Source organism: Chrysochloris asiatica, unplaced genomic scaffold (assembly GCF_000296735.1).
Source record: "Chrysochloris asiatica unplaced genomic scaffold, ChrAsi1.0 scaffold00024, whole genome shotgun sequence".
Classification (NCBI taxonomy): Eukaryota; Metazoa; Chordata; class Mammalia; order Afrosoricida; family Chrysochloridae; genus Chrysochloris; species Chrysochloris asiatica.
The window spans coordinates 19233398-19305486 of record NW_006408542.1 but is presented as its reverse complement, the minus strand read 5'-3'; the positions used below and the strand labels follow the sequence as shown (position 1 = coordinate 19305486).

Sequence of the window (72089 nt, the reverse complement as noted above, 5' to 3'; positions counted from 1 at the left end):
CAACCTCCAGATCCTTCCACTGCACTCTCTGGAATGCTCTTGTCAGTCAGCAAACCTCTAGAGCCACCCCTCTTTCTGAGCACCATGCCTTCACCTTCTTCTTTAGAGGAACCCACCTTTCTCCTGGGGCTCTTCCTCCCAGAAACGTTCAAAGGGAGAAGCTAGTTCTCTCTCCTATCAACAGGGCATGCAGGTAGAGTGGGATTCCCATTGCTGCTTCCAAATGACTTCTCCCTTGTCCTTCCAGTCATGTCATTAGTCTTGGCATTGCTAACAACTGTGGCCACCAGCTGCTCCTCAGAATCTCTATACAGGGTCACTATGGGCCAGAACTGACTCAATGGCACTTTGTTACTCCTTCCTTTTCTGATGGAAATTCATAATCCAGCTCCTACCTTGTCTTCTACGTAGAATCCTGTTGACTTTAACACCCAACCTGGTCAACCCTGACAATATCTTGCTTCTTGTTTCCTCAGGCTCCTTCACTTACTCAGACTTCTCCTTCATATCACTTCAGTCACCATTCCACAGCCATTGCCAATAACTTCACCACCTCTGAAATCTTAGTGCTTTTATTTAAATGTTCTAAAATTATTACCTACGTTAAAAATGTCTCTTTTCTACTCTACAGGTCTAAGAATTTTACCCATGCATAGATTCCTGTAACCACGACCACAGACAGAACCCAGAATGATCCCATCAGCCCAAAGAACTCCCTGGTGCTGGCACCTTTGTGCTCAGATCTCCTTCTAACCCTTAGCCCCTGGTAATCAATGGTCTGTCCCTGTTCCCGTAGGTTTGCCCTCCCCAGAATCTTTTATAAATGGAGTTGTATAGAATGTACCTTTTGATTCTTTCTACTTCCACTCAACATGACTTTGAGATCCATCCATGTTGTTGTTAAATTCAAATTTGTTAGCGTTCATCACTAAATGCTGGTGTGATGCTGCAGGATAAGCACTGGACTATTATCCACAAGATGGGTGGTTCAAACTTACAAGTCACTCCTTGGAAACCCTATACAGGGTTGCTGTGAGTTGGAACCAACTGGATATCACTTAACAATAACAACTGTGGAATATATATATATATATTCCATGGAATATATGTGTCACTTAAAAAAAAAAGTTTAAGTTCATATCCCTGTTGAAGGACATTTAGGTTATTTCCTAAATGTAATTACAGGTACTTCTGCCGTGACATTCTTGCACAGATTTTTTGTGAAATTTAGGTTTTCTTTAAGATAAATGCTTACAAGTGGTATTTCTGAGTCCTATCTTGATGTGGCTCTGTAGGATAAGCACTGGACAGTTAACTACAAGATGTCAAACTAAGTACAAGATGTTCAAACCCACCAACCACTCCTTGGAAACCCCATGTGATTGTTGTCAAGTGCTGTTTAGTTGGTTCTGACTCATAGTAACCCTGTATAGGGTTTCTTAGGAGTGGCTGGTGAGCTTGAACCGCCGACCTTGTGGTCCAAACTTACCTTGAAGTCCAGTGCATTTAACCCACAGAGCCACACCAGGACTCCTAGAAACCTCATAGAGGGTAGATATTGGTTGGAACCGACTAGACAGCATTTAACAGCAACAACAGGTGTAAGTACATTTGAAATCTCAATTTCAAATCTCCTGTCGTTGATAGATATGCCCTTTCCTCTTACACTTCAACTTGACATTCTTTAACCTCATTCGGACCCAAGTTAACTGCACCCACCAGCTTTCACTTGGCACCAGTTTTTTCATATTTATCTTCCTTTCTCGCATAACTTAGTTAGTAGGTCCATAAGAAGAATCATTCTTGCTCTCTCTCTCTCTTTTTTTAAAAAAACTTTTTACTGTGAATTGAGTGAAGGCTTATAAACAATAATCATACTCTTGAAAGCATCCCTAATTCTCTTTAACAGACACTCTTGACTGAAATTTCAATATGGCAAACTCAACTATCCATTCATTCAAGTAGAAAACTGTAGTTGGAGAAAAACACACAACTGTGCCAGTGGCCTGTACAGGGTTTTTGAGGAGCGGCTGGTGAGTTTGAATAGCTGACATTGTGGTTCAAACTGACCTTGCGGTCCAGTGCATTATCCAGCTGTGCCACACCAAGACTCCTTTTCTAACATAATTTACCACTGTTGCTATTAACCTTAATCACTTGACTGAATTTCTTCACTAAAGTTACTACTATTGTGTCTAAGGTCAGGTTTTCTAGAGAAGCAAAAGCAGTGAAACATGTATATATTGTGGTGGTGATGGCAGTTATGTGCTGTGAAGTCAGTTCAAACTCATACTGACCCTGTACAGGGTTTCTGAGGTTGTAAATTCACAGCCCGATTTGTAACCACTACACTACCAGAGCTCCTTACATATATATAATATATATGTATGTAATATATATGTATGTAAGGAGCTCTGGTAGTGTATCTCTCTCTCTCTCTCTCTCTCTATGTATATACAGAGAGTGTGTCCTGATGTGGCACTGTGGGTTAAAGCGCTGGACTGCAAGGTTGGTGGTTGCTCCTGGGAAACCCTATACAGGGTCACTATGAATTGGAACTGACTCAAAGGCATTTAACAACAACAACAACATGTTTGTTGTTGTTGTTGTTTTTATGTGCCATGGAGTTGGTTCCAACTCATAGCGACCCTGTACAGGGTTTCTAAGGCTATAAATCTTTACGGGAGCAGAAAGCCTCATCTTTCTCCTGCAGAACAGCTGGTAGTTTCGAACTGCTGACCTTGAGGTTTGCAACCCGATTAATAACCACTACGCTACCATATATATTTGTTGTTGTTGCTGCTGTTAGGTACCATCGAGTTGGTACCGACTCATAGTGACCCTATGTACAACAGAACGAAACACTGCCCGATCCTGGGCCAACCTCACAAATCATTGCTATGTTTGAGCCCACTGATGCTGCCACTTTCCCAATCCATCTCATCGGGGGTCTTCTTCTTTTTCTCTGACCCTCCACTTTACCAAACATGACATTCTTCTCCAGTGACTGGTCCCTTCTGACAATATGTCCGAAGTATGAGAGATGAACTTTGGCCATCCTGGCCTCCAAGGAGCACTCTGGCTGCACTTCTTCCAACATGGATCTGTTGGTTCTTTTGGCAGCCCATGGCACTTTTAATATTCTCCTCCAACACCATAACTCAAAAGCATCACCTCTTCTATGGTCTTTCTTAGTCACTGTCCAACTTTCACATTCATATGAGGTTATTGAAAATACCATGGCCTGTGTTGGGCGCATCTCAGTCCTCAAGCTGACCTCTTTGCTTGTCAACACTTTAAAGAAGAGGTCTTATGCAGCAGATTTACTTAATGCAATATGTTTGATATATATATATTCCCCCTTAATATAGCCGTCTTCGAAGATAACTTTCCCTAAACCAACAGTAGTAACTTTTTAGTGGAGAAACTCAGCCAAGTAATTAAGGTTAATATCAACAATGATAAATTGTGTTGGTAGCATGTGCCCTTGATAGGATGTGTTAAGAATGGCACTTTACCTCTATGGTTTTCCTCCCCAAACACTTAACTTATAGCTAACCATGAGAAAACCATCAGGCAAATTCAAATTCAAGGATGTTCAACAAAATACCTCACCTGTACACCTCAAAACTGTCCAGGTCATAAAAAATATGGAAAGTCGGAGGGACTGTCACAGTCTAGAGAGAAGCCTAAGGAGACATGAAGACTAAATGTAATGAATGCGGTATCCTGGATGGAGTAGCTGCATAGGGTCACTATAGGTCAGAACCAACTCGACAGCACTTAACACCAACAACAACAAGCCAGATGAACAAGTAAATCTGTGTTGGAAGAAATAGAGCCAGAATGCTCCTTAGAAGCCAGAATGGTGAAACTTTGTCTCTGATACTTTGGACGTATTATCAGGAGGGACCATTCCCTGGAGAAGGACATGATGTGTGGTAAAGTGGAGGGTTAGTGAAAAAGAAAAAAAGAACCTCAACAAATGGCTTGCCACAATGGCCTCAAGCGTAGCAGCAATTGTGAGGATAACTGAGGACCGGATGGTGCTTCATTCTGTTGGATATAGGGGAGCTATGGGTCAGAATGGACTTAATGGCACCTAACAACAACAGCAGCATGACTGCCAGCATGGCTACTAATCAATAGGTTTTCAGTTCAAATCCACCCAGAGGAACCTCAGAAGAAAGGCCTTGAATTCTACTTCTAAAAAATCAGTCATTAAAAATCCTATGGAACAGACTTCTGTCCACCTGGAGATGAGAGAGAGAAGAGAGAAGGGCTGGTTGTTCCAAAGTGTGGTGTGACCAGAGGACTCCTAAGCCCGTGGACAAAGACATGGCCAGGGAGGGCTAGAGTTGAGAGTGAAGTATCCAGCTGATATGAAGTAAGGAGAGACACAAATAGCGTAATGGTTACGAATTGGGCTGTGAACCGCAAGGTCAGGGTTTCGTGGGAGAAAGATGAGGCTTTCTGCTCCTGTAAAGATTTACAGCCTCAGAAATCCTGTACAGGGTCACTATGAGTCAGAACCAACTCCACGGCACATAACAACAACACAACAACCCATCTGATCTAGCTTCAATGGCTTGATCAGAAATCGAACAGAGAGAGAAATTTGATAAAGGAAACGTGTAAATTGCTACAATTTGATGAACTTGACCTATACTTATGGATGTAGTAGCTCAAAATACTAATCAAGAGTGAAGAAGTCTTCACATCAAGGACCAATCCTTTCCCCTCTGTACACAGGGTTGATAGGGATGAGAAATTTCGACATTGGTTACTTAAAATGAAGGGGAGGGGGTATAATAAAAGCATGTAGTGACTGGATGGCTTACAAGCTTTCAAGAGAGAGTTTAGTTTCAGAGCATGTGGGGAAAGTCACACAGAGGGAGTGTGACTTACTAATGTCATGTTTTAAATAGTGTAGTAGATGATGCTGGGGAAGTTCTTCAAAACATTTTTCTCCTGGAACCTGGGAGGCCAAGGCAAGTTCCATTTGGAAGCCAAGGAATTCATTTAAATTCACTGTGGTCACATAGAGGTCAAGCAGCTCCCACAGGGGTCACTGAGATCAAAGGACTATATTGAGGGACTAGGGGTGAGGCTATGATCATGATCATTTTAGAACTGAAAGTGCCCTGAGGGAAGTAACGAGGTGGCAGTGGGGGAAGGGCCCATATGCGGGAAGGCTTTTATATTGATTGAGGAACAGAATTATATCATGGGTTGAGGGAACTCATTCGAGACTGGGATGCCAGGCCCTTTTCAGTTATGGTAACTTTACCCTCAGCTGGTAAAGATCAAAGACCACAACCTTTGGTATGGGCTGCACCACAATGTAAAGAAAACAAAAATCCTCACCATTGGACCAACAAATAACATCAAGATAAAGGAGAAAAGATTGAAGTTGTCAATGGCTTCAATTTCCTTGGTATCAACCATCAACACTCATGGAAGCAGCAGTCTGCTCCCATCCCTGCAATTGACTTGTGTGATGATGGTCAAGTAACTTTGTTTTCCTGGCCTTGGTTTCTTCATTTCTAAAATAAGGAGGTTGACAAATAAGTGGTGGGGTTGAGCTAAACTGTTCTAGGTTCCTTTCAGTACCCTGAGCCAATCTGAGGTCATATATCCATTACTGTCTTACTGACTCTGGGCCACCCCTGCCTGCCTCAGGAAAGAAAGAGTCACATTAATCTGAGCACTCATTCAGGATTACCCAAGAAAGCTCCTTTTTTACAGAAAGCAGAGGATGGGCAGGGATCCAAGAGAGGAGGGCCACAGATGGTTGTGTCTTGGGTGTTATAAAGGACATGAGCCTGCATTGTATCTTCTGAACAGCTCACTTTGTACCTTCCATTTCGAACGAGCATATTTTTCAGCATCTGCAGAGACCATGGGTCTTTGTGTGGGCTTTATGTGTGTGTGTGTAATAAAATACATATACCAAAAACATTTTTTAGATGTACAGTTTAGTGTTCTAAACTGTTATTATGTTCACCACTTGTTAAGTGCTGTCAAGTCAGTTCACTACTACCTTTTCCAAATTTTTCCATCATCCTTAACAGAAACGCAGAGTTTCTTAAGCAGCAATTCTCTCCTTCCCCTTCCACAAATCCTGACCCTAATAAACTTTGATCTCTACGTATCTGCTAATTCTAGATATTCCATACAAGTGGAATCATACAATACTTGTCTTTTGTGTCTGACTTACTTCACTCACCACATTGTTTTCAAGGTTCATCCATACCGTAGCATGTATCAGAACTCCATTTCTTTTTATGGCTGAAAAAATACTCTATTGTATGGATACATCACATTTTGATTATCCATCTGTTGATGAGCACTTGGGTTGTTTCCACCTTTGGCTCTTATGAATCTTGCTGCAATGAACATTTGTGGCAAGTATTTGTGTTCCTTCTTTCAAGTCCTTTGGGTATATACCTAGGAGTGGAATTACTAGGTCATATGATAAGTCTATGTCTAACTTTTTGAGGAACAATCAAAGTATTTTCCACAGTGGCTGCACCATCTTACAGCTTCACCAACGCTTGTTATTTTCTATTTTTCTGCTAATAGCTACCCTACTGGATGTGGTGTGGCCATATGGGTTAAGCACTGGGCTGCAAACCACAAGGTTGGTGGTTCGAACCCACCCATCACTCCTTGGAAACCCTGCACAAGGTCGCTATGAATAGGAGCCGATGCTATGGTACTTAACAACACTGGATGTGTAAAGAGTCCTGGTGGCTCAGTGAGGAAAGTGCTTGGTTGTTAATTGAAATGTCGACAGGTCATATCTACCAGCTGCTCCATGGGAGAAAAATATGGCAATCTGCTGCCATAAAGGTATTCAACCTTGGAAACCCTATGGGACAGTTCTATTCTGTTGTGAGTCAGAAGTGGCATTGACTTGACCTCATTTTTTTTTTTTTAATTTTTATGCTTTATTGTGAATCATGTGATAGTTCACATGGAAGGACATCAGCTTTCACATTGATCCTGTCACACATTATTTCCTTGCCATGGTCACAATACCCTCCATGTATCATCTACCAACCAAAGGGTACACCCCACAAGCCTGCCCCCCTGTTGTCCGCACACCGCCCCTCTCCCTCTCCAGGTCCAAAGTCTTCAGCTGCTCCATCTCCCATGTCATCATCTCCCATCACTGCTTCTCTAGGTAGGGTTCAACTCTCGGTTCTTCTCCTTTGATGGTCCCAGGAACCTCCGTTTCTAGACTGTAAGGTTAATCACTCCCCTCCCTTTTCCCCAAAACATCTACCTTTACATTTCCAGCCCTTACAATCAGTCCTGATAACATATATTTGCTATTGTATTTGTATCACAAGGGACCTATCTGCATCTCCTTTTATCAGCCCTGACTAGGCAGAATGGATACCATTCAGTGGAGATTCCACCTTGCTCCATGCCCTCTGAATCTAGGTTCCCTCTTGAAAGCTTGTAAGCCAGTCACTTCTTGCCTCTGTAGCCACCCCCGCCCCCCATTCTGGGTAGCCAATGTCCAAGTTGCCCATCCCTGTCCTCTTTATGTGTGGTGGAGGTGGGAATGATCCTCGCTGTGAAGATTTGTTCACTCTTTTGAGCTATTGCTTCCATAAGTGTGTGTCAAGTTCATCAAATTGTGTCAGATTCTTTTTCCCCCCCTCTTCTTTCTTCTTCTGTTTGAGCTCTGATCATCCATCCATTTTGGCCAGGTCAAGTGGGTATAATCTGCAAGTGTGGGTGTACTTATTCATGTGCCCTCTCTTCTTATCAGCTGGATGCTTCACTCTTCACTCTAGTCCTCTGTGGCCATGTTGCTGTCTCTGGGTCCAAGAGTCCCCTGGACCTGGCACACTGCTGTCCAACCAGGTCTCCATCTGGGTTCACAGGAGTCTATTGAGTGTTGTAGGGCTTAGCTTGTAGCTTCGTTGCTGTTTTTCCCTCACTTCCCCTTGTTGGTTATGAAAGTGGTCACCAATCAGAGCATGCATTCTCATTGAGCCTTAGTCTTAGAAGGGGGTTTTCCTTGAGGGGGACCCGACCACTTGCCTTGATGTCTCCTGGGTGAGCCACTTGTTTGTTCTTGTAGTAATCATTTGGCCTGCCTATATTGCTTTGTGTTTTTCCTGTCAGTATTTCTTTTAGGATGTATCTTCTGTTCTTCTGGCCACTTCAGGCTGGTCTGCTTGTCCTTTCAAGTGGACGTTTCCCCTCAGAAGATTCTGGATGTTTTTTGTTTCTTTTTTAAGTGGATGTGAAGTGGAATCTCCTTATGGTTTTGATGTGTATTTCTAAGCGTGTGGGGTATATTTTGATTTGCATAAACCAGAGGGTACTGAACCTGGCCCTTCTCTACCAGATGGACCATCTCCTGTTCCATATGTGGATTTGAGTTCCTCTCCCAGAGAGACTTTTCTTGGGGGAAGTTAACCAAGCAAGTGCTGAGAAGATGTTACACTCCATCAGCATTTGGGTGCCTACAGGAGAACATACCTTGAGTCAGAGGAACGCCAATGGTTGAGTGATTGCTAATTCTGTGCCCTGTGTCTGTTCCGTGCACACTGCACCATACAGGTACATATCTACTCCTAAGCCATCTGCGTTGTAGAGATCAAATATAAAGTCAGTATGTAAGTCAGAGATGTCTCTGGATAGTTTGAGATAAAGCTGGAAAGAGTGCTGACTTATATGGGTCCTGTGCCTGGCATCTGGGTGCTCCTCCCTTGCTTGCTTGCTGGACTTGGAGGCTAGTGGAGCTTGGAACCACCATCCACTCAGGCTGGAGGACATAAGCATGGCCTTTGGTATGGTAAGAACAAAGACTCTGAGCAGGAGACAGCATTGTAGAGAGTTAGGAATGGGATTGCACCCATCCACGTCTGCATCTTGAACTTGCCAAGGCTCAGAGGAAACTCTATCCCTGAAGGATGGATCGAGTTCTTAGAGAAGAGATTCAGAAAAGGACAGATGGTGTCTTCAGGAAGAAGACAAAGGTGGTTGGGAGCTTGATCAAGCCCAGAAAATTGAGCCTGAAAGTCTAGACACCAAGTGTGAGAAGAAATGAGAAGGGTAAGTAGAGAACCAGAAGGAGTATAAAGATTAAAGTAATAAAGACAGGAATTTTAGGTTTGCAAATGGAAACAGGGACTTACCATAAAACACACCTCACAGCCAGTGCAGAGGGATTGAGAGTAGCACTGGCTAAGAGTGCTTCATTTCTTCCATGAATAATCTGTGACTTCCATAAGTGTGTTATGCAATATGGTTTCATATGCAATATGGGCATGACACCTGCTCATCGGAGTGCTCACAGGAGATCACAAAGTAACATATGAGACCACACTATATGGATGGAACTCTTACGTAAACAAAGTGCATGATGCTGGAACCACCGCTGCTAGGACTAGCAACTGCTAGCAGAGACTGCGGCTGGCTCGCCTTCTCCCTTCTCTCCCTCCTGAGCCCCATCCTGGAGACAACCGCCTGTTCATAAGCAAGGCCCAGTTTAAAAGCGTGAAATTGAACGAGGAAACCCATCATGTCCATGTCTTATTCTGGGCTTTCTCTGTACTCTGCCTCTGGCCTAGATTATTCTAATTCTTCCCATCCACATTCTTTCTATCTGAGAAGATCCCTGCCACCTCAAAACGGAAGTCCTTTCTGATTGCGAGTCAGTCTGGCCCTCAGAACCTTCACTGCCAGGGGCAGATTGCAACCACCACACCCAAACCAGCATGGCCACTTCATGACATTTTTTTGAAGGCAGGAACCATGATTTCTTTCCTTGGGTTCTCCCATGTTGCTGTTGAGTGCTGTTGAGTTGGTGCCAACTCACAGCAATCTGGTATTGGGTTTCTAATGAATGGCTGGTGGGTTTGAACCAGCAACCTTGCGGTCCAGTGCTAATCCTACAATGCCACACCAGGACTCCTGGGTTTCTCCATAAGAGACCCAAAAGGCCTTGCGACACATAGAAAAATGCCTGCAGAAATATGGATGATACAAAATCGCTTCCTGGTTGAAGCATTAGTGAATAAAAGTATTCCTAACAGTTCACTAGTCTTCCTATTGACTGGCCTCATCTGTCTCTTAGAGATCAGTGCCAATGCATTTTCTCTACATTATTTACTAAAGCTCTCACTTTAACAAGCATGTTGTTGTTGTAAAGTGCCATCAAGTCGGTTCCCACAGGAAACAAGAGCCACCAGCAGAGGTAGGATCAGAATACTTTAATAAGATATCAGTGTCAAAATACATTTCCTTATAAAGTTAAGCTCCCATATAGTTATAATATTGTCAGTAGGAATTCAACAATATAATAATATTCATGAAGTCATTATGTTGACAGGTAAGGTTAATATGAAGCTTGGAATATTTTTTCAGAGTGTTTTAGTAAAACTGCAAGGGTAAAATGCCCTTAATGCGGAAGCAACACACACAGGAAATCAAACCCCAGCGTTTACGTGCCAGTAACCCTTCAAGTTCTGCCGCCGTGTGTCCGGCAAAGCTGCAGTGCTCAAGTATGATTTCGGCAACACAGTGACTAGGTACATTTTCTCATTTAACTCAAATTCCTTTTAAAACTTTTTTTTCTTTTGTAGTACATTCATCTGGGCTTATCAAATGTGTGTCCTGCTGTGCTTTGTGTATATTTTTAGAAACATATTCATTGTACCCATGACAAAAAAGTTCCATATGATTGATATTTAAAAGTCAAAAGACATCATTCCTCTAACCCAGTGAGTTACAAAGTGCTCGGGAACACCCTATTTTCAGTGCTTCCTACCGATACACGTCACTTTAAGTGACAGAGACCTGAAAAGAGGGCCTGAGCTAGGGCCCTGTCTCTGGAGGGCCTCCTGCTGCTCGCCAGCAGGGGGCGCTGCCCCTTGGACTCACTCATGGGGCAATCTGACTGCAGGCTGAGGAAGGGGGCCTGGATGGGGCTGGCTAGGACGGTTCCTTTCAGCACCTTCTCTCAGTTCAGCTCTATTTGCTCCAAGGTGTTGAGCCAGGAAGATGTGGACTTGACCACTACCCCATTTCTGAAGCCTCACTTTTCTTTCATGAACTCCCATCTAAAGCATTTTAGGGTAGTGCTGGAAATATCCAAATGTGCCACATGAAAGACAACAATTAAGACAACCTTTAGAGTCACATAACTCAGTGCACTTGAAGGGCTAGCAACAAAACCTTTAAGAAAAATTAAAGCACTCCCCTCCCTAGTATTCTCCCCCAGCCCACCCCACCCCCTCCCCTGTGACGTGCTGTCAGACCTTCTTGGCAGCAATAATACATACATACATACATAATACATATAGAACATCAAGAGAAGACAGCGTGCAATGCTTCCACGTAACGATTCCACGTCTTGGATTGTTTTTCACGCCTATGGCATATCACAGAAGCAAAAAGCCAACAGAAGAAAGTCTTCGAGCAAAGTTAGTACAAGTCCATGAGATACTGTACAATTCCGCAGTGTCAGCCACACACCAGAGCAACAATACAATTAACAACTTAAAAAAGGTCTTAAAGTGATTTTGTGAGCAGGATTCCATTTATATTTCTAAGTTTTTAGAAATTACGAAGTACCCATATATGTGATAAACACTTAACCCAGATATAAATTTTCTTAAAAAAAAAAACAAACAAAAAAAACCTACTCAGTTATATTTTTGAGTAGTTTTTAAAAAAGAAAGAAAGAAAATCCATTGAATGAGGGGAAAAAACATCAGGTTAGGAAAAGCCACAATGTGTAACTTTCACAGATAACCACAGACGCTGGAGTTCGCTCCTCACATTTCTTTTTTTTTTTTTCCCCTCTCAAAAATCAGTATGAAAATTAGAGTAGAGTTGACTTTCAAAAAAAAACTTGAAATTTACACGATGATGATTCGTTTTAAAAAGCGAGGAGAAGAGTTTGGGGAACGAAAGGCCACACAGATCAATCTCAGAAGGCAGAGTTGGTTTTCTGTTTCTCTTTGGCAACAACAACAACAACAACAACAACAAAATCTTTTGCGTTACATGAAGCCAAAGTTTTCCCAACAGGAGAACAAACATACACAAAACTGTTTAATACGGATACTGTGGGAGTAGGGGGAGACCTATAGATAATATAAATTAGAAGTAATTGAAGGTAGGGAAAGAAAAATCTTATAAAACTTAACCTTATTTTCATTGACAGAGCAAAACATAGCAGGTAAAACAACTGTGTATTTTTAAAACACGGATAATAAAGTGAGCATCTTCAGAAAAAGGCTGCTACTCGGGTACCTGGGAGAGTTTCCCAGGTAAGTACATCTGTGAAAAGTGTGTTGGTGTTAGAAATATCTACTTGCAAAAATAGACTTAGAGAGTGAAGCTGGTGGGCGGCGTGGCAGGGGCCTGCCCAGGGGGAGGCCCTGGTTCAGGTGGCTTGGTCCAGGGCTCTGAGGAGGTCTCCTCCTTGCAGGAGCGTAGAGCTTCCAGGCACAGGGACGTTCACCTCACAGTCATATCTGGTTAATTCGGGCAGCAGATAGGGCTCAAATGAGGGCCCAAGCAGCTGGCTGGCCATGCCTGAAAGAAAGGTTGGCACCATCTTTTAAACGCCCTCAATGGAACATATGGGGAAATGCCTGTTCTACAGGAGGCTAACAGGGATGGGATGGGCATAGGCAAGGGAAAGAGGGAGTGTGACTTGTTTCAGTGACAGGGGAGTACAGGCAGGACAGCCCTAATTTTGCTCTGTTCCAAAGTGACCTATTCTGTGCTCAGAGGATGTACCCAGCAGCACAACGTGACTCTCTGAAGACCCAGCTCACTGGGTGGGTGCTGAGACCCAAATCAGAGTGGAAGTGTGTGGTGTGCACAGCAGCAGAGATAGAATTCAGGAAGAGGGAAATTGGTGGGGAATGAAGCCCCCACAATAGCTGATTTTAGTAAGGGACCTGTCCCCTGGCAAAGCAGTTCTTTCCCCCAGGTCATTGTTGAGCACTTCCCCTCACGAGATTCCATGCAACATGGGGGGAGAGGTGGGCTCTGCCTTCAAGGAGCTTGGCATGCTGCGAGGATCCCACGTAAAGCACCTCGCACAACACCTGGGGTAGCAGGGACTTGAGGAAGGCAATTTTCTAAAGTCTCTGATGCTTTCCTACGTGCTGGGTAGCTTTTCTATCCTTTAGGTCAAATAAGCAATGCTGCTGAGCTCCCACTGTGTGAGACTGGCTGCTGGGGTCATCTGTACTCATCAGACCCTGGGAGGGAGCTCCATTCCTGCACACACTCACCTGACACCTTGTGAGTTGATGGCAAATTGTAGTCCTGGTAAGGGGGTGCATAACACTGTGGGGGGAATCCACTCTTGATGTTCTCCCTGGGGTTAATGGCTGACAGTGGCTGTGGTGTTGGCAGATGTCTCAGGGGCTGGCTCAGGCCCCTCAGAGGGTTTTGGGCAAACTCATCTGAAAGACCAAAGCCAGAGAGTGAGGGGCATCATCAGCACTGCTCAGTCTGAGGGAGGAGACAGACTGGGAAGCCTTTAGGGCCATCAGAACTTGAGCCAGCCCCATAGAGGCCAGATTTCTGACAGGGTTATCTCATCCAGAAGGAGCAGCTGGGAGTGTGGGAGATAGGACAGAGAGCACTGGCCATTTCTGGTAAGGGAGAAACCAAAGCAGGTGGCAAGGGAGGAGAATGAGTACAATGAGCCCTGCACCGCTATCCTGCAAATATACACACAGGAGGCCCAGGCCTGCTCCCTGCTACTTACCATTGGGGACGTTTGCTGTCAATGGCTTGTCTGACATCAAGGGGCAGTTCCCACCCCTGAGGCTTTTCATCCTTTTCCACATCAAATGTGAGACGTTGCTGTCTGGTGGGTCACCCTGGGTGTGGGAAGTGGAGATGTAGAGAGGAAAGGGCCAGAGAATTAGGTCCCCATGCTGAGGGGCTGGGGGCACAGAACAGCTTGGCCTAGACTGGGCTGGCTGCAACCCACCCTCCCTGCTGCCCCAGGCAGGCACACCCAGGTCCTCACAGGCACCTTGGGTGAATCCCGAAGGCCTGGCTCTCTGATCTCTTCAGATTCCACCCAACCTGCCCTGAGGCTGAGGGAACCCACAGCAGTACCATTCAGAAGGGGCTCACCCTGCTCATGTCTTGGAAGGTTTGATCCTCATATTCCAGCTGTCGCTTCAGCTTCAGCTTGTTGGAGAGGGCTACCATGGCTGGACTCATCACGTCTGGGCCCCGAGACCCGAACCCCTTTGAAGACCTGCTGAGCCCAAGAGAGGTGGGCTGTGAGGGGGTCTGGAGACCAATCCACCCCATGCATTTCTTGGATCTCAGAGGGCCCTTTCTAATACTGACAACTGCAGCATCTCTAAGACCACAGGGCAGAATCTCAGATCAGGGGTGGTGGGCTTGTGGGTTTGCCCTTTGCTCAGTTTGCTCTACCTAATGAGATTCAAACAATTCCTCACCTGCACCACCCATCCCCACCCACACATGTGCCCATACAGCCTTCAGTTCTGGCTACACTAGTAGCTGTCCAGGTGAGGAGATTTCAGAGTTTGTTTTGCCCCTGCCCTCTCCCCTGCCCAGAACGACTCCTTTCCCCTCTACTCCTCAGTTGAGAACTGTACTGTACTTGGAGATCAGTTAGAGTTCTCTTGAAAGGGCAAGTGCCCCAGAGAAGAATAACCAGAGACCCTGAGAGCTAGAATTCATACACTGATCATTACGACTGCTCAGCTACTCCAACTCTCGGCTGGTCAAAAAGGATCTTGTTGGAGAGACTTGAAGGAGCCAAGGGAGGGCAGAAAGGGGAAGGACAATTTTGGAGCCTAGGGGCTTCCCAGGGAGGCTGCTACTAGGGACCCCAGGCAGTCACTGAGCAGGGAAGTGGATGTGTGTGTTTCTTTTTTTTTATTCATCCAGGACACCCTGATAGAAATGGGGAAACAATCCCTAAATGTTTTTCTATGTTGGGTGGTTCTGCTGATGAGCACTGGACAAGAAAAGACCTCGAAAGAGTCATCTGAATGGCCCTCAACATGCCATTTTCCCTGGCCCTGTATTCAAGACTTGATCTGCTCTAGGCCTTGTGTATTTCGAGGTGATGTCTCTAAGCCTGTGCTCTTGGTGTGGAGATAGGGCTAAATGGAGGACTTGATAGATGTGGAGACAGATGCTTGTTTGTCCCCTTCCTGTTCAGTACAGTCCCATGAATGCAGCCAAGTAGCTCTGTGACTCACCTCTTCTTGAACATGGAGAGATGGGACGAGGTCCTCAGTGGCGATGTCCCTAAGGATTCAGTGTGCCGATCCCCAACAGGCCACTTTGTGGGGTCAAACTGTAATGGCAGATCAGGGGGCCACTGCGTATTGGATCTGCCCCCCATGGAAGAGAGAGGGGTGCTGGCCTGGCCACAGCACGGTGGAAGGGATGCCTTGCTCCCACCACCAAAAAAGATGGAGGACATGGGTTGGTGTTCAGGCTCTGTCTTCTTGTTCCCCAGCTGCTGCCGGTACTCGTCCAGCAGGAAGGGGTTGTGGGAGGCCATCGGGGCCAGGGGCTGGAAGATGCTTGTCATGGTGCTGAAGCAGTGCTGGGGGTTGGATGGGGGATTCTCTGGCAGGAGCTGCTCCTCTGGGCAGATGGGGCTTAGCTGGAAGTCTTCTCCATCCATAGGGATGTAGGGGGCCAGAGTCTCCAAGTCCAGCTCGTTGAAATCAGTCTGAGGGAGGAGAGACAAGCAAAGAGGTGGCGCAGGGCTGAGACTAAGTGGTTGGTGAGTCCTCACAAACATTGCTCCAGCTCAGCCCACTGCTAGAGTCATGCATCCCAAATCAGCTTCAACAGCATCACTCCCCAGCTCAAACACCTTCATTAGCTCCCTCATTCAAACCCAAACCACACCTGCTGCCATCTACTTAATGCCGACTCATGGGAACCTCATGTGCTAGAATACAACTGCTTCACAGGGTTTTCTTGACTATAATCTTTACCGAAGCAGATCACCAGGCCTTTCTTCTTCAGTGCCATGATGGGTTTGTATTCACGTACAAGGCATCACCTAGGAACTTGTCATTAGCTCTCTACAGCCTGCTAAAAGCTCAGACTTGTCCACATAGTGCACCAGGTGTTCCATTACAGGATACTAGTCATTCTTCACCAACTCTTTGTCCTGACCACAGATCTCCACATTCCACCCAGGAACCCCTCCATTTACCACATCAGGGGATCTAGTCTTTCTTTATCACCTATTCCTCCTGACGGTGAATCTCTACACTCCACCCAGTCACCCCTCCACTCACCACATCAAAGTTCCCTCCTCCACTCAATCCTCTCCCCTCCTAACTGCCCACACCCTGCCATCTCTCTCAAACTCACCCAGACCCACTTCAGCTTGCAGTGATGGTTCCTATCCCGGTTCTCCCACAGCACTTAGGCCTGGGTGCCACACTTTGGCTCCTTGCGAGCAAAGACCTGTTCTCTCATCTACTGTCTTCACTGACACAGTAAATGCCCAGGAAGAGGAATTTTGGGAAGTGACCCTAGGTTCCCAGTACTTGCTGGGTCCTATAGGGAGTATTCACATGCAGAAACAGAAAAAAGTTTCTACTTTCAGAGAATTATAGCCTAACTGGGGGTAAGAGGGGTGTGCTAAACAAAATAAAAAACCAAACCTACTGCCTAATAGTAGAACTGCTCCATAGGCTTTCTGAGGCTTTATGGAAACATGCTTTATGGAAACAGACCGCCTCAGCTTTCTTCCATGGAGCAACTGGTGGGTTCAAACTGTAGAACTCTGGGGTAGTAGCCAATGCTTAGCCCACTGTGCCACATTATAACTCATTAATGATGAGAACTACAGGAACTACTTAAAGAGCTAAAGCAGATGATTATGATTAAGAACTAAGTACTAAATTCTATAGTAGTTTCTGGGTGGAAAGAGGGAGATGAGTACAGCTGAAATAGGGTGAGTTACACAGAACAGCTAGAACTTGTTTCAGGCAGGGTTATAGATTATAGACTGAGGAGTAAGGAGGAAATCTGAATGAATAACTCAGGTGAATATGAGTGGGGAATATTTATGTTATGTGTCCCATCCATCCACCCACTTCATCCCAAATATAGTTTTTGTGAGAACGTTTGTCCTGTGTAATAATATGCTTCTGAAAATGTGTATATAAATGAGAATTTGCAAATTAGATATCATTTAAGAAACACTAACAATAAAATGATTATGTCAAAGAATCTTAAGAGAGATATGTTTGTGGAAGGAACAACTGTCTGTTTTACAAAGTACGTTTATCTTAAAGATGAAAGAAAGCACTATGAATAACCATCAGAATATGGTCAGATATCGTGCTGGAAGATGAGTCCCTTAAGTTGGATGGCACTTAAAATATGACGACCTCCTCAAAGTAGAATTGACCATGATGATGCAAATGGAGCAAGATGCAGATGGGGTACAACTCAAAGTGAGGAACAACAGTTGTAAACATCCATTAATTAGAACATGGAAGGTACAAAGTATAAATATAGAAAAATTGAAAGTTGTCAGAAATGAAATGAAACACATAAAGATTGCTATCCTGAGCATTAAGTGAATTGAAATGGACTGGTTGGTATTGGTCAATTTGAATCTGACAGTCATATGGTTTACTATGCTTTGTTGTTGTTGTGAAGTGCTGTTGAGTCGTTTCTGACCTATAGCGACCCTGCATAGGGGTTTCCCAGGAGCAGCTGGTGAGCCTGAATCTTGCAATTCAAATGGCTTTGCAGTCTGGTGCATTAACTCACAGCGCCACACTACACTATGCTAGGAACAACAAATTCAAGAGGAATGGCATAGCATTCATCATTAAAGATCTATTTTAATGTACAATGCTGTGATAGGATTATATGCGTATCCTTCCAAGGAAGATGGGTTACTATCACTACTATTCAAATGTATACACCAGCCACGAAAGCCAATGATAGTGAAATTGAATAATTCTTCGAACATCTTCATTCTGAAATTGATCAAACATGCAGTAAAAATGAACTGATAATTACTGATTATTGAAGTGTGAAGTTTGGAAACAAAGAGTAAGAATCAATAGTTGAAAAATATTGCCTTGGTGATAGAAATGATACTAGAGATTGCATAAAAATTTTTTGACTTTTTTTTTTTAATAGCAAATACCTTTTTTAAACAATATAAATGGTGACGATACACATGGACCTTACCAAATGGAATACGCAGGAATCAAGTGGACTACATTTGTGGGAAAAGACAGTGGAAAAGCTCAGTATCATTAACCAAAATAAGGTCAGGGGCCAACTGTGGAATAGACAATATACAAGTTAAGGGGGAAGCTGAAATAAATGAAAGCTAGTCCACAAGAGCCAAAATATGACCTTGAACATATCCCACCTGAATTGAGAGATCATATCAATAACAGACTAGATGCTAAAGACAGAAGACCAGAAGAGTTGTGGTATGACATCAAGATCATCATACAGGAAGAAAACAAAACGTCTTTAAAACAACAGGAAAGAAAAGAACAAAACGGATGTCAGAAGAGACTCTGAAACTTGCTCTCCAGTGTAGAGATGCGAAAGCAAGTGGGAGAAATGAGGAGGCAAAAGAATTGAACAGAAAATTTCAAAGAGCATCTGGAGAAGATAAAGCCAAATTTTATAATGAAACGTGCAAAGACCTGGAGTTAGGAAATCAAAAGGGAAGAACATGCTCAGCATTTCTCAAGCTAAAAGAACTGAAGAAGAAATTCAAGTCTCAACTTGCAATACTGAAGTATTCTGTGGGCAATATATTGAATGATGCAGAAAGCATTAAAAAAAAGATGAAAGGCATACACACTGTACCAAAAAGAAATGGATGATGTTCAACCACTTCAAGAGGTACCATATGATCAGGAACTGATAGTACTGAAGGAAGAACTCCAATTTTCCCTGAAGGCCAGATTGGCAAAAAACAAGGCTCCAGGAACTGGTGAAATACAAATAGAAATCTTTCAACAAAGTGATGTAGTACCGGAGGCACTTATGCATCTATGCCAAGAATTCTGGAAGATAGCTCCCTGGCCAACTGACTAGAAGAGATCCACATTTGTGCCCATTCCAAAGAGAGGTGGCCCAATGGAATATGGAAATCATCAAAAAAATATTAATATCACATGCAAGTAAAATTTTGCTGGTTAATTAAAAAATGCTGCAATAGTATATCAACAGGGAACTGCAAGAAATTTAAGTCAGATTCAGAAGAAGATGTGGAACCAGAGATATCACTGCTGATGTCTGTTGGATGTTGGCTGAAAGCATAGAATACCGGAAACATTTTGACTTGTGCTTTACTGACTATGAAAAGGTTTTTGACTGTGTGGATCATGACAAGCTAAGAGTAACATTGAGAAGAATGGGTTTCCTGAACACTGAATTGTGCCCATAAGGAACCTGGACATAGACCAAGAGGCAGCTGTTCGAACAAAACAAGGGGATATTGAATGGTTTAAAATTAGGAGAGGTGTGCACCAGAGTTGTATTATTTCACCATACTTTTTTATTCTAAGCCGAGAGCCGACTCTGTGGCAGCTGCCAACATTTTATAAATCTGGGAATGATTTTTTAAGTAGTTGTTGTTAAGTGCCATCAAGTGGTTTCTGACTCGTAGCAACCTTGTATAGGGTTTCCAAGGTTTCAAATCTTTGTGGGAATAGAAAGCCTCATCTTTCCTCCACAGAGCTGCTAGTGAGCTAGAACCCAGACCTTGTGATTTGCAGTCCAGTGCTTATCATATGGTTTCTTTAAAGAAAGGTTCTGTTTTGGTTTTAGTTTTCATGTGCACTAAGAAAGTTGTCCAACTAAGCGACAGATAGACAACAGAGCAGCGAGAACGGAGGAGCTGGATTTGACCTGGGTAAAGCCGAGGGTAGAGGTGGGAGAAGGCGTGGCCATAGGTTTCATTTCCCTGTATCTTCTCCTTTCTGGACTAAGAAACCAGAGATTGGCCAAGCACCCCACTAGTCTTTGCAACAAAGGCCTGAGGCTTTAAGAATAGACACATGGAATGCCACACCACTCTGACGTCTCCATAGCCACTTACCTGGGTGGTACACTGATCCTTCCCCTCAGTGTCCATGGCAAAGAGCTTCTCAATCATTCCAATCTTCAGATCATCATCCAGAGATGTGTAATAGTCTGCAGGGCTGCTGGGCTGGGGGCCAGGAAGGAGGGGACAAAGTCAAGGATATGCCACTGGTCTCCCCGGAAGGCCAACATGGAAGGACTCCACAAATTCAATTCCACTGAACAAGTATTTATAGAGGGGGTCACACCATATGAGCTACGTGATTTAGGTCAAGCCATACACTTCTCTGCACCTCTGCTTCCTCATCATAAAGGGAAGCTACTGCCACTCCACAGGTGGTCTGGAAGAGCAGACAAGTTAGGGGCTGGGGCTGGCAGGGATCTAGACACCTTGCAGGCAGGTTGTTGCTCTGCATAGGGACTGAGTTAGGGACTCAAAGCTGTGGGGGACTGACTGTCCCTCTTCAAGGACCTTATAATTTTGATGGGGGATGGGAGTGGATAATACAAGTAAGAAACAGATGTGACTCTGTGCAGGGGTCACAGATCTGTAGTGGCTTGATGAGGTGAAGGAGGCAGTATTTCTGTCTGAGTGGTCCCCTTGGCCACCCAGTACAAGCCAGGAGGATCCTGACATCCTTGTGTCCCCCCACAGCACTGTCTGTCTGATGAGGGAGGGGCTCACCGTGGAGCAGCCGCTGCTGCTGGTGGCACTGGGAGTGGTGCTGCCCGGGGCAGCCACCTGGGGCACGGTGAAGGCAGGCAGGTTCCCAGCCTCGCTCAGGACATTGTGGTTCAACTCCCCAGCCCACGCCTGGCTCGGGGGCAGGATGGCCTTGCTGTAGGCTGAGGACTCCTCGAAGTTCTGGGTCCCTGTGGAGAAACCAGCCTGACTTGGTTAACACCTACAACCACTGGGCTCCCTCCAGGGCAGAAAGAACCCAAAGAGCGCACAGAAGGTCCTAGAGGGGCTAGGTCCTCGAACTCTGAGGCTTAGCTAGGCCTGAGGGGCCACTGATTCCATCTGGAGTCCCTGGGTGGTGCAAACAGTTAACAAGCATGGCTACTAACTGTAAAGTTGGAGGTTGGAGTCTACCCAGAGATACCTCACCTACCCAGAGATACTGACTTCTGAAAAATGGCAGCCACTGAAAACCCTATGGAGTGCGGTTGTGCTCTAACACACATGGACCACCATAACTGCTTAATGGTGGTACGATTCCACTCCCAGACACTTTTCAAAGGGACACCTACCTTTCAGAAAGAACACAGATTAAGAGCTGCTTACACTTCCTTACATGAGATCCAAAATGTAGATGAGACAGATCTGAGAGGGGAATTGGGCCATTTGCCTCAGTACTAATACAAATTAGGGAAATTACAAGCTATTTTACCTAAGGGCTCTTTGCCCTTTAAGTCTGTCAAGCTGAAATTCTCATGTGGCCTCTCAAGAACATGCAAAAAAGGGCCAAGACAAGGGTAAAGCCATTGATCCAGGAGCCCCTGTAAGACTGGGAGATGGGTATTTGGGAGGGGGTTTCTCAGGGCACATCCTCGGGGGAAGTGCTGCAGACTCTGCCTGCGGACCAGTAACCTGTGTCCTGAGAGGGATGGGCACACATCTTATGGAAGCAGTGTATTTGAGAGTTTCATCCTGAGCCTGCATCTTTTATCTATTCGTATTACTGGAATGAGATTCTCCCAGCTTTACTTCAATTTATCCCTCTGCCTAAAAAGATCCAAGTGGAGTTCTGTCTTCTCTCTGTGAAAGCATCCTAGTGACTACTGGTCAGATTTTGACTCCCCTCCTCACCGTACATCACAGACTCTCACTGCCTGTGGTCAAGAATCAAGTCCGTGAGCCATCTTCTCACAACTCATATGCTTCAGCTCACGCTGAGGTCAGACACAGGACAGTGTTACTCAGTGGCAGCTATATAGGAGGCTGACTTTAGCAAGAGATGGGGATGCGGTAGGTCTGGTTAAGGAAAAGCTGAAGCAGGAGGCCTATTATGTAAGAACTTCTCCAGCCCAAGAAGGTGCCATTGGCCCCAGCTCAGGTTAAGAGCCACCCACCGAAATCCAGAGAAATGATGGCATCTCCTGCGGTGGGGGCCAGCTGGGCCAGCTCTTCGGGCTCCTCCTTCAGCTTGGTGAACAGGAAGTCACTCTTCTCTGATGCAGGTACCTCACCACTGTTGTCAAAGATGCTGTTCATGGCCATCAGGTGGGGCTTGAACAGGGATTCAGTCTGGTCCATGGAGAACACCACGTCGTTCTTCTCAATCTCACTGGTTGGACAAGAGGGTGCTTCAGACCTTCCACATTCCATAATAAATCCTGTTGTTCCCCCAGAAAACCTGACAGGTAAGCCCCTTGGCTGAGAAGATGGGAAGGGACAGCATGTGGTCCTATATTGTGAAGAGCCATGCGGTAAGCCTGCTGGTAGTAGGTAGTAAGGAGTCCAGTGCCCTGTGGCCATGGAGCTGTTTGGCTGCGGTTTTGTACTGTGTTTGAGATGCAGTGGGGGTAGGAGTGTGGTTACAAGGGACAGGCAAGTTTTTAACTCACTACCAATGCCTTTCTCTAGCTTTCTTGCAGGGTGGTGAAGAGTAAATGCACCATACTTTGTTTTCCCAGAAAGCAGGAGCAATTCTCTTCCCTTTTTCCCAGTTTAGAAATGATTTATTGACTACTGTGTGCTATGTGTCTTCCCATCTGGGGCAGAGGTAAGAAAAACACTCTAAAGGGAGACTCTAAGTCTCCCCCTGTTCCAGAGATTTCCGCAGAAGGTCCTCAGTATGGCAGAACTCCCAGAGTCCCAAGAGGCTGGGTCTCCCTGGGCCAGCCTGTCATCCTGGAGCCCTGAAGCCCACCGGCCCTCTCTCCACACACGTTACCCTGGCCCCTGCCCCCTCTCCATGCTCACCTCAGCACGTAGTTGACGCACATGATGCACTGAGGCTGCAGGTTGCGGGGGTTGTAAATGACCGTCCCCTGCGTCTCCAGCCACACATAACCCCCGTGCTTTGCGAGCATTCGGTACTGGCCACTCACCACTTGACCCTTGGTGCACACTAGGGGAGGAGAAATGGAGTCAGAGGTGAGGGAGGCAGGTGAACCAAGTTCACTCCAGGGCAGGGGAACCCCATGAGGACAGTCTGTGGGGAAAATGCCAGGAGAAGACACCAGGGCATTGAAGACAAAGGATAATGAGCTACGGGGAGTTAAGAGATCATATCATCCAACCCTTCATGTTAAATACAGGAAAAGGATTGCCCGGGATTGTTCAGTGAGGCAGGGATCCACCACACTAGGAGGTTTTGCTGCTGATCCATCCCCAATCCCCTGACAAGTTCAGCTCATGCACTGGCTCAACTGAAAGGAGAACTAAGAACAGCCCTAGTCTTCTTCTCCAATGAGAGGCAGTCCCTCTGCAGTGTACCACCTGCATCCAAAGGAGCATGTTGGACAAAGAGAGGACCTCCTCTGGCAAATGCTCCAGGAATGGACATGTGCAAGCAGCTTGGAGAAAGCCACCCCCAGTGAAGCTACAGTCATTTGCAACAGACCAGCTACAGATACCCTGCCTATAAATAAAATCTTTTTTGTTGTTGTTGTTGTTTCTTTTTAAATTGATATTCCTGATTTTTCTAGGGCATCTGCCAGGCCTGGAACCTTTGGAGTCACCGAAGATCTGTGACCCACAGTTTACACACATCCTCTTCATTAACTGTGACGGCCCTTCATGCTCCATCTCCCAGTTTCCCAACCAGGCTGCTGTTCATGACTTCTTTTCCTTTCTAGATTGTTCTACACGCTCACCTAAGCCAAGAATACTCCATCTGCTCCCACGATTCAATGAACACTATTAAATGAATATCTATGAATGTTAGAATTTCTGGTAGTTTTCTGAGCTACTCATTTCCTTTCATGGCAAGTCTTTCCTGAGAACGCTGGCTCAGAAGCTCTCTAATCACAGAGGACTGGGAAATGGCCTGGTAGAAACGTTAGGGACTCTTGCTAGCTTGGGGACTTTGGGAAAGGAATAATCCCTCTTGGTTTTGGTCTCCTCATTGCAAAATGGAATGGTGGTAAAGACCAAAGTCATGGTGCTGATTATCATTACGTTCCAGTATACAACGGCAGTTGTACTGAGGATTCACCATGCCTGCCTGGCTTATCAGGCACACAGATGTTGACTGAATGTCACTGATGAACGCTGCTGAGGAAAAGTCATTTTTCCTCAAAGCTACTAATATGTGTACTGCCATGCCTTCTCATGGACGGTATTTACGTGGTTGTAGATAATCTTACGGGAATCTTTCTGTGTGGTCTCTGTAAAACCAGAGTATTTCTAGCTCTCCTGGTAGGCTCTTGGGCCAACACCTCTTCTACCACGTGTGTGGCTCAGGAATGCAGTGCTGTTCACATGAATGCTGTTTATAATCCTTTACTTGTTTGTGTGGTACATGTACCCTCTTCATAAATTTAACAAGCACCTCCAAGGTTTGGGAACTACTGTAATGTAAAGTGCTTTGAAGTGTTCTCCCAGAATTCCTTTCTGTAAAGAAATTAGAACTGTGGTTGGCACATAAAACCACTCAGTAAGAATTGTTGTTGTTGTTGTTAAGTGCCTTTGAGTCGGTTCCGACTCATAGCGACCCTGCACAGGGTTTCTGAGGCTGTAAATCTTTACGGGAGCAGAACGCCTCCTCTTTCTCCCGTGGAACCACTGGTAGTTTCGAACTGCTGACCTTGCGGTTCACAGCCCGATTCGTAACCACTACGCTACCAGAGCTCCTTCAGTAAGAATTAGTACTATAATATTTCATTTAATACATAAAAATACCATAAGGTGTCCTGGTATGGCACTGTAAGACAAGTACTGGACCACAGGTCGGTTTGAACCACCAGGTCAGCAGTTCAAACCCACTAGCTGTTCCTCTCAAATTCTATACAGGGTTGCTATGAGTCGGATCCAACTCAATAGCACTTAACAACAACAAGGTTATCTTGTATTATTTCCATTATACATGCTAAGAAACTGAGGCTTACAACTATTAGCAATTTCCTGAGAGACCCTTTCATGGAAAATAGGATTTTGGTCCAAATTAAAGACTTCTGGTCTAAGCTTTGTTGTTGTTGTTGTTGTTTTTCCATTTTTTAAAAAAACCAGTTTAACTGATGTTTAATTTATAGTAAATAAAACCCTAGTTTTAAGAGTACCGGTCAATGAGCTTTGACAAATGTATACACACATGTCACTGTCACCATAATCAAGGGACAGATCCTCTCCCATCACCCCCCAAATTCCTTATGCTTCTTCCTAGTCAATCCCTAGTCCCACTTCTGACCCCAGCAACTGCTGGCCTGTTTTCTGTCACCATATATTGAAGTTGTCCTTTTCAAAGTTTTGTAGAAGTAGAATCACGCAGTACGTACTCTTTTCTGCCTGCTTTCTTTTCACTTAGTATAAAATCACACTGTTGTATCTATTTGCAATTTGTTCTTCTTTAGTTGCACTGTGGGTTAATGCACTGGACTGAAAGATTGGTTTGAACCATAAGGTCAGTGGTTCAAGCTCACCAGCCTCTCCTTGGGTCACTATGGGTTGGAACCGACTCAACAGCACTTAACAACAACTATTCCATTAAATCAATACACCAGAATTCATTTAGCCATTCGCCTGTTGATAGACACTTGAATTGTTGCCAGCTTGGAGTTATTATGAATAAAACTGCTAGGAACACTTGAGAACAAGTCTTGTATGGACAAATCTTTCCATTTTTCTTGGGTGAACTAGGAGTGCAATTGCTGGGTCATATGCTAAGTATTTGTGTACTTCATAAGAAGTTGCCAAATCAGTTTCCAAAGTGGTTAACTAATGCTAGTCTAATCTTCTTAGCAAAATCGTAGGCTACTGGGAAGATAAACATTATCTTTTTTTTTTACCATGGAGAAACCAAAGCCAGAGGGACTGTGACTTGCTTAACATCGCACAAAAGTGATGGAGTCTGGGTGAGGTGGCAGGTCTTGTACCTGTCTCCTAGGACAGAGCTCTCTTATGACAACTGTCTGAGCCACAATCACCAGGAAGACTAACTTTGCTGTTGCTGCTGCCCTAAACAAGCATACTCCTTAGCCAAGAGGAATAATGTTTTTCCTCCTTGTTCTTCCTTTATCAGCCCTGTTGAGGCTCCCTTGCTACAGTCAAACGATTCTTGCACAATCTCAAGTGTCTGGAGTTAACTTATTTAGACAGTGCTAATGCAGAGCAAACTCAGGGCTCTAATTCTCACTGATTAAACTGTGCAGCAAGCAAAGGTTTTAACTGCATTTCTAGCACTTACAGGCGAGGGTCTGCTCTGTCAATGGAATATAATTACGCCAGTTTTCTAATCATTTGTTCATTAATGCCAGTCTCAGTGAGGGGCCTGCTATTTCGTAGAAAGGCTTTTTTTAAAAAAAAAAAATTATGGCCTTTAATCTTGTTTCCCTAAAAGCATATTATGTCTTCATACAACAAAGAGAAACCGAGCACCCCCACCCCGTGAAAGCAACAATGCATAAATAACGAATCCATTTGGAAATGATGCCTTTCAATTAATGAAGTCTGGTTTGAGGACTGAGCTTCCCCAGTCATTTCCACGTGGACCCTTTCCAGGCTGAGACATGCACATGAGCATGTGAAGTCACGACACCTGCGTGTCAACCTGGACCTGCCTCGAGCCTGCGCTTCAAGTTTTTATCCAGGACGAGGGTGAGTCAAGGTGCAATATGATTTGTACAAACCCAAAGACAAATCTGAGGGAGAGAGAAACAGAAGTATTTCTGTTTTCATTGACATTAACCCAGTTTTCAATTCATGCAAGCTTATCCAACCTTGCCAGATTTTTCTGAGTAGGTACCAGGCTCTGAGCTCAGAGCAGCTTTACTGGGCTGCATCAGAGGAAGAGAGAGCCTATGATTTCTATTTGTGTTGTAAATTGACTGTAAGTGTGTCTAATGATTACATGGGAGCTCTGATGGTACAGTGACTTGGTGTGTTGCTGCTAAGTGAAAGTTTAGGGGTTCAAACACACCCAGAGTCTCAAAGATCTGGCAATCTGCTCCCGTAAAGACGACAGTACTGAAAACTGTATGAAGGAGTTCTACTTGTCTATCATGTATGGTTGCTAAGAGTCCAGATCGGCTTGACGGTACACATCAATGATTAAATAGCCTCTGGGTGGCACAAACAGTTAATACACTTGGCTGCAAATCCACAGATTAGACATTTGAGTCTACCAGAGGTGTCTTGGAAGAAACACTTGGCAATCTACTTCCAAAAACCTATCTACAGAAAACTCTAGAGAGCAGTTCTTCTCTGATACACATGCTGTCACCAGAGTCAAAGTTGCCGCAGGAGCAAATGGTTTGGGTTTTAATGGTTTTAAATACACGGACTTGGTAGAAAATACCATATTTTCCCTGGAGTCAGAAGAACACTGATATGACACATTTTGATTCCAGTTATTTTATGGATCAAAGATTTTATAAGGAGGAAAAAACATTCTTTTCACATGTCTAATAAGAAGTCATAATTTTGTTTCCTTTGATGAGAGTGTCCCCTCCTCCTCCCCACTAAAGACAGAGTACAATCTGTCCTTTAGGAATTCCCAGGAACTTTTGCATTTGTCCCCTGCTTTGGTTTCACCCTTAGTTGGGAAGGGAGGCTGGTTTTCCCTTAGTTTTATGACTAAAGGAAGGAAGGCCCAGAAAGCCAGGCCCTGGGGAATCAGTGGGTCATCTGGGCTCAGTGCCATGCTTGGATGACTTGGTCAACCCACTCTGGGAGCAGGAGTCTCTTAGGACAAGAAAGCATGGGACCCCCAAAGTGAATGCTGGAATAAGACCTCACAACTTCAAAGCTGGGGCAGACCAGGGTTGGGTCATGTTCATGGGCACACAGCAAGAGTGCCTCTACTTTTCTCCTCTAAATGGGACAGAAGCTAGGTTTTTGTTTTGTTTACTATTTTTGCAAGTAAGCACCGTGAGAAACTTCTTTGAGCAATCATAAAGGGCCTATTACACTGTCAGACCAGCAAGCACTGTGAGAAACTTCTCTGAGCTATCATAAAGGGCCCCGTTGCACTGTCAGACCAAACCCCAAAACCTTAAGGAAGAAGCAGAGGAACTAAGAGAAAGAAGATCTCACTCCTTAAGAGGGTGGTGATTGTGCTCACACACATATGGCTTTTTCTTGTTGCTCGGTGCCGTCAAGTAGGTTCTGACTCATAGCGACCCTATGCACAACAGAACAAAACACTGCCTGGTCCTGTGCCAACCTCAAATTGTTGTGTTTGAACGCATTATTGCTGGCACTGTATCAATTCATCTCATTGAGTTTTCCTCTTTTTCACCGACCTTCCACTTTTCCAAGCATGATGTCCTTCTCCAGGGGCTGGTTCCTCCTCAAAACATGTTCAAAGTACTAGAGACAAAGTCTTGTCATCCTCAATTCTAAGGAACAACTCGACATAGTTTATGTGGTTGTTAATCTGCTAACTACTTTGAACTTTGGGATAGATGGAGGGAATTGAGACAATGTACAAACAGATGCCCTTCCATTTTCTTCATTACCATTCTAGTGAGAGGCCAAAGCCAAAGCCAAGCAGGACCACTGGGGTCTTCTCAGGGTTACTTTACCCATTTTCAGTCCTTCAAGAATCTTCTCAACTTTTTAATCTGCACCACTATGGATACCGATTTAGATGCAGGATTTCTCACTTTTTTTCAGCACTAATGTTTATCATTCATATGTCTGTTCTGTACCAGACACCATGCTAGACACTGAGGTTAATGATACGAGCCACTCTGCTCCCATGAAGCCCATGGTTTTCCTTTTCTGTTTCAGAAGTAAGATCCCTCAGGGCAGCGAATGATCCTACTAATGTCTCTTTCCCCACAGTGGGTCAAGTACAGGGTTATATAGTCCCTGCGTGTCAATGGGCTGTGTAGATTAAGTGAATACTCTAAAACTTCTCTAACAGGATAGCCAGCAGCCGCATGTGGCTGTTTCCATTTAATGAAAGTAAAAATTAAAGCACAGTAAGAAATGCAGTTCCTAGTTTGTACTAGTCATGTTTCAAGTACCCTATGGCCATGTGTGGACAGCAAAGAGACAGAATGTTTCCCTCCCTCCTGAAAGTTCTCTTAGAGAGCACTGCTCTAGAACTCTCGTAACTTGGCTTCTTTCAAGCTGAAAAGCACAGCTTTCATCTGTCATTACTGGTTGTCTACAAAGCCTCCTTCTAATGAGTTCTCTTAATCCACCAAACACGTTTTTAGAGTACCCTGGTCCACCTCTAACACAGACTACTAAGTATCAACATATCTGTTTCTCCCATCCAAGTGTAATAAGTTGATGACATACTGCCTTCTCTTTGGCCTACTCCAGTCCTACCCAACTCTGCAAGGTCCAACTCAAGTGCCCTGCTCTCTCCTTTCCTTAACTCTCCTAATCCTTATCTTCTCTGAGCATCTATAATGCATAACCCAAGGTGAATATAGACTATCTTGCATTGCACTCTACAGTACTCTTCCGAACGACTGTAAAGGCTCTTCACTGCACAGAGGTGTTCAGTGGAGGTGGTACATAAGGACTGAGAGTCAGCTCGTTCTTTATCCTCCAAATGCTGTGCCTTGGTGTGGCTGTGTCTATGCTGAGGAAGGGGTCTTTGGTCTAATTTGCAGAAAGGTGTCCTATAGACTGGTGTCAACCCTGGTTCTCTTGCCATCTAGAGGGTGTGAGTCTTACCTGCCACACAAGATGGTGTCTCTGTAAAGGAAATGACCAAGTCTCCTGTTTCAACAATCACACCCCACTCAGGCCCAGATTTCATAGACATGAGAAAACCACATGGAACAGTCCCTAAACTTACAGTTCTGGTGACTTTTGGTCATGTTCTCGGAATCCAGTGCATGGTAGAACTCATAAGCTGAACGACCAAGCAGCTCTTCGGGATGGTAACCAATCAGTTCTGTGATTCTGAATAATAATAAGAAAATAATTGCAAGTGGGGAAGAGAGATTATATCAACTAGGTGCAGGATGTGGGCAGGGGCTCAAGGAGCTGAGCCCAGAGGGTAAAACAAATGGACGCATTCAGATGAACACACTCCAGAGGTCTGGTGGGACTATTCCTACAAGCCAAATCAATTTCGTGGCCAACTTGCAGCTGAGGGCTCCACCCAAATCCCCACTGTTCCTGCCCTTCCTGAAGTCATGCTTGGGGAGGAAGGAAAAGGGGACTTCCTTTTTCCCCTTAATATACACATATGTTTATTCTTCAAATGCCATTGGAAGGGGCCTTAAAAATCACCTCCTTTGTTTTTGCAGATGAAGGAATAGGCAAGGAGGGTAGACAATCTGCTTACACTGTCCACGCAAGTGGCCCAGGGCAGAGCAAGAATGAAAACTGGAGCCTCCTGATTACTCCACCGAGCTGACTCCAGTAGTTGTGGTTCTTGTTATGTGCCATGGAGTTAGTTCTGACTCACAGCGACCCTGCACAGAGTTTCTATGGACTGGCTGGTGGGTCTGAACCACTGACCTTGTGGGTAGCCATCAAGTGTTTATCCTGTAGTGCCATACCAGGACTCCTTACTTTAATAAAGGATGATATAAATGAAAAGTTAAAATTATGTGGTCCCAAGTGGGAAGCAAACGTGCAAATGTGTTAACCACAGAGTAAGCAGGAGTCCCGGGCAGGTAGAACCCCATCTGTGCTCAGGGATTCATTCCTCTGAATGCTTCTCTCAAATCCTGCTTGAGCCCTCAGATACCTCTCAGACATCAGGTGGCTCTCCCAGACCTACTGGTCTCTCCTTATCTCAAGCAAAGAGGAGAAGGCAGGGGATGCTGAGAGGAGGAAATATAAAGCTACATCATCATAGAGATGTGTCTCTTCATTACCAGTACACACAACCAAATAATTTACCATCAAGTGGATTCTCATTCATGATGACCCATGTGTGTCAGAATAGAACTGTGCTGCATAAGGGTTTCAACAGCTGGTTTTCTGGAAGCAGATCCCAGACCTTTCTTTGAGGTACTTCATGTTGTACCTGAATCATTGACCTTTCAGACAGCAGTTAAGCACATCAACCAACTGTACTACTCCCAGGGACTCCTCATTGCACTCTCTGATAAATAGGATGCTTGGGAATAACTGTGGCTGCCCCAACTGTGGGGAATCAAGAAGAATCATGTAACACTCTTAAGACCATTTGCTCTAGACAGGAATCACTAAAACACACAAAGCCTGATCCATGCAGCACCAAACTAGTGGCTTTCCCACATCACACCTAAATATTATTTCTCAAAAGCTTTATCGTACACTTGTTTTTTCTGATTGGTTCATTGTCTTGTTTACTTTGCCTGTCACAAGTTGGAAGTGATGCTCTATTTGAGAATGCATGACTTTGGGGCAGGGACCTGTCATTTACCCACGTCAAGATTCGTAAACAATTTAGGGAACACCAGCACAGTGCACAGGCTCTCTCTGAGTTGGAACCAATTTGACGGCACCCAACAACAACAACAACGGAGGAAAGCAGAAGCACTGGCCCCTTGGTTTCCTGTCTCTACTCTCGCCCTCCTGATTAACTTGTATCTGTCAGATTAAATCATCTTAAAACATCACTTCCGTCTTATCACTCCCCTGTTGAAGAACTGAAGACTCCACAGCCTCCCTTACTGCCAACTACATTGTAAGTAAACTCCACCTAACTGCTAAGCTGTCCCCTCCCTTGAATCTAATCTCTACCTTCCAAGCAATTTGATTTTCCAGTAATCCTCAGCATGTGGCATGACCTTTTGTATTGGCAGACCCTTCTCCTCACAGTAACCATACCGCAAACTCATTATTGCTTTAGAAACTTTGTGCCTTCTCTCCTACCCTTTTCCAAGCCCTGATTACTGCAGGGCCAGCCCAAGCCCTCATCTTCTCCTACAGCCTTCTCTAGTTCCTCCCAGCCTTGCCAGCATCTTCTTCTCTTGATGTCCCAATGAGAGTCACAATGTCACAGAGAATTATGCATCTGTCTCTTCACCTCCTAAAGTGTCAATCTCTGAACTCGGAGGCTAATTTCTCTCTCTGTCTCCTCTACACCACGTATTCAGCAAACACTTGAACAGTTGACACGTAGACTGATTTTCTCTGTGGAGCCAAGGTACAACCAGAGTCCAAGCTCTATCCAAGCTCTATTAAAGGGTGGCTTTGGGGCAATAATGAGCAACTTTTCTACCTAGAACATGCTGAAGCTGTCTCAATGCATGCTGGCATGCTCACTCAGGCACACACAGAGTCATCAGCAGAAACTGCTCATTATACTGAATCTGTACTTTCTCCATTCTGTAAAGTACCTGGTTTAGATGGGGAGTGGATAAAAGAAAGGCAAGTTCTTGGCCTAGGTGAGACTAGGGATTAAAGCCTTTGTCAAACAAGGGGCAGTGTACCAGGGCCAAGTAACTTCAATCTCAGCTGATTTAACCCAGCAGAGATTTCTCCAGCAAGATTACTGCAGGACCGTAGCCAGCTGAACTCAGACAGACAGCATTCGTCCCCTCACTCAGTCCTGAAGAGTGATCTCTGAGCTCAGTGGGCCTCAGAAGCCTGGCCTGGAGCAGGCACTCAATGCACCTTAGCTAAGGTGGAGACTGGGGAAGAATGAAGAGAAAGAAGAAGGGTGCTGGCTCTTCCTTCCCTACAACTGAGTCTCTTCTCTGATGAGTCAAATGCTTCTCAAGCTTGGGTATCAGATGTGTACTGGTGGACCCTGCTGACAGTCAATTGGCCATTTTCAGGCTCACTGATTTGCTAGATTAACTGCCTCTGATCCTCGAGATCTTCAAAGTGAAGCTAGGGCGAGTTCTGGCAAAGAGTTGATTCTACTCTCTGTAGAAATTAATGTTTCTTTGAAGGTTAGTATGCTTAAGTTGAAATATTCAACATAAATATTTATTTTAATCGGCCTGATAATATGATATCCTTTATCTAATTAATATGCCATTCACTGAAAGGCACACAATAGGCATGTTTTGGAAGTGGACAAACAAACCTCGTTTTCAGAATTGCCCGATATCTTCCTAGTAGCTGCTTTCATTTATCTTGTCACAACTAAAATAAATATTTAATGTCTCTTTCTTCATTTCATTAAACTGACTACTATAAAAGCTGGGAAATACACATACCCCAAACACAATTGAAGAACATTCGAGTTGTCAAACTTCACAAAGCCAGGAAACCTCAACTTAAAGCTAATGGTCATTTGCCTCTATCTGCAGGCACACAGACGCCAGTGAGGAGGTTAACGAACTGAGCTTGTTTATAGGGTTGGCTTCTACAGGGCAGAAGGGCCTTCCCCACTGATGTCCCTTGGTTCCAGGGAAGCCTCCAGAGCTGGGCTGTGAAAACACAATTTCAATTGCTCTTCCCATCAAGGGCAAGGGAACTCCCCACATCCACCCCCCTGCCCCTCGCCTTCTTTCTAATTAAGGGCCTCTGACTCACTGGGGAAAAACACAAACAAAAACAAAAAACAACAGTCAGTTTGAGGTAACTTAAACATCAATCTTTACAACTGTTCTGATGTTAGAGAAGAGTGAAATGTAGAAGGATTTAATTCATCAGATTTTAAAAACAAGAACAGAAGTTACTCTTTAACAGGGAAGTGGAAAAATAAAGGATGAAATTAGGAAAGAGACACAAAGACAAGACAAAGATAAGAAAGTATATGGGAAAAAGAACAAAGATTATAGAGGAGAAAAAGGGGTTTTAAATCCTGAAATTAGTATTAGCTCAGTGCTATAGTATAAGCATGGGACACCAACAAGCAAACATGTGTATCAGACCATTGAACTGTGGACTTCAGAATCAGATATGTCTTCAAAATGTAAAATGACAGTTGTTCTTTGCTCTTCTGTTGTTCTTCATTCATAAAAATATTCAGAAGCTCCGGTCAAACATGCTGAAGGCAGAATGCGAGAAAGAAAACTCTACTCTTGACTAAAATGACAGGGACATCACCTTAAGAGGACAAAGGAATCCATCCTCAGGCCTAAGATGGCTCACTCTTGTTCTGGGTCTGCACCCAACAAGTCCACAAGGGGCGTGGCTATCAAAACCTCCAACTTCAGAGACCACTGGCTGGAGTCAAATGAGGTCAGGCTGTAGTTAACTATGTGAGAAAGGATTAGCTAAGTAAATTCATCATATAAATAAGACGGTGAGAAAATAAATACTTTCTTAAGCTATTTAAGAGGATAAAAGTTTTAAGTACTTTGTAACCACCTATTTGTTTTTCAAAGAATGTGTTGGTTAATAAGCTATATTAAAGGCTGCTTTCTTTCCCTGTACCCTTTTTGGCAGTGGCCTTCCTTAGGCAACATCTGACCGACCTCATTTTGGTTTCTGTATGTGCTTGTAAGCACCACAGCTGAGTTTCCTTAATAATATTCAGACTACCCACTAACTCAGATTCCAACGCTTCTGGTTAGTTTTAATATATTTTAATCCAGGTTTTGTTTGCTTGAAACAACACTACGTAAGTCTTATGTTTTCTTCCGATACTGCAAGGATATAAAATATCTACAGAATGTGAGTTCGTTTCTATCCTGGCAGTGTGGTGTGTTGCAGGGGTGTCTGTGGTGATAAATTCGCTCAAAGGAAAGTGCCTGTGGCTCAAAGCCAACACAGCCATCCTGGGAGTGCGTCAATTACCATAGCTGCCTTTCCTTACCTTGGAATCCATAAGCAGGTGAAGGAAATCCACTTTGAATTGTAGCAAAAGAGAAGCAGAGCATGTAGAAGGAATACTTTTTGTTGTTGTTTAAGGAATAATTTCTTAAATGTGAAGTCTACTGAACTTTGTCCTGATGTGGCACTGTCAGACAAGCATTAGACTGCAAGGTCTGTTTGAACAACCAGCGGCTCCTGGGAAACCCTTTACAGGGTCACTATGAGTCGGAACCGACTTGATGGTACTAAACAACAACAATGAACTTTGAAGGCGTTCTGGTGGCACGATATTATACACTCACCTGCTAACTGAATAGTTGGCATTCAAACTTACCAGTGGCAGGAGAGACACCTGGAAATCTGCTTGCATAAAGATTAGTGTAGGAAGCCTGGATTAGTGTAGGAAGCCTGGGGGAGGGCGGTTCTGCTCTTTTTACTGTTGCTGAGAAGCGCTGTCAAGTCAGTTCCCACTCCTAGCGACCCTGCGTAGGGTTTTGGAGGGGTGGCTGGTAGGTTTGAGCCTCCGACCTTGTGGTTAAACAGTCCATTGCTTATCCTATAGCACCACATCAGGACTCCATTCTTTCGATGTTGTTGTTATGTGCCATCAAGTTGGTTCCAACTCATAGTGATCCTGTATAGTGTTTCCCAGAAGTAGCTGATGGTTTGAATCACCGAACTTGTGGTTCTACAGGGCAGCTCTAAAGTGGAATGGACTCAACGGAATACAAGAACAATCATATTGCACTTAGAAATAAATTACAAAGAGACTTTGTAGAGCTACCTTTTGTGGGAATGTTTTGGACAGACAGGTTAAAATATAAGCATTTATTTTTTATATTCTCAAACTCAGACTAACTTAAAAATAGTCACTTGGAGGAGACACGGATGAACAAGGAAAACATTTAAAGTTTCTTCTAATTCAGAGACTTAAATAGACACACTACTCTCTCTTCCCTAAAATACACAGACAAAGATTTAAGATGCACATCTGCAAAACTATTTAGAATTGATTACATATAAAATTATAATACTAAATGTAATGCATTAATCTGAAAGAGCACCTTGAATTTAAAGTGACACTATCCTCTAAGAAAGTAAAACAAAATAATTTTATTAAATGATTTTCAATATGCAAGAAAAAATATACATTTTTTTATAATTAATTTTCCTGAAGCCAATATATTTTCTTCTCAGACTTCAATACTATTGTTTTCCAGATAGATTGGTGTGTATGTATGTGCTTGACAACTCATGTTACTATATAATTTTCTTGACAGATGTTCTCATTATGACCTTTAACTTTCCCCTCACATTTTTTTATCTTCACTATTCCCAACTTCTCTGAACATAAAGAATTCATCATCAGTTTAATTAATAGATTTCTAAATGTAGGACTTTTCACTTATTAAACTGTTAATTCCTGCTATTAAATCCTATGTTTTTTAATTCAATGACAAAACAGGGGTGTCCTTAAATCCTTTACTTTTTCTGTAAATATTCCTTGACCTCCTTTGTTAATTTGAATTTTTCAATTTATTTTTTCCCAGTGATATTTCTCCTGTTCGTATAATTTGCTTTTAGGATTTATTTATAGGACACTCATAAGACTGACAAAATCATAGTGGGATTATGTGCATTAAAAGGATTTTGATCTACCCTTCTTAATGGCTGGACTTCTTCCATAGTTATTTTATTTTACCACCAGATGGCACCTCTCCATGAATTTAAGAAACACTCATTTTAAAGTTAACCATCTATTGTTAAGTGCTGATGACTCAGGGTCTCCAAGGAACCATGGACTTTGTGGTTAGCAGTCCAGTGCATATCTGACAGTGCCAAACCAGGACTATCTTGTACCATTCACTGTGGTACAGAGCCCTGGTGTGGTACAAACTGTTCATGTCTCAAAAGAGAAACTCTTAAAGAACAGGAGTCATCTTTTTTTATCTCCTTGATTTAATTGTTGTTGTTAAATGCTGTGGAGTCATTTCTGACTCACAGTGATCCTGTATAAGGTTTCTGAGGCTTTTAATCTATCGCAAAAGCAGAATTCCTCATCTTTTTCCCTCAGAGGATCTGGTGGGCTTGAACTGCTAACCCTGTGGTTCGTAGTTCAGTGCTTATCCTATGGAGCCACTGTGCTCCCCTTTGATTTAATGTTGTTGTTAAGTGGTACGGAGTTGGTTCCAACTCACAGTGACCTTATTTAGGGCTTCTGAGGAGCGGCTGGTGAGTTTGAGCTGTTGACCTTGCAGTTCAAACTGACCTTGTGGTCCAGTGCTTATCCTACAGCACCACACCAGGACTCCTTTGATTTAACAGTCTCCAGCAAATGATAAGGTAAATAGAAGATGCTCAATAAATAACAGTTCATTAGTTAGCTGTTTTGTATTTTAGAAAACAGTGTAATAGCCTATGTATCAGCATAAATGAAGAAGAGATAATCAATTACACTAATAACTAGGAATTCTTTAATCTTTTTACTCTCCTTTGTTGTTGTTAAGTGCCATCTAGTCTGTTTTAACTCATAATGACCCTGTATAGGGTTTCCAAGGAGCAGGTGGTAGCTTTGAACCACTGATTTTGTGGTTAGTAGTCCAGTGCTTATCGTACAGCATCACACCAGGACCCTTACTCTCATTTGTTGTTGTTATTAAGTGTCTTCAAGTCGGTTCCGACTCTTAGCACCCTGTGTAGTGTTTCCAAGGAGCAGCTGGTGGGTTTGAACCATTGACCTTGTGGTTCACAGTCCAGTGCTAATCCTACAGCACCACACAGGGAGTCCTACTCCCTTTATCAAAAGCAATCAACTTCCATATACATTAATGCCACTGATATATAAATTATTATAGAATTCGCTTTTCACAATGTTAACTGCTTCAAATAATTAGTACAGGACTTAATGTGGTCCTCTGATCCTTTACTAAGAGGGACAGGACAAATGCATTTTGTACCATTTACAGTCCTTTATCTTTATCTCATGTTTGAGAGCAAGTTGTTTTGGTGACAACCCAATAGCTACACACAAGATTTCTTGTTGTTAAGTGCCGTTGAGTCGATTCCGACCCACAGCAACCCCGTATAGGGTTTCCAAGGACACGCTAGTGAGCTTGAACAACCGATCTTGCAGTTTAAATGACTTTGCAGCCTGACACATTAGCCCACAGCGCCACACCAGGACTCCAACACAATACTAGAGTACTGTTTTTACTTCTTTCTGATAATTTATGTCTCTCTCTTCTTTATTTCTCTATGATCCTTTTATTCTTTTTGTTTGATTGTATCTTTGGTTTTAACACATCTAATGAAAAGTGCTAAACTACCTCAAAAACGATTTTGTGGATTTTTGCATTTTCTTCAGATTCTTTCTACTTATCCTTATGGTAAATTAAAGCCCCTTTGTGGGAAATCATAGCCTCTCATGTGCATCAGAACTTATTATAACTGGTGTATTTCCTATTAACTGTCATGAAGAATTGATGCTTTTGAGATATGGTGTTGGAGGAGAACATTGAAAGTGCCATGGGCTGCTAAAAGAACAAACAGATCTGTGTTGGAAGAAGTGCAGCCAGAATGCTCCTTGGAGGCCAAGATGGCCAAACTTCGTCTCTCATACTTTGGACATATTGTCAGGAGAGACCAGTCGCTAGAGAAGGATATCATGTTTAGTAAGGTGGAGGGTCAGAGAAAAAGAGGAAGACCCCAGCGAGATGGACTGGCAAAATGGCAGCATCAATGGGCTTAAGTGTGGCAACAATTGTGAGGTTGGCCCAGGACAGGGCAGTGTTTCATTCTGTTGTGCACAGGGTTGCTATGAGTTGCTACCGACTTGATGGCACCTAACAACATCATACAGGTTGTTGTTATTATTAAGCGCCATCTAGTCAGTTCCAACTCATAGCGACACTGTGTAGGGTTTCTGAGGAGTGACTGGTGAGTTTGAACCACCAACCTTGCAGTTCAAACTGAACTTTCAGTCTAGTGCTTGCCCTAAAGCACCACACCAGGACTCTAGCTATGATAATTCCAGTTATCATCTGCAGGTATTACTTTCAAAGCATTTACTACAGAAGCATATTATCATGGTTTGCATTGTGTCCCCCATTTATGTGTTATATACCCTCACCTCTTTGCTTGTGTCTATAATCCCATTTGGGACTGGGTTATTTTTTATTATGTCAATGAGACAGGATTAGTTCGGGTGTGTTTTGAGTCAGTCTCTTACAGAACACTAATAGAGCAGATTATGACAAGCAAGCAAGAAAAGAGAGGGAAAGACTGATTCCAAGATACGTGGCTATCTCCAAGGAACCAGGAGGCCAGGTGAAAAGATAAGGACCTTCCCCCCAGAGCTGACACTGAGATAAAGCCTTTCCCTAAAGTTCACACCCTCATTTGGATTTCTAACCTCTTAAGAGCAAAAGGAGCTCTGGTAGTGTAGTGGTTATGAATTGGGTTGCTAACCTCATGGTCAGCAGTTCAAAACTACCAGCTGTTCTGTGGGACAAAGATGAGGCTTTCTGCTCCCGTAAAGATTTACAGCCTCAGAAACTCTGTACAGGTCACTATGAGTTGGATCCGATCTGACTCCATGGCACATAACCACCACCAAGAGCAAATAGATTAGTGTGTCATGGTCACACACTTGTGGTATTTTTGTGATAGTGGCACCAGAGAAGTAGGACGGTGTTAAGGAGAGGACTATGTCAATGTGTGAGTGTGAGGCTGAGTCTGTGTGTGTGTGCACATGTTTGTGCCTGCCACTCCCCTGTCCAACACAGAGGTACAAAAAAAGCTACCAAAACAAAAATACCCCAGCTCTCACCAAAGCAATTTAGAAATAATATCTAGTGATTAAGGATTTACAATGTTGCTGTTAGTGCCATGGAGTTGGTTCCAACTCACAGCGACCCTGTTTAGGGTTTCTGAGGAGTGATTGGTTAGCAGTCCAGTGCAGTAGACACTTGTATAAATTGTGTAACCCATGCTGTTGTTGTTGTTGAGTGCTGTCGAGTCGGTTCCGACCCATAGCAATTCTGTATAGGGTTTTGGCTGGTGAGCTTGAACTGCCAACCTTGAGGTTCAAACTGACTTTGCAATCCAGTGTATTAGCCAGCAGTACCACACCAGGACTCTAAGCCATGTATGTACCCTTAGTTAATCTGCTACTTGGTTAAACACAACTTCTGTGTGACATAGCATTTTTGTTGTTGTTAAGTGCCATTGAGTTGGTTCTGACCCATAACAACCCTGTATAGGGTTTCTAAGGAGCAGCTGGTGAGCTTGAACCACCAACCTTGTGGTTCAAACCAACTATGCAGTCCAGTGCACTAGCCTACAGCACCACACCAGGACTCTACACCAATGACATAGCATAACATGCCTTTAAATGTCTACATTTATCCCCTTAGCATCACTGAAGTCAGAGTTTAGATCAGAGAATTAGGTTTCCTGAAAGGCAAGGTTTTGCTGAAAATGCAATGTGACCAGAAGAATTTATAAGCAATACCACCCTCCACATCATGAGTCAAAAGCCCTAAATCACAGCAGGGGCTCTGCTCTGCCTATCAGTCCCGACTCAAACTAGGAAGGCTGCACAGCACCTCCCCCTTTTGGTGTACACATCTTCTTCAAGCACATCCTGTGTCCAACACCTTATGTCTTCCATCCTCCCTCTTATTTTATCTAAAGGTTAATTGCTTGAATAGCACTTGAAAGTCATTAAAAGCAATACAATGAATGAATGATACCTTAGAATGACTCTTACACAGTTTGGTGTTTTTTTCAACCCTTTCACTTTAACAAGAGATCAAAGCCTTCAGTTAAAAAACCAAGAACACTGTTGTCAAATATTATCTGGGAATGACAGGCTATTTTTGAGGACAGTGGGGTTTCCCAGTGTTCATAGGATCACGTTATGGAGGTACTTTCCCCACAGGACTACCCTGAGCTTTCAGTTCACAGTACTTCCTAGTTGCTCAGTCTGTGGGGCTATAGCATTCTGACATTGCCTTTCCTCAAGCCTGCACCATGTGGGCCAGGCACTGTGGCTGTGGCTCAGGGAGGAGTCCTTTGTGACAGCCAAACTAACCAACTAGGTAACTTCAGGGGAATTCCCCAGCTATCTCTCAATGCTCATTAGAATATTCATTTGAATATAAAGATGCATTTGATAAAGAACTTTGCATATAACATGCATTCCTCCAGTGTTGGCCTTTGGAGCAAACTCTCTCTCTAATTATCATCATTATCATCACAACAATACTACTACTAACTAGTATAAAGCCTTGACCATACCAACGTTTGAACCATAAAGTTGGAGGTTCAAGCTCACCAGTTGCTCCTAAGAAATCCTATACAGGGTCACTACGGGTCAGAATCAACTTGATGGCACTTAACAACAACAACAACAACAATGAATACCAAGATTCTAGGACAAAAAGCTTCTTATGTAACATTTTCTCCTATTGAGGTTGGAGACTTCATTCTACTTATAAGAGGGAGCTTCAGAAAGTTTATGGAAAAATGGAATGAAAAAGCAAGTGAAATTTTCCCATGAACTTTTTGAAGCCTCCCTGAGTCTTAGGACTTTGAAGGTCAGAGATAAGGGACAAGAATGACTCAGGATACTTTCTCAAAGGTACTTAACTGTGATGATCAATTCTAAGCAGGGGCTACCAACTAGGTTAGAGTCAGGGTTCAGGAAACTTAGCCAAGCCTGGAAAGTAGGGTCCTACCCACTAAGAAACTCCAGGTATGCATGAGCTGTTCAGCTGATCTAAGAAAAGTGGGTGGGTGTGGGGGAGCTTGGTCCTTACTCTTCCACATCCCCCAGGTAGCACATGCCTACAGAAGTGATCTTGGCTCCTTGAATTTAGTGGGGATAACTGTTTTGAGGGAGGGCAAGACCAGGAAATGAGAGATTAACAATAATAAGCAAGCTCACATGTTCACAGTGTTTAGACTTTTCATGATCTCATCCTACAGTGACCTTGGGAAACAGGTGGAGAGAGTATTAGCATTTCCATTTTAGAGATGGGGAAACTGAGATCCAAAGGTAGAAGATGAGAGAGAAATGGTTTAAGTGGCAAAGAGCTGCCACAGGAACTGTGACTCTGGAGGCCCTGAATCTTACAGAAAGCTGAGGTTTGGTTGGGGGATCCCTTGCACAAAGGGCTCATCCACCGATGACTAGCTAACACACTAGAGTGGCATTTACTTGGCCAGGCCAACCTGATCCTTGTCCTTCTCAGCCAGTACTTTCTTTCTCCTGGCTTTTCTTTCACTCCTCAGGGTCATCACTCATCCCATCTATTCTCCTCTGTCTTCCTCCTTCCACTGCCCATCATCAGCACCCCACATTTCCAACGCTGGAGCCAGAAATTAGGTAAGTGAGAGTGTCAGGAGCTGTGGGCAAGGCCTAATGCTCCTTTATGCTATAACCTCATGAGCCTTGGTAGTGTAGCGGGTAATGAGATGCTCTGTTAACTACAAGGACAGCAGTTCGAATCTACCAGCAGGAGAAAGATGAGCCTTTCTACTCCTGTCAATATATTGTTTATATCTTATTTATTGCTCTTGCCCTCCCCCCATGCTAATCTCGAAAACCCTTACAGGGTCACTATGAGTCAAAACTGACTCAGTGTCACACAACCACTATCACCACCACACTATAATCTAAGTCATTTGCCCACCTGTTTCAACCCTCAAGTTGATCCAGAAACTTGAGTTCATATGGCTTACATCTGCAGTCTTAGGTGATCTTTCAACATCTTTAATAAAGAGATAATGCAGAGGAAAACAATAGCTAACTCTGAACATTTATGATTGGATCTGAACTCACGACATCCATGTTCTTAGTCACTATAGTATACCACAAAGAATTTCCACTTGGGCTTGACTTTAGGAGGCAGGCAGTCCCTGGGTGGTGTGAATGATTAAGCACTTGACTAGTAACCAAAAGGTTGGTGGTTCTAATCCACCCAAAGGTGCCTTATAAAAAGTCTTAGCCATTGAGAACTCTATGGATCACAGTTCTACTTCGAAACACACGGGATATCTATAAATGAGTGAACTTGATGGCGAACTGCTTAACGCCTGTCATGTAAAAGCCTTCGACTCTTGACTAGACAATGGCTGGGATGGAGTTGTACTCAAGAGGAGCCCAAGCTGAGAGAAAGTGCAGTAATAGAAAAGAACACGGAAAACCATCCATCTGTAAGTCAGCTTCCAGGATACAACTCGAAGCTTTCAGTGGGCCCCTGAACCGGAAGTATCAGTGGGAATCTCTAGACCCTTACGTTCTCTGGGAGGGAGACTGCCCTGATACATGTGTGGAGGGATATGTATCTGCCACAGCAATGACAAGAGTCACACACCAGAAGAACTCAGTAGTCAGACCCTGATGCTGCCTCAGCGGGGAGACCACTAAATATGGAACCTCGTAGCTGCACTGATGAAATGAAACATTAAAAGCAGCTCATGAATGTACTCCCAGCAATGTCACGTTTATGCCTTAGGCCCAGACCTTTACCACAGGCACACCCACACCTGAATGAAGGTTAAGACCTCTCCCATCACTGCACACACACCCTGAGCCCCCACCTGTCATCGCAGTAAGTAAACTTCATGTCCATGCTGTGGCGGCTCAGGAAGCTCTTGCTGTCCAGGGGGATGTCCATATGTGACGGGTGCTGGATGGGCTCACACATGATGATGAGGCAGGAGAGCAGCGGCTCCTTGTAGCCACAGAGACTACTGTGAGGGGGGCAGTTGTTGTAGACCTTCATCTGACCAGTGCAGTGCAAGACCTAGAGGCCAGCAGTACAGTCAGAGGCAGGCCACAGTACTGAGGGTCGGGGGAGGCAGGGCTTTAGGAGGTCCACTGTCCCACGACCAGGACTCCAACCCAGGCCTGAGTTGCCCTACCTTCCAGGTGGCGGACTTTAGGTTGACGGTTCGGCCTCTGTTGGTGACCGTGCACTTCATCCGCATGAAAAAGTCCCGCTCTGTGGACATGTCTTTACTCTTCTTCCCAAAACTGGAGCCTGGATGGAGGTGGTGAGAAGGCAGTTGAATTCAGTTTTACCATTTATGTTTAGAAGAGGGGCTTTGTTGCAGTTGTACTGGGAAATGTACTGTTTCTATTTCCCAAACCCAACATGATCACCACCCATGTGTTCAATATGCACCTATGGGCTGCCATACACACCCAGCAGCATTTAACCCTAAGGACGAATGCTTTTCATTTCCAGATTGTTTCTTTAACTAGAGTAGAATCTTCTGAAGGTAAGGAATGAGCCATCATTTTATTTCCCACTGTACCTAGTCATGGTCAGCCCTCAATCCAATGATTATTACACACAAGCTCAGAAAATCTCCCCTGGGGCAGGCCTGAGATTTCTAACAGGAATTCCAAGTGGCTACAGTTACTCCAAGGCAGTAAGTCTCAGACATTCTGCCTTTTATTTATCACCTGTCCTTCAAGAATTTGAACCCTACTTTCTGAGTCAGAATTGACTCGAGGGCAGTGGTTGGGTTGGTTGCTGGTTGGGGTTCTATCAGCAATCTGTGATACATCTTCTCTAAAGTGACATGTGTCAAGGCTGAAGGACCTCTGGTCCACATTTCCTGGGATTTGGTGAGCAAGTTCACTCGGAAGAGCAACTCAACACAGATAATGTCCTCTCTGAGCCAGAGTGAAATAAACCACCAACACCAACCCCTAGCTTTCTTTCTTTTCGTCTGTCCATTGAGAACTTGCTTTACCTTTTGTAATACAAAGTAATGGGTACAGCACGTGCCAGCTCAGCTGAGTCACTCTTGTTCATGTCTAAGTTCTGCCCATACTACCATCCCTATCCTGAGCATTCCAAGCTACATCCCTGTCCTTCGTCCCCATCAGGGAACAATCCAGAGCCTTGTTTCAAATAGCTCCCTCCCTCCCTCTAGGCATAGCCATCAGCCTCTACATTGAAGTTACAGAGGATCTTGATCGATTAGGCACTCACAACCCTGCAGAGCTGTGTGTTACATAAAGTCATCTTTCAGTCCATCTTAGACATCCTTCAGGAAATTCACTAAGAGATAGACTGAATGGTAACTCTTTCTAATGCTTCTAAGAGAGGATATTCCTCCATCATGCTTACAATAAACTCTCTTCTCTTGTTATTTTTGTTGCCAAGTGTTGTTGAATCAGTTCTGACCCATAGTGACCTTGATAGGGTTTCTGAGAAGTGACTGACGGGTTTGACCCACCAGCCTTGCAGTTAGCAGTTCAGTGTTTATCCTACAGTGCCACACCAAGACTCCTCTCCTGTCCTCAATTATCTTTATTACCATTTTAATTTTCATAGTTAAGGTTTGCATATAATGCAATATACCTGTAAGCTGTGGTCTGGACCTAAAAGAACCAGCCTAGATGTGGGGGGAGGGATTTACTTGTGGCCAATTTCACGGGTTACTAATGTGACTTCCTAACAACTTAATTTCCACATTCTCCCCAGTCTGCCATTTGATTAATCTTTCTAAACACAGCTCTAACTAGATCACCCTTTTTGGCTCCAAAATCTTCAACAGTTTTCTAGTCTCTGTAGGACAAAGTTCTAGGTCCTCTGCCTGAGCCTCAGTGGCTTCTAGAATTTGCCTCTCAGCATTATCATCCTCTAGGAGCTCACACTAACTTTGTCTCTAGATCTTGAGTCCAAAACAGGCACATGCCTTCAATGTAGATCTGCTCATTCATTAAGTCGGACTGATACAAAAAGCCGATAAACGGACTAAGATACCTACAGTTCAACTCAGATAACCAGAGCTCACTTGACTATGGTCAAGGTACTGGAAAGCAGGAAGGTCCTAGACTTTGCCTGGTCTAATATCATCAGTTGGAAAAGAAAAACCCTAAGGAACAGAGACGTGAAGTGACTTGGTTCAGGTCAAATTGAGATCAAGAACCTAGGAGCCAAGGGATCTTAGGTGTGAAGAAGAAATGGAAGGCTTTTTGCTTTTCTCAGACTTCTGGTCTCTGCTTCAGAAACAGATTCAGGACTCAGCCATGGGAGGGTCTGGAAGTTTACATTTTCATACTTTTGGGAACCCTGTTAATCAAGAAGTGGCTACCCTAGAGACACCACATGGAGAAGGAGAGGCTCTGAGGCTCCAAGAAGTGAGCGATGGGCCCAGCCATTCCAGGATGCCAGCTGAGACCGGATTTTTAGTTATCTGCCACCAAGGCCCAGACACATGAGTGAGCCATGCTGATCAGCCCAGCTGAACTCCCAGATTAATGCTGCCCAGATGACATCCCATGGAACAAAAGAATTCCCCATAGAATATGAGAGATGTTAAACTGATTGTTGTACTACACTTTGAGGTGTTTTGTTGTATAGCAACAGGCAACTGTTACCATAAACATTGGCAGAGACAGGTGTGCTGGTTTGGGTGGCAACACTGAGCATAGATGTCAGACTCAGGTGATGAAACCTCCTGGAGACAGTGTCCTAACCTAAAGGAGTGACCTAAAGGTGTGACTTTAGGCACAAGGCAGGTAACTCTGAGTTCTGGCTACCTTCAGTGTTAAATTATACTTCACAGCTCAAGTGCCTATACAGAGACCCAGTCCTACTGGCATCTGAGTACTTTTCTTTAACTGATGTCAGTTTTTCCTGGATCATGATGGCCGTGGGCTGTCGCTCCTATACTTGTGGACAAACAGAATGCAGATCTCCCCCACTGTTGGGGGGCATGAACTGGGGAGGAAGGAAACACAAAATGAAGACTACTTTACCATTTTTGAGACTCAGGTTCTCCCGGATCTCCTCATGGTCACATGGATGAGTGAAGTCAAAGATACTGTGTCCTGTTAGCTCCACCTGTTTCATAAATAAAATTGGGCTTTATTATTCCAAATCTTAAAGCAGAAAACTCCAACAGGAAGTGGGATCATTTCTCAGTTTTTAGGAAAGGGAGGACATTGAACCAGGACTCCTCATATTCCCAATCTAGTATTTGGACCTACTGGGAATGTAATAGAGGACTACCCATTGGTGATAGAGAGTTGCTTCATAAATATTACCCAGTGAAGCTAGTCAGCACAGAACTGTCCTTCAGGGTGGTCATCAGCCACGTCAATCCCAGTGACAGGAGAGTAAATCCTGTCTGAGGTTCGTGGCTTGAGATCAGTAAGGGTCAGGGTGGGAATAAGCAGGAAGAGGTTGTAACTAGTACCTTGCACTAATATCTATCCACAAATGTAAGCATTCCCCCTTTTTGAGAAAGACAGAGCAAAGTGTCACCTGTGTGAGTCCCATGAACTTGCTGATGTTTTCCGACAGAAAGATCATGTCGCCATCTTGGGTCACTACAGCAATGAAACCCTCCAAGGCTTTCAGGTACAAGTTGTCCATCTGCTGGTCAGCCTCCGCTTCGGACTCATTTTCAGAGCAAACTGGAAAGAAAGGGGTGGTTGAATGATTTGCAAGAACATGATGTTAAGACAGATGTGAATGGCAGGAATAGATGGCCTCCAGGGATGGCTCAGAAGATGGCCTTCTCTAGAAACACACATAGCCAACCACTCAAGTATCTGCTACCAGCCCAAGCAGAGAGCATTTGGTGAGCACCGCTACAGAGAGGAGACCATGAGATGACTTTTTAGGCAGGATGGTAGCAGTGGCAATAGCACTTGTGTTTCGATATTATTCAGAGTGACAGAGATCTTACAGTAGCCATAGTAGTTGTAGGAATACTCATTTTTGTTGCTAGAGCTCTGGTGTGGCACTGTAGGGTAACACCTGAACTGCCGACTGTCAGGCCAGTGGTTCAAATCTACCAGGTGCTCCTTGGAAACCCTAGACAAGGTCCCTATGAGTTGGAACTGACTCAGTGGCACTTAATAACAACAGATGTTTTTTGAGCAATTACGACATGCCAGGCACTGTACTGAGCACATTATATATTGTGAAGATTTTCACTATAACCTATGGGACAGGTACTAAATCTTAGACTCATTTTACAGATGAGGCTTAGAGAGGTTAGGTCACTGTGAGCTACGTTTTGAATCCAGAAGTCATAATCTTAATTGTGCACAGGTTTCAGAGTCAAATAAACACAGGCTTATGTGACTATTCCTAACTTCCGGCCTCTTAATAGGTTATGACTTCAGGTTAGCAACAACCTCTTCAAACATCAGCTTCCTCACCAGCTAAATGTGGGTAATAATTTCCATTTGAGTTGTAAGGACTAAATAAGTATGTAAAACACCTAAAGCAGTATCAACAAACGTGAATTCTTTCCCTGTTCTGTTGCTCCTAAGACAGGATCACATCCCTCAAGTTGCCAGAAGCCCAGGTGAGAACATGTGGCAGGCAGATGCAAAGCAAAGGGGGAGCCCAAGGGAGTCAGAGACAATGGATCCCAAAAAACGGATTTGAGAAAACTCATGAAAGATGGGGATTTCACTCTGTAGACACACAGGAGAAGGGTTTCCCCAGCCAGCCAGGGGTGGGTGGGAAAATATACCAGGTTGGGAGTCTGTAGCAAATTCCTTCTTAGACACTGAGAGGAGGCCTGTGTGGCTGAAAAGACATGAGCTACATTTTGAGTCCATTTCCTGGTCTCAATGACTGGGCTGGTATCCTGGAGGGTAACTCATGTCCAGGAAGTTTCTGAGCAGAGGCATGGCATCTCAAAGTATCATTTAGGGGAGATGAATCTGGTAGTGGCATGCACAGTGATTTGGAGGGTAGAGGTCAGAGGTCAGAGGTGTAGAGTAAAGAGGCAATGCTGTTGGTGGCAGGCTGAAGAGGTTGTTGCTAGGGGCAACCTGAGAAGACATGCACCCTCAAACCATCTACTCTGAGCAGCCCTGAGCAGTCAAGTCTACCCCTACTATATGGAAACTGGAAAGACTCAGCTATTGTCCCAGACAGATGAGCCTCTTAGGCCCAAGCTGTGGGCCATTACCCTTGGAAAACAGACTTTATTTCAGTGACCCATTGCTCAGGCTCAGTATTTAACTGCAAACATGTATATATATATATATATATATAAACTCATAGTCAATCCAGGTATGTCTTGCTCAATTTATAGAAGGAAATGACAGAGTAACTTGTCACCTATGAAAGTTACTATTCACTTAGCTAAAAGGACTCTTTGAAATTGAAACTATTCCAGGGAAATTAAATGCAATTCGATTTATGCACTGCATGGCATGGAACACATCTATACTATGAAATGGGGGCCAAGGGCATTTCTGCAAGAATCTTGGATTTATTTCATTCTGTTTTCTCCTTTTCCTTGAGTACCCCCAATGTAAGCTTTGGGTTATAGGTAATTATTAATCCTTCAGAAGAACAAATTCAAAGTAGGAGATGTTCCTACCACAGAGCTTCTTCGGTGCCATCAGGGACCAGCCATCTTCAGTGTACTGGATTGGCAAATGTGTTGGAGTCACACAGATTCTGCTATTTCTGAAGAGCAACAGAGTACAGCCTGTCCAGGGCCAAGCCAGCATTGGGAGGCAAGAACTGGGTTGTACAGCCTCATAACCTGGTGGCTTTCCCTTTGATTATATTTTATGGGACTGGTCTTATAATACACATATTCGGAGAGTCAACTCCTGCTTGGGGTCTCTGTCAATGTACCTGTTGTTGATCAACTAACTAGTGAACTGATGATGTTGTTGTTATTAAGTACTATCAAGTAGGTTCGGACTCACAGAGACCCATATTCCAAGAGTAGGTGATCCTATTGTTAATGTCAGCTCTCCCAGTTAGCAGCTGCATTTAAACAGGGGCTTTAGAAGAAATGGTGACTACACTCAGTAATTTCCAACTTGAGTATGCATCGGAATAATGTGAAGGGCTGAAACACAGATGTCTAGGTCTAGGACTGGACAGCCATAATTTGTGAGGCCCAGTATAAAGTAAACATGTGAGACCCTTGTTAAAATGACACCAAGCGCTGGACCTCCTCAGTGGGGATCCCTGTGTGACTGGCCCTGGAAAGGCCCCACCCTGAGAGGTTCTGATTCAATAGGTCTGGGGTGGGGACCAAGACTTTGTTTTTCTAACAAGTTCCCAGATGATGCTGATACTATTGGTCCTAAGGCCACACTTGAAAACCATGGTCTTAACTCCAGGTCCAGTGAGTGACTCTGATGCTCGGAGTATCGGCCTGTTTTGGCAGGTGATGACCTATTTTAGGGTTGGGTTGAGGAGAGGTTTTCAGCATCATTTAAATGACACCAGATAGGGAGTCAGTTCTCCTGGTCAGCAGAAGGCCAGCCATTGATACTTTCTAATTGCTTTGATCTTAGGAGCATGGCTGAATTCAAAATCGAGAGTCATCCCAAAACAACCCTGTTTGGGTTAAGTAGGTTTAGAGGAAATACTTGTACTGAAAATTTCCTGTTTTTAACTCCAACACAGTCAAACTGGTTTCCATCCATGCCCAGTATACTTGCTTCCAGGAGGTGGCGAAATTGGCTACTGCAGCAGGCTAGCTGATCTTTGGGAGTGAGGGAGAGAGGGGTGCTCTGGGGCCACGATGGAACTGGAATGTCTTGGAACTGAAGTCACAATGGCTGAAGGACCAGGAAGCCTGCAGGCGACCTCCAGGGGCCCTGCAACAGTAGGGTTTGGGTGGGGCCTCTTCCTTCTGTAGGACTTCTTGCTCCTGCAGTACCCGCTTTTCTTTCTGGGAGCAACTGAGGGCACCCTGCCAGGCCATTCTCTTCCTTCTGGGAGGGGAGGTGGACCCTCATTCAAAGGGCCTGAGACTCAGCTTTCATAAACCCTGCTGGATAGTCCTCCACCTTTTCCTTGCTTTCCTGTAGACATCACATCTTCCCTGATGGACCATTAATATTCTCAGCGTCGCTGTGTGTTGTTAAATGCTATCAAGTTAGTTCCCACTCACAGCGACCCTGTGTAAGGTTTCCAAGGAGCGGCTAGTGGGTTTGAATTGTCGACCTTGGTTAGCAGCTCAGTGTTTATCTTACAGCATCATCTCGATGCTAGATGCAAGGAAAATTCACTCACTCAGCAGTTCTTAAGGGGGCGTTGGTGGTTCAGGAATAATTCTCACCTCACATACAAGGCCGGGGTTCAATTCCTGGGCAATGTACCTCACGCACAGCCACCACCGACCTATCAGTGGAAGCTTGGGTGCTGTTATGGTACTAAATGGATTTCAGCAGAGCTTCCAGACTAAGACAGACTAGGATGAAGGACCTGGCAATTTGCTTTTGGAAACCAGCCTATGAAACCTCTATGGGTCACAACGGTTGCATAGGGTCACCATGAGTCAGGGACTGACTTGATGGCAGTTGACAGCAACCAAGCTGCTCTTAAGCTCCTACTATGTGCCTGCAATGGATTAAGCACAGATCCAGAAATCAGTCAGATCCTCAATCAGCAAAAGTTATCCTGTACTAACTAGGGAGCAGCAGGGATCTCGAGAAATCTAAGAGCCAGCTCCTTTTGGGAAGAATCATCAGACAAAGATGAACTGCTGTAGGGTTCCACAACAAGCAAGAAGAAACCTGGGTGCCGACGAAAGTGAGAGCACACTAGGTGCTCAATAGGTTCCAGGCCTCCGTACTGGCTTCCTGGCACTCAGACCCCAAAGGAGCGAGAATGGGCATCAGAATCAGAGGCACTCTGATGGGACGGTGTCTGAGAAGCCCGGGGAACACAACAAGCGCCTTTAATGCTAAAAATAGCCCAGTAAACAGGCTTTGATGACTCCCCACAGCCAGGATATGCGCGAGCTGAGGTTTCGGAGCACTTTTTCCGGAGCACCATTCATTTCCTTCAGGCAGCACCACCCGTATGGGGCGGAACCCCATCAGCAGCAGAAGCTGGATATCTGTGGTGAGTGGCCAGAGAGACCAGGCTATCACAGGGTCTTGCTGGTCAGGAGGCTGGCTACAATCATATTCCACCAGGACCCTTTTCTTCTTTGTTTCCTACTTTGAGAAATCCAGGACTGCTCTGATAGTTCTTAAAACCAAGCTGAAGTGGTGGTCTTCCTGGTTCAGATGTGCTTTGCAGGCAGTTACCACTTAGTTAGTATCACAAGGACTTTCCTTTTTTTTTAAAGAGCTTTGTCTAAGCTGCTTCCTCCTTCTACATCTCCCTCCTAGGGCCATAGATCCCCCACAGTTCTGGGTGTACTGATTATAACAGAAGTCTCAGTCAAGCCAAGAAGAAACTATTTTTGGACACTTATTGGATCATTATCTATACCTTTAAACCTCACCATTAGCAGGTACTGGTGTGATGCTATAGGATAAGCATTGGATAGCAAGGTCAGTTTCAACTGCAAGGTTGGCAGTTCAAACCCACCAGCTACTTATCAGAACCAACTTGTTGTTGTTAAGTGCCGCCAAGTCAGTTCCGACCCATAGTGACCCTACAGTACAGGGTTTCCGAGGGTGTAAATCCTTATGGGAGTAGAAAGCCTCATCTTTCTCCCGCGGAGCGGCTGGTAGTTTCGAACCGCTGACCTTAAGGTTCGCAGCCTGATTCGTAACCACTACGCTACCAGAGCTCAACTAGATGGCATTTAACACCAACAACAGTTGGACAATGAGTAAAGAAGACCACAGAAGAGCTGATGCATTTGAACTGTGGTGTTGACCAAAAATATTAAAAGTACCATGGACTGCCATCAATCTGTCTTGAAAGAAGTACAGCCAGGATGGCAAGACTTTAAGGAGCTCTGGTAGCATAGTGGTTATGAACAGAGCTGCTAATCTCACAGTCAGCAGTTTGAAACTACCAGCTGCCCTGCGGGTGAAAGATGAGGTTTTCTGCACCTGTAAAGATTTACAGCCTCAGAAAGCCTGTACAGGGTCGCTATGAGTCGGAAGCTACTCCACAGCACATAACAACAACAACTTTGGACATGTGGTCAAGACGGACCAGTCCTTGGAGAAGGACATTATGGTTGGTAAAGTTGAGGGTCAGAGTAACAGAAGAAGACCCCCAATGAGATGAACTGACACAATGACAGTAACAATGGGCTTAAACACAACAATTATTGTGAGGATAGTGTAGAACTGGGCAGTGCTTAGGGTCTCCATGAATTGGAGTCAACTCAGTGGCACCTAATAACAACAACAATTAGCAGGCAGTAGGCTACAGGGGTGGGGGGAGGGGACTATTCTCACACATTGGGTGGAAGGCACTGTGTCTAACCTAATAATTGTTTGTCTCCTAGAGAGTCCTGAAAGTCTACCATTAGAGATTCATTCCTTTGTCCTTTATATATCTTAGTTTCCTATCTTATCTCTCTATTACTCTTCACAAGATGTAGCAGTAGATTGGGTTCAGGAAAAATCTGCTGATTGACCTGACTTTTTTTGGTGTAAGTTAAGAGAATGATCTTCAGGACAAGGTCACTATCTCTGGCAGAGATTGTACATTAGCTATGCTCAGTCATTAACATCCTCATATGAATCATCTAAAAGGAACTCTGGTGGTACAGTGTTTAAGTGCTTGGATGCGAACTGAGAGGTCAGTGGTTTGAACCCACCCACCAGTTGCTCCATGGGAGAAAAATGTTGCAGTCTATTTCCATGAAGATTAAAGTCTTAGAAACCCTGTGGGGCAATTCCACTCTATGGCAATGGGTGTGAATCACCTTATTATGCTGTTGTTCCAACTCAGAGAGATCATGTATAGGTTTCTGAGGAGCAGCTGATGAGTTTGAACTGCTGACCTTGTGGTTCGCAGTCCAAAGCTGATCCTACAGTGCCACACCAGAAGTGAGGGAATAGGACACCAGGGTGAGGGACTTGTTGTAGAAGTGCCGTCGAGTCGGTTCTGACTCATAACGACCCTGTATTGGGTTTCTGAGAAGGTGCTGGGTGAGTTTGAAGGGCCCGCCTTGCCGTTCAAACTGACTTTTTGGTCCAGTGCATAATCCTGAAATGCCACACCAGGACTCTGGGGTGAGGGAACAGGACAGTAAAAAAGAAAGAGGGGTGTATGTGTAAAAGGATTGGGGAGGGAAGAGCCTAAGAAAATAAATCCAAATATGGGCATAAGAAGGCACCAGAAACCACACCTGTTTCCAGTTTTCCTCTCTTGATCCCATCTTTCCTGTTATGGAAAGGTTGTAATGAAAATGTTAAAATTATTAATCGCACATTTCAATGCATTTCCTTTAGTAAGCTTGCTGCTGTTGTTAACTGCCATCAAGTCGGTTTTGACTCATAATGATCCTGTATAGGGTTTCTTAGAAGCAGATGGTAGGTTTGAGCAGCCAGCCTTGTGGTTAGCAGTCCAGTGCCAACCTTGTGGTTAGCAGTCCAGTGCTTATCCCACACCACCACACCAGGATTCCTAGACACCAGGGGATCATAATCTCTATTAAGACTATTGTCTTTACTAAGCCAATGCCAATGAATCAATAATAAATCTGGCATTTCTACTCAGAGACCTTGCTTCATATGAATCCCTAGCTCTTATGCAAAATGAATCTGATGTCGCCATGTTAAGAGTTTGGCAAAACCTCATATCAACTTGATAGTAAAAGCAAATATTGCATATTTTCTGCGTTTAATGTACTCAGAATGTAGAAGTGACCCTTGTTCGGCTGTAGTTTGTGGGGCTCATCTTGAAAGGGACTTCTAGACAATCAAGCTATAGTTCCACTGATGTTCCTGTTAGAGTGTGTTCTCTTCTTGGCCCAGCGTGGAAGCTAATATCATAAAGCCATTGTTTCAGTTTGCTTCCTGTGATACGAATCTCAATAGGCGGCCCAGACCCACAGCCTGAATTTCTCAACATTGAGGTTTCCTCTCCAACATTCCCACACTGAACAGCCTACTGTGAAAATCAAAGGGAAATGTGTTACTAAGTAAGGCAGCAACTTTTCTAAAGCAAAACTGGCAGTTTTTAGCCTTTTGAACTCTGAGAAACGCAACCAGCTATTTCCTATCATAAAGTGGGCCAACACTGGTGCGCACCTTGGTGAGAAATGCTTAGATAATGAATTTGTGGGTTTGTTTTGACTTGGAAAAGCTTGGCAATGCTGCATTTGATAGCGATCGATAGAAGGAGGATTAAAAAAAAAAGGAGAGCAACATTGGGTTTTCTTTTACATGATTTATCTGGATGCCTACATTTATTATAAACCATTTGACTTGCTAGTCATAATTCATATTTTTAAGCTATAATGTATTGAGTAGTTAGTATGTGGCAGGCAATGAGATAAGTCTTTTAATAGCCCATTATCTCAACCCTCGAACAGTGCAAGGTAGCCACATATCTCTTTTGTGTAGATGAGGAAACTAAGGCTCGAAGACAGTAAAGACATTCTCAAAAGGTTACATAGAAAAAGGCTAGCCAGAGTGAGATCCTAACATACATCTACCTGAGCACAAATGCTTCACACCTTTTCATATGCTCTGTGCAAAATGTGATGAGAAAAGAATAAAAGGATTCTGCCTCACAGACAATTCCTGAAAGCAATGTCTAAGAAATGTCTGGTCCAGAGAATGCATGAAAGAGCTGGAAGAGAAGTTAGAAGCAAGAGGATGCTGAAGAGCTACCTTCTCCTTCCCCAGACTTTACTCCTTTTATGAGACCTTTTCTTTCAAGGACACCAGACCAGATGGTTAAATGTAGAAGCTTCTTATCCTTTTCCATCATTTCTTTCCTCAGGACAGAGAGAGACAGAGCTGACATATTGCAGAAGGCAGGCAGTGTGTGTCCAACTTGCAAGAGCTCCTGAGCTGAGAGGTATGCTGTACCACCAAGGCCCACTCTAGTCCAACCCTATACAGGGGCTCACATCAGCACATGTGCAGGCAGATGTGCTCAGGGGGCCCAGCTTTCAGCTCGTGGACCTCTCCACGCCAGTCTCTGAACCTCTGAGAAGGATGACTGGGCTCCTGTGTGGAGAGCATGGATAACAAGGCCCTGCACTGACAGAAAGGACAGAAACAACACAGCAAATGTCTGAGGACCTCCTCTCCACCCTACCGCTCAGGCCTGGTGCCTCAGTTTAACTTTGGCTCCTTTATCTTCTCCTTCCCCTTGCTCCGTCAGATCCTGGGCATCTTCGCCTGACCAGGTTGGCAGATAGCTCTTGCCATCTCGTTCCTGTCTTTTCCAAGGACTGAAATTCAAAAGAGCTTGGATTCCAGATGTAGATCCACCATGTGCTAAATGTGTGTATGGAAACCACCTTAACCTTTCTATGTATCATTTCCATCATCAGTGAAAGGAGGAGGTCCATCTGACAGGCTCTGATGTCTCAAACATTCTGCAGGTCCAAATCCAGTCAGAGAGGTGTCCCAGGATTAAGGGGTTACAGTAAAACCTGCAAAAGCCAGAACCTGTGTAAGGAGGAAACCTGTCAGAGAAAGAACACTCAAATATTCTCCACTTTAAAGCAAGCAATAGAAAAGTGATCAGACTGCACCCTGTCAAAGGGGGAAAACTCGTAAGACTCAGAAAACAAGGCAGTCCCGTCCAGTTCCAGCTCTCACAGGTTTCATGGTACCCCTCCTGGGGCTACTGCTGGTGGGACAAGGGAAGTGGAAGTGGAAAGAAGCAATGGTAACCGCAAAGCAATTAATTTCTAACAGTAACATTTAAAATACCACAACCAGGAAGTAGAGACGGTATTTTAATCACCCTAAGTTGGCAACTGTCTATTCTGTGAATACACAAAGATGATGCCAGCATTACTAGTCATTGCCCTCACCTGTGCAGGGACACAAGCCAAGGTGATTCCAGGAAGCAGTGCACATGTGCCCTGTGATGGCTTTCTCACATGCAGCTGTCCTAGGGTAGATAGGACCTCAGTCCAGCGCTGCTATCTTTTGGTACCATCTACAACTATGAATCTGCTTTGCAACGCTTCTTAGAAAGTATTTATAGAGCTTGGCTTGGCCCTTGGTCCCCCACTCCAGTCTGCTCTTTGCTGAATCTCTGCACAATTGGCCCCTTTAGGCCGGCATACAGGGCGAGCCCTCCAACTCTTGGGCCCACTGAACTATTTTCTGAAAGTCTTTCCCCCATATCCTTCCTGTGCTACAGGGCCCAGAATAGCACAATCTGGCCTGGCCTCCTGGCCTCTCACTGGAGTCCCTCTGCTCAGAGTTTCTTTCCCAGAATAATCAGTTCATAACAGGATGGCAGAATCAGCCTATCCCTAAGGTACCATGAGCACTCGAGAAAACTGAAAACGAACCACAAAGAGCCTTTCCCTTCCTGGCCAACTCCCTCACACTCACCACCTCACACACTGCCCACCTGTGGTAGCCAGGCTGAGTGGAGGGGCCTTACATGCCAACTAGTTTCCTTACAAAACTCATAGTCTAGATGGAATTTTCATAACATCTGAAGTGGGAAAATTCCTCAGGTCATCTCTTTCTGATCAAGATTAACAGTAAATTAGTCTTCTGAAGAATAGGAACTCTTTTTGTGAGTCCAGAGTTGCTGAGAGAGGAGGATGAGAACTGGTTGGTGCCCCCAGGAGGCTTCAGGCACTGGGTGGTTGTGGTTATGGACACCTATGCGTGTCTGGGCCAGGTACTAAACAGACATCTCAGTTAATTCTCACACTCTATGATGTGATATTTTAACCCCATTTTACAGATAAGGAAACCAATGTATAGACCAAATATTTTGCCTGGAGTAACTGGCTAGCAAGAGGGGGAAAATCATATGGGCACATCTTGTATGCCATTCTGGAGAAGTTTAAGTGGAAAGATAAGAATCAAACCTGTTCCTAAGGTCAAGCTAGAGTGGAGTATGCCAGATGGCAAGGAGATAGGTCAGTCAGCAAGAGCTGTTCTTAGTTCACCTGGCCCCTTTTGTCCTCCCCTCAGCTTCCAGGTTCCTATTCCTTTTGTGGTCCTGTTATTCCTAACTGATATGCAGTGTGAAGTCACTGCTAGGTAGGAGATGTTTAACCTGAAGAAATTACCCATAATGCTCATGATGGCATTTCTGTAGAGTTTTGCAGAGTGGGAGTTACTCAGGAAGAAGACCTTCCCAGAGGGTTTCAACCACTGGGATAAAAGGAGTCCCCTGTGTGTAGAGTCATGCTGGTAAATCTGTGTACAGCAGCCTGGGGTGTGTGCCAGCCTCACCTGAGGACAGGAGCTTGTGTGTTCGCAGGAAGCTGATAGCGAGCCGCATGATAGATGCCTTGTCCAGGTGGGAGCTCACGCTATGAGGTAGGGGAAGCTCATGGGCCAGCTCGTAGAAGACCTCCGTCTCCTTGCTTCGCCGGCACCTTGCGGCATCTCGGGACTTCTCCTTCCTTCTCTCAGAGCTGCTCCTGAAATTGAGAGAGCAGGGGTTACTCACTTCCAGTCTATTACAGTGAAACTGGATTCAATGGAACTGATGATTTGTCCTTACCACTTTTCTACCACCCATTTTTGTTGAAAATATTTGAGCTTTCCTTCTCTGCCAGGTTTCTGCCTTACACAGGTGCTGGCTTTTAGAGGTTTTCCTAGACATCCTTGATAGAGACATCCCCAAGATGCTCCCAAACCACAATGCAGCCAAACTCTTCCGCCAGCTGGGTTCCCATCATTGGTTCTGGCCACATACAGACCCCCTTTCAAGTACTATGTTTGCAAGTGTGGGCTGTCTTCTTAACAGCCCTCCTACTCTTTGATTCCCATGGTGCCCAGATCACAGCTTCCCATGAGTCAAGTATCAACTGGGGATACTTTAGACCTGCTCCTTGATTATCTGGGGGCTGGATGAAACGTCCGGGGAGGGGAAGGGACTGGCAAGGAAACTGTGACCAGGGATCCAGATGGCTGGGCCAAAGACTGGACAATGATGCTTCAAGACTGTCTTTTCCTGATTAAATATGCTCAGAAAAAAATTAAGCTCAGTTTTGAGCCTTAGATCAAATTTCATACCAGTGAGTGATTTTCACCATGACAATGAAAAGTACCTTTGTAGCTATTACAGATTTAAAGTGTTCCCCGCCCCACCCAAATTTATACACACAAAAATTGTGTTGTAAATCCTAGTTTCTATGCCTCTGGTTATAATCCCATTTGGGAATGAGTAGTCTGTTATGTTAATGAAACAGTATTAGTGTAGGGTATGTCTTTTTTTTTTAATGTTTTATTGTAAATTATGTGATAGTTTACATGGGAGAACATTAGTTTTACATTCATCCTATCATATATTCGTATATCGTTTCATTGCCATGGTTACAATCCCCTTCATGCATCATCAACCAATAAAAGGGTATACATTACAAGCCTGCTCCCCCCCCCCCTTGCACTGGACTGCAAGGTCGATTTTTAAACCTCAAGATAGGCAGTTCAAATCCACCAGCTGCTCCTCGGAAACCCTATATAGGGTCACTATGAGTCCGAATCAACTTGACAGCACTTAACAACAACAACGACAAAGAGATAAAAGGAGTGGGTTAGGCGAGGAGAGATGGAAGAAGAAAGATGCGAAGCCACATGAACATCATCAAGGAACAGAGGCTCCAATGCTGACAGACAAAGAAAGTCTTCCTCTAGAAGTGGCACTCTGAATTCAAACGTCTAGCTTCTTAAACTGCGAGAGAACAAATTTGTTTGTTAAAACCACCACTTGTGGTATTTGTGTCATAGTAGCACTAGAGAATTAAGACAGGAGCCCAAGAAACCCAGTCAGCCTGGTGCCCTAAAGAGCATGTCTGATGACAGGTACAAACAGGCTTTCTCTCCACACTTGACTTTCATCTGTTCCCAGCCTCTCTCAAGCTCACAGCAGTATAGGAGGGAAGATGCCGTACCCCTAAAGAAATCCTGGATTTTAATTAAAGCCCATGTTAGGATTCATGATGGCATTTCTGTAGGTCAAAGTGGGCTTCAAACTCTGACAAAACAGAGATAAGTTAGCCTAGGATGGAATTCTAACTTGACGGCTTTTTAGTTCTATAAACTTGAATTATTTCAATCTTTTAGTTCCAGTTGCTTCATCCGTAAAATGATGATATTAGTAATAATCCACAGAGTTATTGTGAGACTGAAATGAGGTAAATTATGTGAAATCTTTAGCACTAGCCCTATCCTAACTGTAACCAATGAATGTTAACAACTATTCCTAAGAAATCTTCCCATGGACAGATGATCATGAGAATAAAATAATTACAAAGCAGTACAGTACAATCTTATCATAAAAATGTATATTCTATACAGAATACTTCCTATACATTATAGGAAGCTCTGGTAGTGTAGTGGTTACAAATTGGGCTGCAAACTGCAAGGTCAGCATTTCAAGACTAACAGTCGCTCCGTGGGAGAAAGATGAGGCTTTCTGCTCCCATAAAGATTTATAGCCTTGGAAATTCTGTACAGGGTCGCTATGGGTCAGAACCGACTCAACAGCATTTAACAACAACAACAACATACATAAGGGGGAGCTGAGTGCTTCCATACCATAAGCACTATACTGCGAACCACAAGGTCCACGATTCAAGCCCACCAGCCTGCTCCATGGGAGAAAGATGAGGCTTTATGCTCCCTCGAAGATTTGATGTCTTGGAAACCCTATACAGGGTGACTAAAAGTCAGAACCGACTTTATGGCACTTAACAACAACAACAACAAAACATTGTGAAGAAAGGGACATGATTAGAAATATTGCAATGCCAATGAGAAATAGTCAATATTTGGGGATAAGTAAAAAATATTGCTATGAAATCATACAAACCCTTATTAAACAAAAATATCACAATGTGAAGCCATTGCTTCTTGACATCTCCTCTTCTCCATCTAGGTACATGCACTTCTGAAGATGGTAGTTCTCTCTCTCTAATTCTTCCCTAAAGAATTCTGTACTATCAAAATGGCAATGTTGGCATCCGGGAGGGACTCAGGTTGTTCCTTAGACATATTCTTTGAGTTTTAAGACAAAAAGAAGTTTGAAGGGGCAAGATTAGGGCTATAAGGCAGTTGGGGTAAGGTTTCCTAACAAAATTCTCACAAAACAGCCCTTGCTATCCTCAGAGAATGAGCAGATGCGTTGCTCTGATGGGAAAAATTTCCTTGATGCAACTTTCCTGGCCTTTTCCTCGCCAATGCAGTTTTCAATTTTCTTAAAATTTCTTCCTAATAAGCCCTCACGATGGTCCTGTGTTCTTATCTATCAAGATGACCCCTTCAGAATCTCCAAAAACAGCCTTCATAATTGAGTTGACCACTCTGCCCAGCACATTCCCTCAGAAGCCACTGTTTTGACTGGACCCTTTTAAAAGGCATTCTAACAAGGGTAAGACAAGTGTATTACGCAGAGAACTTGTCTGCGGCCACTCACTGACTGCAGAGACATACTTATAGACACATTTTGCTTGGAATAAATCTGTGCATGTAAGAACTGGAACTCAAGTAGCAATACTTTTTGTCTTACCCTTGTATATGAATAAATAGTCCTTAATAATTAAAAAACCCATTGCTATCATATCGATTTCAACTTACAGAACAGAGTAGAACTGCCCCATAAGGTTCCAAATCTGTAATCTTTATGGATGCAGAATGCCGTATCTTTTTTTTTGGCAGAGCGACTGATGGGTATTAACTTTTGATCATTTGGTTAGCAGCTAAGTGCTTAACTACTGCCTAACCAGGGCTTCATAAAATAATATGTGATAAAATGATAAAATAGTATGTGATAAAATGATCACATGTTTGTGAAGTTGATTACTTAATAGGTCTCTTCTTGCTGTAGTCTTTGAAACTTCCAACAAATGACTCTTTTGTTGATGGGTCTGGATGAGAGAAAGTGTGAGAAGATGCTGATAGGATGACATGATTCAACTGTGGATGTTGATAGGGTTCATTGTAATTGAAACTTGAAACTCTAGCATGGGTATGAAATGAACCATCTCAGGATCAGGAGGGGGCATCTCACTACGGTCAGGACTGGAGTGTGTCCTTTGGACAGTTGAACCTCCTTGACCCAGGGACAGAAATCTGTGATGCTGGAGGAGTGGCAGAGAAGCAGCAGCAACAGAACCAAGAACCAGAGCATGAGACAGAGAAGTGAGCTCCCAGCCTGTGAAGCAGGTAAAGATGAGTGACTCTGGGCAGGAAGCTTGCTTGCAGAGTAGGGTGCCTCTAGGCACTTAACTGGGAAGACTATGGGAGGACTGATGCATTTGAGTATGGTGTTGGAGAAGCATATTAGAAATACCATGGACAAACAAATTTGTGTTGGAAGAAGTACAGCCAGTATGCTCCTTAGAAGTGAGGATAGGGAGGCTTCATCTTTCACACTGCAGTCATGTGAACAGGAAGGGCCAGTCCCTGGAGAAGGACATCATGGTTGGTAAAGTGGAGGGTCACTGACAAAAAGGAAGACTCCCATGTGGTGGATTGGCAGCGATGGGCTTAAGAGTAACAATTGTGAGCACGGTGAAGGACCTGGCCATGTTTCGCTCTGTTGTGCACAGGGTTGCATATGTGTCAGAAGTTTATGCAGGAATGGTATGTCTTGTGAATTTTTATCAGCAGTCCCAAAAGAGCTCTGTGACACTAGCTAGGCAGAGAGAGGGCTGTGTGTGGGCATGGTTGAAGAGAGGCTGTACAGACTGTAACAACTGTACCCTGAACATTTCTGACTCTGAATTACAACCTGTTAACGTCCTTAATGGACCTTGTAACTGTGAGTATTGTTTCTGAGTTCTGTGTGACCACTGCATGAGAAGCAGACTGTGTCATAGGAAGAACAGCTGGTAACTTTTTTGTTTGTGCAAAATTCCAAGTACTGTTTTAAGTACTACAAATACATAAACTTCTTTAATTTTCACAAGGACCCTTTGGAAGCAGTTATTGTTATTTCCCCCTGTTTACAGATGAGTAAACAGATCTATTGAGGCTAAATATTTCAATTGAAGTCTCTCAGCAGGTTAAGTGGGAAAGTTAGGTCTTGTACCTAAGTCATTAGGCTCCAGAATACAGTCTCTTAATCATCCATTACTCTCCTGTCTAAATACAAAATGATAGCAGTCTCAGCATACTCCCCACCCTCTTAGGGCTTATTATATTTCTTTATGTTTCTACAAGTAACCTATGTGGCTTGATGAAAAAGAAAACAAGTTTTTGATTTAAAAAAAAAAAAAAAGTGTCTAGTACAGTTCCTGGTGCTCAGTGTCTCAGTCCAACCAGTTCCTACTCACTCTGTCTTCTCCTGAGATTTCCAAAATCAGAGACTATATATCCTTTCTTTTGGCCTTTGTACCCTGTTATCTGGACAGAAAATTCAGTACTTTTGGATCCACAGAATGTTGACATAACTTTCAAACTCAACTTTTGATTCTGTCTCTTCTTATGTAATGATGTGATCAGCCTAGTGGTCGTAAGGGGACCAGGGTGGGATGCAACACCCTTACTCACGTCACAGCCCTGATCTGATCTAAGGGGAGTTCTCCCAGGGTGCAGCCTGTCTCACCTTTCATCTTACAAGAATAGAGAGGGCCCTGACTACCACCAAGAAAGAAAAGGAGTGGAACACGTCCTTTGGAACCAGTGTCCCTGTGTTGAGAGCCTCCAAGATTCAGAGGAAGACTGATGCCAAGACACGTGGAGGTCTCCAAAGGTCTCTAAGCCCACAGACCTTGAAAGGAGAAAAGACCTTCCTCCAGAGCTGACAGGAAGAGAAAACTTGCCCCTAGAGCCAGAACTCTGAATTTAAAAGTCTAGCTTCCAAAACTTTGAGAAAATAAATGTATTTGTTAAAACCATTCACTTGTGTTAGTTCTATAATAACAGCACGATATAACTAAACACCAACAGTGTTCAATCCTCTCCAATGTCCCAAAATGCTTCATTTTATAAACAGAACGTTCAGCTCCCTGGATGGATTAACTATCCTGCACTCAGGAAGAATTTTCCAACAGCTGTTGGTGGTCAGGAAGAACCTTCAGAAAAATTGTGAAATGCATGAAATTGTTTTTTCTTGCCCCATCTCTTTTATATTTCCTTTATCTAACCCCTGCTTCTTCCTCTCTCTGCACGCCTCTCTAGCTTGCACTTCCAATTCCCAGGACTCTTGGTCTTGCATCCTCATCCCCACCTCTCAAAATCTGCCCTCCGGGAGCTTTTGCTTCCAGACCTTTATCCTTTAATGGAACTTTGCGTATTTGTTGGTGTTAGGTGCTGTCACGTTGGCTCAACTCATAGTGACCCGTATGTACAACAGAACAAGACACTGCCTGGTCCTGTGCAAGCCTCATAATTGTTGCTACCCACAGTATGTCTATCCATCTGATTGGGGTCTTCCTATTTTTCAGTGATCCACCACTTTTCCAAGCATGAAATCCTTCTCTATGTCCAAACTATGAGAGACGAAGTCTCACCATGCTCGCCTCTATGGAGCATTCCGACTGTGCTTCTTCCAAGACAGATTTGCTTGTTCTTCTGGGAGTCCATGGGACTTTCAATAGTCTTTGCCAACACCATAATTCAAACGCATCAATTCTTCTATGATCTTCCTTATTCATAGTCCAACTTTCTCATACATACGAGGTGACTGAAATATGCCATATCTTGGGTTAGGAACACCTTAGTTCTCAAACTAACATCTTTGCTCTTTAACACTTTAAAGAGGTCTTTTGCAGCAGACTTTCCTAATGTATTGCATCATTTGATTTCTTAGCTGTTATTTCCTTGGGTGCTGATTGTAGATTCAAGCAAAATGAAGTCTTTGACAACTTCAGTCTTTTCTACGTTTATGATAATGTTGTTTATTGGTCCAGTTCTGAGGATTTTTGTTTCCTTTATATTGAGGTGCAACCCATTTTGAAGACTGTAGTCTTTGATCTCCATCAGTAAGCATTTCAAGTCCTCTTTGCTTCTGACAAACAAGGTTATATCATCTATATAATGTAAGTTGCTAATGGGTCTTCCTCCAACCCTGATATCATGTTCTTCTTCATATACTCCAGCTTCTCGGATTATTTGTCAGTTTATGGACTGAGTAAGTATCATGTAAGGATACAACCCTGATTTTAAACCATTCAGTGTCCCCTTGTTCTGTATGAATCTCCTTTTCTATGTGTAGGTTCTTCATTAGCACAGTTAAGTGTTCTGGAATACCCATTCTTCACAATCTTTTGTTTGATCCACACATTTGGTATGATCCATTAGGAGCATCAAGAGAAGTCATCACAGGAATGGAAATGATGTTGACATGATATACATAGAACTCTGTACTCCTTCCTTAGAGCACAGAATGGACAACCCAAAGCAGAAATCCTGGTAGGGGAAAGGTCATCTGGAGTCAGTGCTTTATTTGTCATGACGCTTTGGACTTGAGTACTTGCCATGTTCCCTCAACTACTCAAACACTTATTGACACCTACCTATGGCTACATGACGACTTTCCATATGTAATGTACATACATACATATGTTCTAACAACACAATATGGTTGGTACTCTTTACACTGCTTACAGATCAGGAACTACAGCTCAGCCTTGCCATCAGTACTACGTCATCTGCCTAAGGCCACACAGCAAATGTCTACATAAGCCTTTGAAGGATTTAAAGTACTGACAGGAGCAGAGAGTTGAAAATAAATAAAACACATGAGTGACCCCAGTCTAATTCCCTCCTTATGACCTACCTGTGAGGTAGGCAAGCAAGGCACTGTTGTCTCCATTTTACAGATCTGTAAACTGAAGCTCAACCAGGTTAATTGACTTACTTAGGGCATCTCAGTTAATTAGTGGCAGAATTAGGTCTAGTAGTACACCTCTCTTCCTAGGCCAAATAATGGGACCATGATTATCTGTCAACATAGCCTTCATCATTTTGTTGTTAAGTGTCATCGCGTCAGTTCTGACCCATAGGGACGTGGTATAGGGTTTCCAAGGAGTGAATGGTAAGCTTGAACTCCAGACCCTGCAGTTCAAACTGACTTTGCAGTCCAACGCATTAACCTGCAGCACCACACCAGGACTCTACATCATTATTTTAATACTTAGAAAAAGAAAGACTGAGATTCTCAAACAGAGTCTTGGCTAAAAAGCCATCATCCCTATGAACTGTGGTTAAACCTTGGGCTGCTAACTGGAAGGTCAACAGTTCAAACCTACCAGCCACTCTGTGAGAGAAAGGTGAGGCTGTCTGCTTCCCATACAGATTTACAGTCTTGGAAACTCTGTGGGACAGTTCTACTTTGTCCTATAGGGTTGCTATGAGCTGGAATTGACTCGAGGGTCTTAAAATTGCACTCTAGGTCTAGCAATAATTAAATTATATTATTGAGTTAACTTTGGCAGAGTCCAGAGATATCAGTCTAATGTTGACTTTTGGAAGAACAAACATTGGCAACACTGTCATCGTTTAATTAGCAACACCAAAAAACAAGAATAATTCATACTAATTGTGAAGGTAAAACAGTCCCATACATAATTTTCACAGGTTAGGCCTCTTGGCAAACAGAACATGCAGCTGGGCGCTAAGAGAGCTGGTACTTTAATATATTGACCACAGTACTGCCTAAATAAATGGTTTTGGATAGGAAACCTCACTTGCTATGTCAACTTGATATCTTAGTCTGCCTTACTTCGTCAGGATCATATAAGAGTGAAAGGGTTAGAAGTACTAGAAAGTTCTCTTTAAATGAAGGTTATGATGATAGATAATAATGGTCCCATTATCTGGCTAATCTCAGCATTAGTCACATTCAGACTTTGGCCCTAATAGCTGTACCTCATCACCAAGTAAATGCAATCTTGGGGCTGGAGGTATACTTGTCCGTTAGCTGTTCCTGATCAGTTCTCTTTGCCATGTTGCTGAACTTTCTTTTTAGGTCAAGGAGGTTCCATTTCTTAAACACGAGCACTTTTTTTTTTTTTTTTTTTTTCTTTCTCTTCCATATAGGTCCTACAATGACAATTAACTTGCATGTTAAATTCAATGTGTCCTCTCTGCTTTAGTGGAATTCTCTGGTTTCCTTTAAGAAGAGATTTCATTGAAAATTTCCTGATCTTCAGAAAAGGCTTACAAATGTACTTCTCAATCCAATTTTCTTTTACAAAATTCCTGCTCATATCATTCCTGGTGGTCCTCCTGCTTCCACAGGGCACTTGGTGCAATCCGTGGTAATTAGACCACTGTGTCTTGTGAAGCAAGGGTAGAGCACACATTCCTTGTTCCCAAGGAGTTTGCAGTCTAGTTAAGCAGCTCACAATCTGAGACACCCTGATGAACCACGCAAGTAAGTAGTACAGGCAGGCGGTAAACACTACAGAGATGAAGATAAGCAGCAAAATGGGATGAACAAACAACGTCAAGGGAAGGCTAGTCACGAGGGCAGGATTCCAGCTAACCTGAGAAGAACAAGTAACAATACCATTGCAGTGTTTTAGGGGTCCAGAAAGTGATGTTTAAATAGGTAGTATCTCATTCAAATCTCATAATAACTCTGTGAGACAGAAACTATTGTCCCTATTTAGTAAATGAGAATGTGGAGATTTAGAATGATTCAGTAACTGGCTAAAATAAAAGTCACTGTCTCACTGTAAATCTTCACTCAATTCACAACAAAAAGTTAAAAAGAGAGAGAAAAAAGGTACGGTCTCAAACCTGTCTTCCTGGGTCCGAAATCAAAGTTTTTTTCCATCTGCAGCAAGGAAACTAATACTAGGGGGCTTCAAAAGTTCATGGAAAAGTGGAATGAAAAGAGAATGGAATTTTCCCCTTGTATAGCAGCGTAGTGGTTACAAGTCAGGCTGCCAACTTCAAGGTCAGCAGTTCAAAACTACCAGCAGTTCTGCAGGAGAGAGATGAGGCTTTCAGCTCCTGTAAAGATTTGCAGCCTTGGAAACACTGTGCAGGGTCACTATGAGTTGGAACCGACTCCATGGTACTTAACAAAAATTTACCATACACCTTTGAGTGCCCAGTGTTAGATACTGTCCCACAGACTGGGTGTTTATATATACTATGGGAAGAAGAGGAGGGTTAAGATTCATTAAAAAAAAAAAAAAAATACAGTGTCATCAAGAGTCCACAGGGAGGGGGCTTGTCCTTAAGTGAACACCTATCTTAGGAAGAGACGTGGTACCTTAGAAGCAGGGTTAAGAACCAGCTTTGTTGTCATTAGCTGCAGTCAAGTCACCCCTGATGACTGGTGATTCCATGCACGATGGCATCGAACTGTGGTGACCCACAGGGTTTTCACTAGCTGATTTTCAGATGTAGATTGCTAGGATTTTCTTCCGAGTCTGCAAGGGCCACTGAAACCTGTTTAGCATCACAGCAATAGACAGACTGCCACTGACTGAGGAATGCTGACTGGGCTAAAGGTGTACTGGCCAGGAATCAAACCTGGTTGATTGTGAGAATTCTACCACGGAATTAACCGTGCCTTCTAAGAACCAAAAACTGAGCTCAAACAGGGACTGAGGAGGATGAAGAGGTTCCAGTGCAGTAGACCCTTAGCAGGATGCAGCCTTGATGGCTTTAGGGCTAGGTGTGTGGTATGGTTTTAGCAGAGGGGCCCCACAGTGCTCACATAAAAGCTGTGGGTCCAGCCTTGCTGCAGTAACAATCCACACTGCTGGTGGAGAGTGAGCACTTCCCGAAATTTTAGTTTATGACTTAAACATACTCTGACTCTCACCAAGTTGGAAACCCTAATTCTGAGACATCTTATGGTGAGTAAGGTAAGAGATCCTATAAGGACCAGGCAGCAGTCAAAAGAGACAAAATGAATTGTCCCAATGCTTTAGCAAACAGAAAAAGCCTCCTCTAAAACTTTATTTTCATAAAAATGTCTCCTTAACTTTTGGAACCCAGCCTAGCTATAGACTTCTCTACTTAAGTCTGTAATCTAACCATTGTCTACCCTCAGTCAACATGGTCCTGGTGTCTTCCAGGTGAACACAGTCCAGAGTGGGGTCTCAAGATGTCACCAGCTGTACTAATGAGGTTGGTCACTTACTTGGTTATAGCTCCTGACTTTTAGAGTGACTAGGACTCACTGGCCTAATATCTGTAATCTTTCAAGGTAGCAAAACAATACGCCTGTTACCTATTAGGTTAAAAAGCTTAGATGCAGACTGGGTTTCAGCTGGTCAAGGAGAAAAACTGAAGCAAATTAAGCCAGCTTGGATCAGTCTATTTGCTGGTAGTGAAATTCTAAGCTGGTGCCAATTCACAGGAGATGAAGGTCAACTGTAATTGGAAGGAATCTAGTGACCCTTCAGTGAGCTGTGTGGCTGCTAAGAGGGACACACACCCTATTCTGGTGGCAGAGATCAGAATAAGTTCCTCTGGCTCCCCCATTTAGGGACTGCCTACTTCATAGCTAAATCAGAGATGAACTAAAGCCCTTGGTTCTCAACCTTGGTTGCTTACTAGAATCATCTGAGGAATCTTTAAAAAGCTGCACCTCTCCTAAGACGGATGTAAATGGTTTGAGATGCAGCCGGGGCCTGGGGGTTTTAAAGTCAGAGAGAACCACTGTTCCAAAGCAGTCAACTTCAAAATAAAAAGGCATTTTTTTTGGTGAAACTTGGAGTTAAATACCGGAGTCCAAACAGCTGTGCTACCTTCTTTCTCAAAGATGTAGAAGGAAAAGGAAACTGACATTATTGAGCACTGGGGTTGGCAGGTTTCATATACAATCTTATTTGATCTTCATGTGAACTAGCTGGTGTTACCAGCCCCACTTTTGTAAAGCAGTACCACTTGCTGTGGACTTGATCCCAACTCGTGGTGGCCCAGGAGCATCAGAATAGGACTGCACTCCATAGGTTTCAGTGGTTGATTTTTCAGAAGCAGACCACCAGACCTTTCTTCCAAGGTACATCTGGGTGAACTTGAACCTCCAACTTAGTTAGCAGCCAAACATATTAACAGTTTGCTCTACAAACAGCCTGTATCAGAATCATTTGGCTGCTCTTGTTAGTTGGCACGGAGTCTATTCCAACTCATAATGAACCCATGTGTACGGAGTAGAATTGCTCCTTAGGGTTTTCAAGGCTATGAAACTTTTACAAGCTGGTCACTAGACTTGTTTTCTGAAGCACCACTGGGTAGATTTGGACTACCAACCTTTCGGCTAGCAGCCGAGTGCTTAACTGTTTGTACCATGCCCGTAAGGAACATCAGAGGGCCAGGTTAGGTGGGCTCTGGACATTGCTGTCAGCTCTGAATACAGGGCAGGCCCTCTGCTCCAGGGTACCCTCCATCAGAGTGAATCAGGGGGGCCTGGGTGCTCAACCTCAGAGGAGAGGAAGCTGGAGGCTGAGGCTAAGAAAACATGGATTTCTGGGCTCAAGATCAAATGTCTAAGGAGAACTCAAACCCAGTTCTACTTCTAAAACCTAACCATGCTCTTTCCCTCTACCATGCACTGTGTCCACATTCATTATGTCCAACAAATCTGGAATTAAACCAGGCAATTATTGACCTAGGAGCTGGCATGACTGTTATTGTACCAGGTGATGACAGAAAGATGGAGGTGACAATAATCAGACAGTGATCTAAAATAGATACTACATTTAAACAAAATAAAATTGCAAGCTGCTTTCTGAAATAGTCATCTCAGGAGAAGGTGATCATTGCACTCAGTGTTTGGGGTGGGGGAGGGGAGTGTGCGGGTGTTTTAAAATTAATTTCAGAGCCACACAAGAAAATGAGTCATAACACTTCATAGAACACACTTCATTTTAAGCCTCAAACAATATTATTCAGTTTACCCACCCACTTTAGTCACCAGACTTGGCCGTGGATGGATCTTGGTTGTTTGAAAGATACAACGTGCCCTCAAAAGATAAGGCTTTGCCACAATGGAAGGTATTCAACAGAATGGCATTTGGCTCCGAAGGCAATTCCAAAAGAGTAGCAAAAATGTTTAGATGAGGGCAGTGTTCCAGTGGCCAGCTTTTTGTACATATTCTGGAATCCGTCTGGAAGCAATAGAGATTAGTAGGGGACTCCATTACATAGAAAGAGAGAAAGTTATCAGTGTGAAGCAGTCAAAATAGGAGATATTCAATTAATTAGTTCAGGAGAAACTAAGTGAATCAGATAGACCTTGACAAGGAAAACAAAAGTGTGAATACACTTGAACATAAACACCTCTTAAGAGGGGCATGGACAGAAAGACAGACATGACTAATAATAAAAACCAAAAACCAAATCCACTGCTATGAAGCCCATTCTGACTCATAGTGACCCTATATAGGGTTTAGGGTTTCCGAGATGGTAAATCTTTATAGGAACTGACTGCTTCATCTGTCTCCTGCAGAGCGACTGGTGGCTTTGACCTGCTGACCTTGCGGTTAGCAGCCCAATATCTAACCCACAGAGCCACCAGGGTTCCAATACAGACTAACGATTAAGAAGTTCCTAAAGTGGGTAGTACAAAGAACGGGGTGGGGGCAGATGTGTGAGAGCTGGAGAGGCTAGACCTGATGACTTTACCTCTCCCTCCCTGAAGGAGGCATCCTGGAGACTGCTCAGGCCTCATCCTCCCAGCCTCCCCTCCTCTGGAGCTGAACCTCTGGCTCCCTGACCCACTCGGATGGTGGGTGCCCTGGAGCAGAGAGGGCCTGGCCTGCATTCAGAGCTGACAGCAATGTCTGGAGCCCACCCAATCCTGCCTTCTAATGGTCCATTCTGTTTAGGGCAGACTGGAGATGCTTATCTAGTAACTTTCTCTGCTCTGAGCAGCCTTAGGGAAGACAGCAGATAATTCAATTACTGAGCAGTCCGTAGGTACGGCTCATCTGGGGCTCCAGATACCCCATCTCCTTACGTCATCTGAGGACGTGTGGAGTCCCCAGTCCAGCTGGGAAAAGTTCTGCATATTCAGGAATAACAGTAGCAAGTTGTCCCTATGCTTTGTTTACTTCATCAAGCCAAAGCCTTGGCTGGACACTCTTAAATCAATGTCAGTTGATACATTTGTATCACACATTTGTTTATAAAGCACTTTCACATAAAAGACACATTTAGTTTATGCATATACCAAATGGAATGAAAAGAGTTGGTACTATCATTCCCATTTTATAGATGAGGAAAACTGAAGCTCACAAGGTAATGGTTACAAGTAAAACAAAAACAATCCCCCCCAAACTCTGGCTTTGAATCCAGAGCTCTTTCCAGGATACTACCCTGACTCTGGTGTGGCGCTCTGGGCTAATGCATCAGATTGCAAAGTCATTTGAACTGCAGGGTTGGTGGTTCAAGCTCACCAGC

At 43.9% G+C, this 72089-nt stretch overlaps 1 protein-coding gene across 1 annotated transcript; it reads right to left on the bottom strand.

Moving 5' to 3' along the window:
* Nucleotides 1-12339: 12339 nt before the first annotated feature.
* On the bottom strand, nt 12340-58185 carry EPAS1 (endothelial PAS domain protein 1). The gene is made up of 15 exons (XM_006839419.1): nt 57999-58185; nt 47176-47327; nt 46668-46752; nt 43811-43929; nt 43487-43692; nt 30021-30127; nt 23024-23171; nt 22171-22385; nt 20780-20967; nt 20111-20221; nt 15252-15733; nt 14143-14269; nt 13766-13880; nt 13284-13457; nt 12340-12573 (listed from the first exon to the last, which is right to left on the bottom strand). The coding sequence occupies exons 1-15, from the start codon at nt 58045-58047 to the stop codon at nt 12422-12424; spliced, it is 2430 nt and encodes an 809-aa protein (XP_006839482.1). The 5' UTR covers nt 58048-58185; the 3' UTR covers nt 12340-12421.
* Between the last annotated feature and the right edge of the window lie 13904 nt (nt 58186-72089).

What these genes read in the sequence shown, in the direction of transcription:
- EPAS1 (XM_006839419.1), bottom strand. Translation starts at nt 58,047, where the DNA reads ATGCGGCTCGCTATCAGCTTCCTGCGAACACACAAGCTCCTGTCCTCA. An exon ending in GCAGCAGCGGCTGCTCCACG is followed by an intron (nt 20,222 to 20,779) that starts GTGAGCCCCTCC and finishes CCTGGCCCCCAG; the next exon opens with CCCAGCAGCCCTGCAGACTA. An exon ending in CCTTCCAAGACATGAGCAGG is followed by an intron (nt 13,881 to 14,142) that starts GTGAGCCCCTTC and finishes TCCCACACCCAG; the next exon opens with GGTGACCCACCAGACAGCAA.